The 70,684-nt window shown below is 40.4% G+C and overlaps 5 protein-coding genes across 5 annotated transcripts; 4 read left to right on the top strand and 1 right to left on the bottom strand.

Annotated features, from left to right (window-relative positions):
• Nucleotides 1-5,082: 5,082 nt before the first annotated feature.
• On the top strand, nt 5,083-25,203 carry LOC121175431 (SH3 and cysteine-rich domain-containing protein 2-like). Its single transcript, XM_041029198.1, has 11 exons — nt 5,083-5,172; nt 14,702-15,077; nt 16,200-16,294; nt 21,221-21,305; nt 21,548-21,660; nt 21,786-21,849; nt 22,496-22,551; nt 22,718-22,806; nt 23,456-23,507; nt 24,698-24,835; nt 25,105-25,203. The coding sequence occupies exons 1-11, from the start codon at nt 5,083-5,085 to the stop codon at nt 25,201-25,203; spliced, it is 1,257 nt and encodes a 418-aa protein (XP_040885132.1).
• Nucleotides 25,204-37,635: 12,432 nt separating this feature from the next.
• Nucleotides 37,636-39,647, bottom strand: LOC121201201 (60S ribosomal protein L19-like). The gene is made up of 6 exons (XM_041066911.1): nt 39,587-39,647; nt 38,725-38,831; nt 38,495-38,617; nt 38,217-38,337; nt 37,992-38,102; nt 37,636-37,828 (listed from the first exon to the last, which is right to left on the bottom strand). The coding sequence occupies exons 1-6, from the start codon at nt 39,589-39,591 to the stop codon at nt 37,702-37,704; spliced, it is 594 nt and encodes a 197-aa protein (XP_040922845.1). The 5' UTR covers nt 39,592-39,647; the 3' UTR covers nt 37,636-37,701.
• Nucleotides 39,648-40,177: 530 nt separating this feature from the next.
• Nucleotides 40,178-57,688, top strand: gpam (glycerol-3-phosphate acyltransferase, mitochondrial). The gene is made up of 21 exons (XM_041066910.1): nt 40,178-40,359; nt 43,433-43,569; nt 43,754-43,873; nt 44,573-44,646; nt 45,221-45,334; nt 45,512-45,661; nt 45,874-45,973; nt 46,317-46,453; nt 47,029-47,128; nt 48,844-49,056; nt 49,252-49,365; nt 49,602-49,687; nt 50,499-50,611; nt 51,733-51,803; nt 52,305-52,572; nt 52,749-52,903; nt 53,056-53,133; nt 53,320-53,457; nt 53,646-53,835; nt 54,200-54,258; nt 54,426-57,688. Exons 2-21 carry the CDS (start codon nt 43,486-43,488, stop codon nt 54,540-54,542), a joined length of 2,481 nt encoding a protein of 826 aa, XP_040922844.1. The 5' UTR covers nt 40,178-40,359; nt 43,433-43,485; the 3' UTR covers nt 54,543-57,688.
• Nucleotides 57,689-58,140: 452 nt separating this feature from the next.
• LOC121175642 (FERM domain-containing protein 6-like) lies at nt 58,141-62,005 on the top strand. The gene is made up of 13 exons (XM_041029451.1): nt 58,141-58,212; nt 58,552-58,642; nt 58,913-58,992; nt 59,199-59,257; nt 59,414-59,621; nt 59,731-59,886; nt 60,066-60,128; nt 60,286-60,354; nt 60,484-60,658; nt 60,918-61,088; nt 61,191-61,319; nt 61,406-61,428; nt 61,515-62,005. Exons 1-13 carry the CDS (start codon nt 58,141-58,143, stop codon nt 61,599-61,601), a joined length of 1,383 nt encoding a protein of 460 aa, XP_040885385.1. The 3' UTR covers nt 61,602-62,005.
• A 354-nt stretch (nt 62,006-62,359) lies between these two features.
• On the top strand, nt 62,360-68,593 carry ghdc (GH3 domain containing). Its single transcript, XM_041029605.1, has 11 exons — nt 62,360-62,564; nt 62,768-63,058; nt 63,613-63,809; nt 63,928-64,122; nt 64,227-64,346; nt 64,699-64,996; nt 65,496-65,685; nt 66,081-66,152; nt 66,247-66,380; nt 66,495-66,583; nt 66,657-68,593. The coding sequence occupies exons 1-11, from the start codon at nt 62,480-62,482 to the stop codon at nt 66,876-66,878; spliced, it is 1,893 nt and encodes a 630-aa protein (XP_040885539.1). The 5' UTR covers nt 62,360-62,479; the 3' UTR covers nt 66,879-68,593.
• The last annotated feature ends 2,091 nt before the right edge of the window (nt 68,594-70,684 follow it).

Here is a 70,684-nt window from a genome sequence, read left to right as displayed (position 1 = left end):
TAAAACATTTGTTGCCCTTAGCTGAGCTTACTGTGGTACATCCTGAAACCTGGCTGGTATTTGTCCAAGATATCTTTTTCTAAGAAAGCTTTTTCCAGGACTTTGGAAAGGAATGATGATTTTGAGATAAGGACCTAACTTTTTTTTTGATCAATGGTTGATTTTAGTTTGGGTGGATAGAAGGTTGTTTGTTGTCATTTTGCCAACTTTCTAAGTACTACCTGGTATTCATTGACTGGTTTTGTTTACATTTCCACCAGAAAACCATCATAAACTACAGGATTGTGAACAGGTTCTGGTCACAAAGATCAAATCACGACAGCTCCGACTGCTCCCAGGCTCACTTGGGAGGCAAGAGATTTGCATCTTAAACCCTGCTGTACACGACAAGATAAGGACCGTCATCAGTGACCTGCCTGATTTCGCTCTCCAAGATCTTGAAAATCAGTTTTCATGGCCAAGTCAGGATTATATCTCAATCTGTGTCATGCAGTGTGTTTTGGACTTGAGTGCTGAAAGTGTCTGGAACATGGCCAAAGGTCTTATTCCTTATCAAAATCCCACATTACCCACAATGCAGCTTGACTGCAGTTAACTACATTTTGGTCAGAGATTCAGGTCTGTTATGTCAGTAGCAGCAAAGGACATATAAACTTTTCACCCTTACAGTCTTACTCTATTTGGTTGCTAAATACATTTGGTTGAATGTTTGATTGATTATTTTATATTGCAATAGTAGTTTTATATAATAATATGTAGTTTTTAGTAGAAGGCTACTACTGGTAAAAATGACTCAATATAGGCAAATATACCTCTACATCACATTTATATAAATTCTTTTTACTTTCAAGATGTTTTCCTTCTGAGGCCACTAACATATTTAGGTTGCCAAGGTCAGCTGCTGACTAATACATTTATTACATCTTGATGTTACCCAGATGAATTCTGTAGTTTAATTTTGTTTAATAAAATCTGTTGTTCCCATGCATGGAAGATCCCTCAGCCTTGGGTGAGATGTGTACATGCTTAATTTACTTTCGTGCACTTCCTTTTGAAGTTGGGGATGATATGATGGAGAGATAACATTTGCATTAGCAAGGTCATTTCCCAGTATTGTGCTCTAATTATGGCCCAGATGTCCCTTCCAGTGGCATGTTAATGTATGTAATGAATGAAGCACTTGGATTGTGCTGCAGCACGAGAAGAACCTCAGGGCTCTGTTTTAGAAGATAGTTTTTATAATTATGATAATATTAGGACACATCTTTACGTACATCATATGTAAGATGATGGCAGAAAATGACCTTATGCAGTCAAGCATCATTTTATATACGGTTATGAAACTGATCTCACTTCATCCCCACAAGACAGCCACTGTAACCAATTCTTCGATCTGTACTGAATTGTGAGCAGAGAGCGCCACATGGGAACCTGTCAGCCTCCAGATAAAGCACAACCCAAGCAGAACCAAACCAAAGCATCTCGGAGTAAAAACAAAACTCTCTGGCCTTGCAGCGCTGAGAAGCAGCTGACGTCAGCTGCCTCACTAGGCTTCCTGCTGCAGGATGGCTCCTCTTCCACTGGAAATAGATGAGAAACAAAGTTGGCATAGATGACAAGTGATAACGAGCGAACAAGCGGGACTGTGTAGAGTTACGGATTTCAAATTTAGAGAGGAGAAGAAGAGAGGACAGATAGAGGGGAAGCACAGAGAGAATAGGGTTATGCCTATTTGAGTGAACGGGGAGATTAAATAGAGTCATATCAGGTCGTGTGTCTTCCATAGATGCAACCCTAATTCTCTGCTCTTACTCCTTGCAGCTCTACTTCACACACATACAGTACAAACACACACACACAGACTCACACAAATGCAGGTTCCTATACTGTAGGTGCTGTGCAATGACTGCTGCATATGATGTATATTTTAGGTGACAGCTGTAGAAATGTAGTAAGACACCTGGAGCTGAAGAGGGAAAAAATAAGAGTGGAGGTACAAGACAGGTAAAATAGAAGATTTTGTGACCAACGTGTATTTTGCTTTTTTTGTTAATTCACCTTTTTTTGTTTTTGTAGGCGTTTCAAACACAGAAGTCAAATGTGCACTATGTCTGAATATGTTGTTAATTGTGTGTGTAAAAGAGACAGAGAGAGAGCGGGTGGATGGAAGGTGGTGTATCGTAAGTAGAGTGAAAAACTTCCCCCGAGCAGTTAATAAAAGATGATGCTGCAAAATGGATACCAGAGAGAAATGAGATGAGAGAAAAGGATATCGCTGTTTTTTTCCCCTGTTATTTGTCTTTGCGTTGTGTAGTTGTGAAAGATTGATGCTGTTTTATGATGTTAGGCAATAGCCAGCAGTTATGAAACTTCCATATATAATACACAAATGGCCATGAGGACCTTTGGTTGCAAGTAAAAAAAGATTGATTATACAATTTTTACCTGATGGATGAGATTTGTATACAATGAGGAATGCAAAATGAACACAAAACAGATCTGACATGGGAACAATAACTGAACCACTTGTAGCACCTTAGAGCATAAGGAAATAACCATATGTATGACGAGAGCTGCGTCCATTTAAAGATTATATTAGCTATATATGCAGCACAGCAATTCTTACAGTAAGATCACACACTCACTTGACTGAGTTAAATTTTAAAGCTGATAGCAGCTCCGTCTCTGCCACACACACAATTACACCAAGAAGCCCTTGAGAAGTCCTTATCAGCTTTTTCATGCATTTATGATAAAAATAATATGGTCTTTCATTTGCATAATTACCTGCTGCACCACAACACAATATTGTTTCAGTGATGGAGAGTGGCAGGAGCTTTCAGAGCACTGTCAAGCTGCCCAAGGCCAGCCATGATTGTTTCAGACAACTGCCACTAAAAAAAAAAAAAAAACTGGGACATGGTGTACAGACCTACGCTGCCTCTGAGAGTATCTCTGTCAACCGCAAAAGAAAGATGTGCTCAAATTTTCCTTGTGACACCTTCAGAGTCTTGTCTTTTTTAAAATTGCATCCATAGACAGAGTTATCCTGTTAAATTCACATTTCTGCCTGGATGAGAAGCAACAATCATTAGTAGTCAGTGCCATTCCTTTGTTCTAAGTCGTTTCTATACTTAGCACAGTGTGGTGGAATACACTCCATTCTGTACACAGGCTGTTAATGCAACAAGCAAAACTAAGCTTGTTTGGTAAGAGGAATTCTATCATTAAAAATAAACATAATTTGGTGAGTATGAAACCATGCAATTTTACATGCAGGGAGGGATGATAATTAGTGACACACACACACACATAGAGGCAGGCAGGCAGAGAGGAGCTGTCCTTGGTGCTGAATCAGCCACCCATGCTTGGATAGCAGTGTTCTTCTCTTTGTGGACAGTTGTGTCTGTCTAATCACCTATGGCTCTCAGATATTGTGCTTCACCCAGACAGAGTTAGCTTTTAATAATCCCATATAGACATATAAATATACATATACATATACATATACATATATATATATATATGGGATTATTAGCTCAGATAAGTGTAGGTAACCAGTCATGGGACCTGTTTTTCCACTAGAACAAAAGAGGCAGCTGGAGCCATAATTTCTTTGTTCTATTGTTTGCTTGCTTGCCAATGACAAATAAACCAATATAAAACTGTAAAATCCTAATGATGCATTAGTGGCCATTTGATTGCAGGTTTGCTCAATTTAGATTATGAACAAATGGTCACTGGATTAGATTCAACTTTACAGTCACTGCACACAGTAAGTACCAGTACAGTACACTGCAGCTCAGCATCTAACCAGATAGTGCAAACAGCAGCAAAAAGTACATTTAGGTATGTATAAAAAAGATAAAACAGATGTACAGAATGAGCAATGCAGCAGTGGTGCAGTAAGATATTGGAGGTCTTACTTCTCTTACTACCTCTTCTCTTCTCTTGCTAATGTGACTCAAGTTGATTCCTTCAGTTGTTCTGATCTTGCTCCTGTGGAGTACATTTTTTTAATTCAGTAGAGCACGAGTTCAAGAGCTGGTTGTCGAATTTCTGGGAAAATGTAGATAAATGAGGGGAGAGACATAATGACCGCAGCTGTTTCCAGCTGTGGACGAAGTTTCCTTTCTTTTATGAATAAAGTAGCAATATAACAGTGAAAAAATACCCCATCAATTCCCCCATGGATAGTTTGACATGTAACACTGTCATATTTTGTAAGATGTCAAGATATATATATATATATATATATATATATATATATATATATATATATATATATATATATATATATATATAGAGAGAGAGAGAGAGAGAGAGAGAGAGAGAGAGAGAGAGAGAGAGAGAGATTATAACAAATAAACAAGTAACTATAACTGTGAAATAAGTGTGTGAAAGATCAAACATTATATTATATTTAGTTTCTATAGAGCATCTTGTTATTTATTTACAGGTGTACACAAAAGTTTCATAAACCTCGTCTGCACTCTGTCGATCCACCTGCGTTTTGTACCGCCCCGAGCGTCCTTGCGTCATCGCGTCTCGGCCAATCCGGACGCGCTCCACCACATTCTTTTGACGTATTTCAACACGCGCGGACCAATCAGGATGAGAAGAGCACTTTGTCACGGCGAAATCAAAGTTGTTGTAAAAGCGCGCGCGCGCGCACGTGTGTGTGTGTTTGTGCGCGCGAGGGGAGGAAAGCTGGCCGGTGGATGAGAGAGGAGCGAGGCAGCGGAGAGAAGTGGAGAAACCGACTGGCTGCTGCTACTGGATACTTACCTCCGTGAAATTATATATTTAATTTGTCTTTTCTGGAACAATTTATAATCTAAAACCCAAAAACAGCACGCACCGTTTCGACGGACTACATTATTATACTTAAGAATAAATTCTCACACGGATGTTGCCGACGAAACCAGCTCTACCTCCTTGAACGAGAGACTGTAGCGATGTTTAAACGTCTGTGTGCTTAGTTTCCTTGTTCCTCTGTCGCCGTGGACTTATCAGTTTGCCTAAGTTTTGATTGCAGTTGAAGGAGTTTTTTGTTTTGTTTTATTTTTCCTTTGAACCGAGATGACGGAAATCAGCGAGAAGGAGAATGAACCACAAAACAGGGACCTTCACCGACCACAGGCTACAGTGCCCTGTCAGACTGAATCAAAGGTAACAACACACCTGTGCAAACATGGGACTGCTTTTCCAATAGATAATTGCTTATTCATATTGAAGCAAGGGTGTGTCTGAAGCTTTCTCGAACTCGTTTAACCACGTGCTCTGTGTGTTAATTAAAGTATTTCTTTATGGGAATTTTGACTTGCCCACATACCTAAGTTGGTGTCTGTCTTATGAGGCTAATTCTGTGGTGGCTGCAGGTCTTGCATAACAACTCTAAGCAGCTTTATTTCTTGTAACTACCCTGACCTCAGAGTTAGAGGGCAGAGATTACATGTTCTCTCTGTGGCATGTATAGGGAATGCACAAAATACTTAAGACGTGAATTCACTCTGTTCATGAGCTACAATGATGGTAAATTTCTTCTTGAGTCAGTCACCTCAGCTGTAAAGAATGAGATTCAGAAAGAAGCAGACAAGTTAAAGATGATGCTTTGAGACAATGGAGGCAGTACGAAAGGGACTGCAGCTGAATTGAAACGGAGATGTCCATAATCTTTTGTGCATACTGTCCTTTAGGTATTAGATATTTAGATATTGTCCTTTAGTAGGACAATATCAATTGACTGCATATTCCCACACAAATTTTCAACTTCGCTCAAACGAGTAAACACAGTATTCCTGAAGCTAGGGACCCCTGGAGCTCTTGGGCCCTAAGGCAGTTGTTATGAAGTTTTTTTTTTTTTTTTAATGGGCTTCTTATCACTGATTCATTTTCTTGACATAAAAACATTGAGCTGAACTTCAAACCTTGGCTGTACTCAGTAAATTCTCACTTACAGACTTGACCTAAATCTCCTGCATCCCATTGATTTTGTTTAACATTTTCAAACGAGCTTCAAGAACAGCCTTAATTGCAGCAATCGCAGCAAGCAATCACATTATTATGACAGTCCTTTGCTGGTAATTGCCAATAGGACCAGGAACAAGCCTGGCAGAGCACGCTTCTTGTTGTTTCTATTTGACTACAGACAACACAATGGATGGTGGGCGTTAAGGGGCTTCGTGAATTTATGAGCCAATCAGCAAGCAAGCAGATGTTTGCTGTGTCTAGCTAGGGGCTGGGTCATAATTCACACAAATGGCCGTCCAGACAAAACAGAACTGGGAGGGAACAATCCTCAGAGCTGCGTCAGCCATGTAGCTCTGTTTGCCAAGCCCCCCCCCCCCCCCCCCCCCCCCCCCGCTGGGAGCCGCAACCGATTCGCATCCCACAGAAGAAGAATGAAGAGGAAAAGGGGAGGGAAAGATTAAATGTGTGTTACAACTGGGGTCTCTTTTATAGTAGTCTGCTTGGGGGTGTCTCTAGAGCTTCACTTGTTTCTTTCTGTCACTCTCAATCTTCTCTCTGCACATCGCTCTATTCATTTCATAACAATTTCCACTTCTTGCTTTCCCTCTTCTGCCTCTATGTCTTTCTCCTTCTCAGTTCCTCTTAGTCCCTCTCTCTGCAGTCCTTCTCATCTCTTCATCAGCTCTCCTTCATCGCTCCCTTTCCTCTCCCTCTCTGTCTCTTCACCGTCCCTCGGCTCTCAGAGTATTTATTACAGTGCTAAGTGGGCCCACCAGCTTTCTGGAGTGCTTCTAATAGAGGCTGTGACAGAGAATGAATAGTTATTCCACCTCCTCCACCTACAGGCAAGGTGATGGCTCCAAAAATATTATTATTCCTCCCTAATCACTTGTAGCACATGCCGCTCAAGTGTCTTGCGTTTAGTAAGGTACAGCAAATGTGAAGATGATGACGAAAGTTTGAGGTATGGAAAGACAAAGCCATGGTTAAGAAGAGGAATGGTTATTCAGTTTGGGAAATATGCTTATTCTCTTTCTTGCTGATGAGAAGGTTGACTCCACTCCCATAACTGCAGGCAGCAGCCAGTAGCTTATCTTAGCACAAAGACTGGAAACAGGGGGAAACAGCTTGCCTGGCTCGTCCAGAGGTAACAAACCCCACCTACCAACACCTCTAAAGCTCAGTAATCATCACAGTATATCTCATTTGTGTAATCAAACAATTTGCCTATTCTTGAGTTATATGCCAAACTATTTCTTACCAGGGAGCAGTTGTTACTGGTCTTGACCAAGGAATTGTCTATCACATAACCCACATTTAATGGCAGATTGTCATTTTTACATGGATTAAACAAACTTTCTTTCTTTTTAGGTTAGCTGTTTCCCCCTGTTTCTAGTCTTTATGCTAAGCTAAGCTTGATAATTACCTTATGTCCATAAGAGGGGTTTCTCAGCAAGAAAGTGATGAGGCATATGTCTGGAAATGTCGAACAGTTCCTTTAAGTTCTTCATTGTTTAGTAGTGGATGAAACGAGAGCTGTGCTCAGAATCAGCAGCTACATTAAGTTTAATATTCACAAAAGCCAGTGGGTTTAGATGCTGATAATGCAAGGTGGTGCTGTGGCCCCGTCCACAGGGCCTTCATACAGCCCATCACGTTCTCAGCCAACACAAAGACGTTTTTATGAGCTGAAATGATGGCAGCGGTTTCTTTGCCCTTGACACCAACTTCCCAGAGCTCTCTCTTCTCACAAACTTTTCTTTTCGGCAGGCTTTCTCATCTGCTTATCTAATTATTTTTTTTGCTCTACACTTTAAGTATGTATTTCCTTTCTTTTATCCATAGACTGGCCCATTAAATTAAAACCAAAGCCGTTTCTTTATCCACCTGCACTTCACATAACCTAATTTTTCTGTCGTCATGTCTCTACTCTCCTACTCTTTCCTTTCCTACACTGTCTTCTTCCTCCGTAGCTCTGAGTGACTGGCTGTCGATCGTTGCCTGAGTGCTTGAAAGGGTAAAGGTGATTTAAGAATAGGGTGGCCAACCAGATGTCCTGCCAGGAATGACAGAGAAAGGGAAAAAGAGGGGGTGGGGAGAGGATATAAGAAACAGAAAAAGAGGGGACGAGCCAAATTAAGAAGCCGGACCACAAAAGAAGGGGCAAGTGGCAGTGTCTCTTCATTTGTCAGAGAATGGTGCAAGACCAGCGTTGCCAGTTCAGTATGCATTCTTTTTTAATTAAGACTCAATTTCACATCCTTCTTATCTCCGGTTTTACTGACTACTGATGATTATGCAACATGAAAATGGTCAAATTCCAATTTATTTTTTTTTACAGTTCATGAAACAAATATTATATTCAAATGTTTAGTTGTAAAACTGGAAAATGATGCTGTTTTCTTTGATTAGCTCTGGACGAGATTTGACAGTGGTGACATTTCATTTCCTCTTGGATAACTTCTGAATTCTTGTGTCAGTAGATAACTAAACTTCTTTAATGAGAAAATACAACTGCAGAGCTTTTCTGATGTGTACCAGCATGTGTCCGCACCATTCATGTGATTGTAGATGACATTTCATAACAAAGTGTATTCAGCCTCCTTGTGCTTGTTTCTTCTGTATCGCTGTTAGCAGGAGGATACATCAATCACTCACCTAACTTCTGACAGGCCGTGATATGTTTGTGTTTCGCCTGCCAGAATGATTGACTTGTACTGTTGACCTTTGAAACAAACTATGGTCTGCACAGAAAACAGATGAAGGGTTAGAGGGAGACAGAGTCACAATGAGGAAGACAGGGAGAGATGGATATTTACAATGACAGAAAATACACAAAGAACAGTGTCACCATTGTTCTCATGTATCCACTGTTGACCCGGCACCGTTTTGATTAATGGTGAAGTCATTGAATTACTGTCCTTGATTGAGTTCAGAAATGCTGCTGATCCAGCAGAGTCCCTTGTGCAGTGTCAGGATAAGAGTGGAGTCTGCTGGGGGAAAAGTATGGACTTTGTTTAGCCTTTATTTAGTACTGACCTTAGGTTGCTGCTTTAGTGACAGTGAAGTTGTTTTCTCTGTAAAAGACGAGGCTGTTGATGTAAGGGAGTGGAAGAAATGAAGTTTTATAATGGATAGTTCTGATCTTCAGTTCTAAATGGCAGACTCACCTTGAATAAAAAAACCTGAAAAAAAAAACACACCTCTGACTGCATTAACAAAAATGTGTTCATTCATAAAGAGCTTGTGTTGCTTAGTAACTACAAAATAACTTTATTGTGAACTCCTGAAGAGTGCACTGCTAGTAAGTCACTGGCACTGAAATAAAATTAATTATTAATTTTTTTAAAAAAGGACTTTCGCTCCAAGTGTAAGACAGTTTTATCAACTGAATAATTCATCTCTGCTTTGTAGAATATCCTTTTACGCCTGTCCCTCGTTTATCTAAGATAAAGATTCCTGAGCAAACCTAAAAAATCAATAAAGAAGGTTATGCTTTGAATACAAATATAATGATCTTGTCCTGCACCTCTCATTGTTTCTCTTGTATTATAATTGATTCCCAAGGACTGATGAAGGCTTTCAGCTTGGTGTGGGACTGTAACAAAGACCAGCCGTGAAACAAGTTAACTGACTTACAATACTGACTCCTTTAGATGCACTGTGGAAAAACAGGATGATATACAATGAGTCACTTGTCTCACTGTATGATAGTTAGTTTAGGGCGGCTCAAATTAAAAGCAGGACATCTTTTAAAAGCCAGTGCTTTGGATTTGTCTAGAAAGTCACCACTCTGTCTCTGCTTTTGGTGTACACGATCATGCATTAATCATAAGTAACCAACTTGTTGTGAGTGTTGTTTTTTCAACATTGTGTGAACATCAAAGGGCCATGGTGGCAGTCACCTAATGCTGACTGCAAAAGCTCCTTGTGCAGCTAAGCCTTTTAAAAGGCTGGATTTGGAAATGCAAGCTCCATTTTGCTGCACACTCAGGCAGACAGCCTGTGAGCCGGTGGAGTTGTTTCTACCCAGAGGCTCATGCATCACTAAGAAACAGCCCTTCATACAATAGCCAGATATTTGGTAGCCACACACAGGGCTGTGAAAGTGACAATGAGAGAATCATATGAGAATATTTCTATCTTGATTCACACCTTGTAGTGTAAAAAGGTTAGAGAGACACCTCAGATTCTCATCTGCAAAATCCTTAAAATAAAAGCCTTATTTTAGCTTGTCATGCAATCTTTGATTTTTTTAGTTTTCTTAATCTATAATTGATAGAGTCTATAATATATGTAGGTATAATGTATAACAATGTGACATGACAGTGATTTGGTAAGTAATACATCAAGTAATAAGTGAGCAGAACAGTGTGTCTGTAAAAGAGCACAAGAACCTCTCAAGTAACTTAAAACTGTTACACATCAAAGTTAAATTCATTACACCTGAATCTAATTTTTCATACTTGTAATTTTCACATGAAATGACATTACTAACAATATTAAACTTCCCTCCTCACAAGTGCTTTTCAGATAGTGTCAGAATGTCTCAGCTACTTAAAATCCCTCTAATACACTGAGATGGGAAAAGGAAATATTGTACTTTCTGTAAGGAAAAAGTGTAGTTGAACTGTCGTTTTCACTCTGTCACCAGCAATGCAGCTTGTGCAGTGATGCATTACAACTTTCTATTCGCACAAAAGCCTGTTTCAGGTGGTGCACTTTTTCCTAACAAGGTCCAGCTGGAGCAGTGCCTAATCAGGTCACCTTTAATTCAAAGCTCAGGTCACTGCCAGAAGAATCCCAAACTTAACCAGGCTCCATTATGTTCAGTAATATTTTGAATATCATGTGCAGCTAGAGATGTCCTGAGAAAAACTCTGCAGTGGGCATGTGTAAGAGCTGGCAGACACTGGGGTGCAAGTTGCTCAACTGTGTCCCGACTGCAGATAAAGCTTCTGCAGAGAGGCAATTATGGATTCATCCTGGATCTGGATACCAGATGTAGGAATAATGGGGAGAAGCTAAGATAGCATGTACCACTTTTCAAACAGAAACTGGGGTTTATTTAAAAAGTGTAATATGTACATTTACATACTGTCATCCAATCAATTCAGAATAGCAGTTCTAAGACATGGGCATAATGTGTACAAAACAATATTCTCATGTCATCAGTCAATAGGCTGTAAGAGCTTGCAGTATACAACATGCTGCTGTGTAGTGACCGTGCATAAGGACAGGAAAGGCAGCTCTAGCACCGTTCAAGTGCAAGACCAAGGATAAAAATAAGCATTTCTTATCCAAGAGAGGCGTATAAACCTGATGTAATAATTATTTTTATGACTTAAAGCACTGAGTTTTATGTATCTGCACCCAGCTCACCCTGGACTGATTCCTTGACAAGACCGGACCACCCGACGAGACGTGCCAACCGTGTGGCAGCTGCCAAAACTGCCAGCAGACATGAAGTTTCTGTTTCTTCATTACTGTTAATTATGTAAAGAAGACTGATATTTTAGTACCAAAGCATTTCATGAATGAATTCCAACTAAATACATAATCTTTGTGAAACCATGTTTAGAGTCTTTTCCAGAGGAAAAAAGACCTTGTGTTAAATTGTCTTTCCTGTGGATTTCTAGATCCAGGGTGAACTTAACTGAACTATTAATGTTCAAGATGTGTTCACATGTAGAACCATTAGCACAGAGATTTGATTTTTTCTTTCATGATGCTCTTCCTCAGCAGTCACCTCAGACAGTGCAGGAAAAACACAGGGAGTTGCATCTGCATCATAGTGGCAGCATGATGACTTTTCGCCTTTCACAGGCATCTTGTGTGAACACCCCCCCCCCCCCCCCCCCCCCCACTTCTTAATCATTAATTTATCCAGGCAGTCCTCACAACAGCCTATTTATAGAAGCCTTCACCAAACATCTCTCCGCTCTGTGCTCATTTTCAAACGGCCGAAGAACAAGGCTGAGACATCTCCTCAGTCTCTTCACTGTACCGTTTGTACTGTGTCTGTCAGAGGGGTGATCGAGAAGGGCCCCGGTGCATTATTGAGCTTTCAAAGACGAGGGGGTGGATAGTGGTGGTGTGGTATTTTCAGTCTGTCTCTTCTTTTGTTATGTTCTTTTTCCCATTTCTTCCTCCTGTTTTACCATTTTTTTCCCACAGTCTGTTCTAGTACACTACACTACTCGCACTGTGATGAGCTAATTGCTGTCAGTAGTTCAGAGTGTGATGGGTCTCCAGTTCTGTGATCCATAAATAGACTTTTCAAAACCTTACTGAGAGACACAAGAGTGCGATAGAGAAATATAGAGATTTGCATTCATTAGAACTCTGCTTTTGATTTCTGTTTCCTGGGGAAGACATTATGGGATGTAAGAAAACATGGTACCAACCAGCAAACTAGCAGCTATACAAACAAACATTATAACACAAGCCACATATGCCGCTTATAATTAAAGTAACCACAAAGGCTAGGAGATAATCAAGATAGTGGTATGTAGTGGGATGCCATTCAGCTTTTGGGTACAATACTCTGCCAATGTTTGCTGTACTATCTAAATTTCCCTGAACTGATGGTGTAAGTGCCATTTTCTGGCAACAAGTTTATTTTATTGGAAATGATTTGACTTACTGAGATATTATGAGGAAGAAAAGGGTCATGTTGAGAGATAATAATTAGATATTTTTGATATTGAGTATCTTTCCTGTAAAAGATATTCAATATTTAAGGCAACCTCCTGCTCATCCTTAAGTTGTGGCTATTAACACAAATAATTTAAGAAAAATAAAAGAACAGTATGAACTACAGGATGTGAGAAGCCAAACCAAAACCTTAAAAAACTGCCCACAAACGGACACAATTTTATGAGGATTCATAAAATGCATTCATTCTTTCTGACATATACTGCACTTTAACTTGGACTAATGCTGACCCATGAAAGTGTTCACAGCAGTTGCCAAGCTGCAGAAACTATACTGCGTCTTTGTACTTTTGGAGAACAGTCATAAAACACCTTTGCTGGACTATTTCTTTGATAGCACTTAGGCGTAAACTTTATAGGTTAGGATAAAAGGGATCAGCTGTGAGATTATAGGCCCACTGATGACCTGTATAAAGCCACACACTTACATCGTATGCATGTAACTTTTATTTATTGCTTTCATTCGTACAGACTATAAATTTTAACAGAAACCGATGTAGCATTGTAAACTGCCCTGTGTCAGTATACTGTAGTTGGGAGTAGCAATGCTCAGTTACACCTAAGGCTAATAGTTTTATTTTCACATCAGCCTAAGTTAAAACCTTTTTTATGTCTTTGTTTCTTTAATCTTTGTAAAAGCTGAGGGTGGTATATTAACCTATTGATTATCAGTCTTGTGTTGCCTAGTTTGTGCTGGAAGAAATTGTTCCTTTTCCCTTGGAACTGAAGCAAAGGCAGGCCTTCACCACAGAGAAGATTAACAAAGTCAGACAAGTTAAAAATCTAATAGAGAGGAACATCCATTACTGAATGGACCACCGGTCGAGCCAAGAAAAGGCCATTAAGGAAAGCATGGGCTCAGCTCCCTGTAGAAAACATTTATGAGAGGCACACACTAATGGGTCAACAGAGAGGACTTTTCATCACTCAAACTAATTGGCATCTGTGAATCTGTAGCTTAAAGAAGAAAAAGAGGAACCTGCTCAATGCTATTGATCAGATTTTCTGCGAAGGAGTGCAGATGGGAAAAGCGGTGGCTTTCAAAGCTCAGAGGAGCAATAGACATGATGAGGATGCTACCGTCTCACCCATAAACATGCATGAAAACAGTGATTTAAGGTTAGACAGCTTTTATGTTTTCTTTACGTTTTTCTTGCAGAGGAAAAACGTCCGCTTTTGCTATTCTGCTACAGGCAGAAACACATTCATGTCATAAAATAAACAAAACTAAGGCTCAGAGTCATCGTGGAAACAACTTTGAAGTTTGAGGGAGGACTCTAATTATCAAAACAATGTCGCAAACATAGACAGCTAATGAGTGCTGTGTAAACTGAGGAGGTACTCTTCAGTCTGAGAGACCTTATTACATCCTTGTCCTCATTCTCCAGGCCATTCTATTGAGTGTATGAGTCCTCAGAAGTCATTATTTCCATATATTGGGTCCCATAGCTCATAAATCCCTGTAATTGTTTGTCATTATCAGTTCCCCTTTATTGTGGCCAAGAGCACTGGATGGCAAGCATGTGGGAAATGGAGGCAGGCAGAGTCAAAGATAAACACTGTGTTTGCCATGCATCACTGACTGCATCAAATGCGAAGGTGCAGGCCGCTCAATAAAACTAATCAAATGTGAATTTTAAGGGGTATTGACTTGCGTAGATTCACAAGGGATGGCAAATTTGCGATCTAAGGAATGGGGAGAGAAAAGCTGAAGAAGGAGGATCTGAAGCCAGCCTGGTAGGGCAAGGACAGTCAGAGGGTAGAGCTAACACACAGCCCGTCGAGCTGGACTCAACTCTTTTGTCATTTCAAAGGCTACTTGTATTGTTCCCACTTTAAAATTTCACTTGCGTATATATATAGTTTGTTAGGCTGTAATGAATCACAAAACAAAACTAAATACATCGAAATAAAAGTGAAATAGAACCACTGTTCTCCTGGAACTGATGTAAATTTGAAATATTTTTCATTGTAGAACCTCTCCTAAATATCATCTTTGTGTTTTCTTTTAGTTGCAGCGGCTGAAGCGCTCCCTGTCCTTCAAATCAGTCATGCGCAGCAAGAGTGTGGACAACTTTTTCCAGCGCAGCAATGGTGAAGCCCGCTCACCCTCCGCCCTCATCACCACACCACCACCTCCACCATCTCCTCCCCCCTTCTCTGAGTCCCCTCTGGCCTATGAGCGCTCTCCCTCCTTGTCCCCCTCAATCAGTCCCAACCCTTCATTGTCATCACACTCACCTTCAATCAGTCCCTCACTGTCCGTCACCTCCAAAACTCAGCCAAAGACTCAGGCCCAGCTGATGCAGCCGGTCAAGACCCACTGTTTCCAGGAGCACGTCTTCCGTAGGCCTGCCAGCTGCCAGCGATGCAAACACATGATCCAAGGTAGGCCAGTTAATCCAGTATAAGACCAGTCCATGTGCTTTAGAAAAGGAACATTACATTCATTTAAAGGATGCAGATGTTGACCAGGTGTGTTAAATCACTACATCATGATGGAAATGAATGTGTTCCAGGAGGAATAAGTCGACCGTTGGATACTGTCTAATGTGAGCAGTAACAGTCAGTTCATCCAAACCAGAAAACCAATACCACTTGTGGTACTATATCTAAATATGCAGACAGTATGGGGATTTATTTGCTCAGGTTTTGACATTTCTGCACCTGCAGCTTCTGCCTCTTCACCCTGTGGTGCAGTGTTGTTTCCCATTTACATATCTACACAGGGAGTTATACTACCTTTTCCCATTATTGGTTTGTGGACCTTTCTCAGCTATACCCTATAAAACAAAATCATTTGAACAGTTCAGCTGTTTTACTTCCTACCATTAAAATGGGATGGCTAAAGTGAAATAAAACTTTCTTCTTTTTTATTTCTTGGTTGGTTCATGTTCCACAAACCTAAGTTTATTGATCAGTGTTGACCCAAAGAAAGACACATCAGCTTAGAAAATATTTCACATTTTAATGTGTCTCAAGTTCATGCTGTGTCTTTATTATTCTCTTTTGCTTTCTTTAGCAAATTGACACCAGAGAAACTGCCCCGGTTCACAATCTATTAGAAAGAAGCACTCAAATGGCAGGATATAGAGTACACATCAGCTGGATTCAGTCATCTGGCAGCCTGCGGATCAGAATCAATTCAGGGCTGTGATTATTGTGTACGAGGGACACATTTGTGAACTGTAAATGCTTCATAACTGGCAAAGCTATTAAGCTTTCAGGCCAGTCTTAAGAGCACATTGATCAGTCACAGTTATTATGGCAGCATCTGCCATAGTAATGAAGCTTTTTACTCACAAATTATACCATAGATAAAACCACACTGGACAGATAATTCTGTGGCAACAAGCAGTCTGCTTTATTTCCCTTCCAGTGTGACTACAAAACATAATATTGCAGTTTGCAGTGATCTTAACCTGTTGGTGATAACAGGAATATGACAGCTGTCACTCTTCAGTCTACCAAGAGGGCTGTGTATTAATGTCACTGCTGGTGTCTTTGCAGGGAACTCCAAGCAGGGGCTGCGTTGTAAAGCCTGTAAGCTGGCGGCCCACCTCTGGTGCTCATCAGAGCTCTCCCAGCAGCCCTGTAACGGCAAGGTACAGAATCATCAGGTTTCACTACCATGCACAGTGTGTCTTTATGAAGCTAACAATTTCACCTTTCTGTCCACAGAGAATAAATGGTAACACAAAGTCACAAATTTTAATTTAATTTAATAATTTCATTTGTATGAAAAATTCCATCGTTCTTTTTCTTAAACATTTCACTTTTACTGCACTGATCACTCAGTTTTTCTGACCTGTCTGTCTTTTTTTTCTGTCTCAGCGCTTAGGTGGCTTATTTAAAAAGTGACACTTTTTTATTATCACGTTTTTATTATTGTGTTTTCTCATTCTCTTGAAATTTGTCACTGTGTTGTGGAAAGGAACAGTGCCACCCTTGAGGAGACAACTCTCATTAGGATAAAATGCTTAATCACCATTTGTTCAGGTTGGCTTTTTACTGATTAATAATGTTAAATTCAGTGTTGTTCAGTTGCTTTGCTGATTTGCTGCACTTGTCTCCAAGCTACCCAATTTAAATTACATTTTTTATCTTTTATTGTATTTGTTTTTAAAATGTATCGGAAATACACACAATCTCTCTGTAAGGCAGAGACTAATGCAGAATGCATTGTGTCAGCAGAATTGAATAACATCTGGATGCTGTAATTGTCTCTCACAGTCGGTTGGCATAGTCTTTAGTCCTGGTAACATGCTTAGCCTCAAAGCCCCCATCTTGTTAAAAGAGGATAAATCCCTTTTCAAAGCAGCAGAGACAAAAAGGTAGTGGTTATAAATGGAAATGTGGATTGACCAGAGCTTTGCAAAGTCAACTAAGACACTGAAAACGCGTGAAAAGGGTAGCAGTGGGATAAAGCTATCTTCCAACTAGAAATGCCATAAGAGGAACAAAAAACTGAGAAGAATGACACTGATAAAGTTTCAGTGGCCAGGTCCCAACATTTTTTCACTCAGCCTTTTTGTCCTTTCTCCCGCATGTGCTGCTCTTCTCACATAACACCCTCCTCTCTTCCTCTCTCTTGTCTGGGTGCTACATTTCCTCCACCCCTCACCCCCCCAACTCTGTTGGAAAATCAATATCTCCCTGTACCAGCTGGTCTGGCTAATTCAGTGTGAAATTCAGTGTGTTTGAGGCGCTCACAATCCCTCGAGGATATGACACGGCAGGATCCCGCCAAGCCTTCGGCAGTGTCCTTTTCGATCACTGCACACTCATCAAAGCAAGGATTAGGCATTTTACAAAAAGCGGATGGAGTTTGAGGCTACTTCTCATACATCTACGTAACTTAAGGGCCGAGGTTCATGCACACTTAACCGAAAAGCTGCTGTGTGCAAATAGCTCGTGAAATTTTACTTAGATTGCATTTAATGTGCTGTAATTGCTCAGGTGCTGTTTTGAAATTATGGTATACTAATGATACATATTTGAAATCGAAAGGAAATGTAGAAAAAATGGACTGTAGAGCCGATTTAGGGCATCAGACGTCCTGTTCATGCAGAAATAGCTGGACATCATTGTGATATTGTCCTCATCTGTGTGATTTTGTGGGAAAAACGAATTGCAGCGAGTTGATTCAGGGTGGTCCACTGCGATTTGCTGATTAGAAATGCCAGTCACACTCTTGGGATGACTTGAGGCCAGACAGAGCAGCAGTGTAGTTGCTGCAGGGAGGAGAGAGCAGAGTGTCAGCTGGCAGCAGAGTCAAGTGGAGAGCTGGAGAAGCAGGCCATCTTAGTGAGGCTTTATGAATGCACGTCAGTGCATTCAGTACACTTTACAGATACCTGTACTTAAGCATTTCTGTTTTATGCTAATTTATACGTCTATATAGAAAGGCAAACATTGAACTCCTTACTCCACTACATTTATTCGAGAGCTACGGTGAGATAACTTAAACTTGTTTAAAGTCATTACTTCTTCCACAACTTGTCATTCATACAATACAATTTGATCAGGCACAACTTGCACAAGCGAGTGTTTATGCAAAGTCATGCAATTCAAAATGAAAAATGAACGTCGATGACCACAGCTCCCCTCAGCCCTTTCTCTGAGCGCACTCATATATGACCAGTTGCTTTAAAAGGTCCTCAGAATCGAGCAGGTTTAAATTACTTTGGAATCATGACAACTTTTTGCTAATCAATGTTAATTAAATTTAAAGATGTATTATAGTTTGATTAAAGAAATAGACCTGCTGAGCTCTGCATAAAAAAGTGCCTCTGCAGGAAAGCTTTACACACACACACACCTATTCTAACCAGACTTTGTGTGAGTCTCCTCTTTTATATTCCAGTGGTCAGTGTCCAATCTTGCTTTCTCTGCATCTCCGCTGAGCAAAGTGTGAAATTATTGCTTGTCTGTTGTCTGTCCACTAACTCTGCACACTCACCATTACTGAAATGCTGAGATGTAATCATTGGGATAGTGTTTGCCTATTTGATGTGAAAGGGAAGGTTTGTGATGCTGAGGAGATAATTCATCTACCTCCAGTTTGTTCAATGTGGTGGAAAGTACTGGCAGAGGAGATGAGGCCAGTTGCCACTCATTAATTATCATAATCTGAAAGTTAAGTGAAGCATTTGCCAAGTTTATTTACAATGAGCACTTTTATTTTGTTTGTGTCCATTGTTTCCTGGGACAAATAGATTAAAACAAGGATAATGAACAATTCCTAGGACAAAAATAAAATTGCATCACAAACTTAGAGACACTTGGACTGATTAATCGATGAGTCGATCGACAGAAAATTATGCAACTGATGGTTGATTAATTGTTCCCAAATGCCAAAATCGTACTTATTTCCAGCTTCTCAAATATTGTGATTTGCTGCCTTTTCTTGTTTTATATCACTTACATTAAAAGAATTTGTTAGTAATTTAAACTTTTTTCAGACCGTTAACAAACCATTCAATTAATTAAGAAAATAATTGATTATAGAAATAATCATTAGTTGCAGGGCCAGTGTGAGCACACATTCTTTCTAAATGAGTAAAACTAGTAAATATCATAACATTACATTACATTGCATATGTTGTTAATTTTTAATTTGACTGGGTCGTCTGAAATATTGTTTTCCTATTTTATAATCACATCACTGGTTAAAAATATGATGAGCTCTTATATAATCACACTATTCATTTATGTTTTAGAGTAGAGTTTCATGCAGTTATTTCCGTGCAGAGGTGAAGTTTCTGTTCTGTGATCAAAGGAGATAAAGAAGCGATTCTGGGCAAATTCTTGTCTGTCAGTCCTGAAAGCAGCCATCACACTCCCTCAATACCTCAAAGCGGTGTTTCACTTTTGGATGACTTCTGTACTTTTCAGATGGTCTACTCTCTGTCATATTGTCATATTTTCCTCTACATAAATATATTTCTTTGCTTTGACTGTCAGACACTGTTGGTGATAAGCAGAAAAATAAACAGTCAAAAGCTAAATTATTTATCAACAATCTTTCTCTTGTCATATCATGAATGCAGAATATTTTTTTTTTATGTAAACCGATAAGTGACAAGTTTAACATGAGGGATGTTTTGCCAGCAAAATGATGCATGGCCCTGTAAATGCTGTGGATATAATGAAGGTAGTTCATTCTCTGAGTGTTAGTTTGAGCATTTATCACTCACTGTAAAACAGGATAAATAAAGCTGAGATACTATCTTTATAAACTGTTTCTATTTGCAGCACACAGATCTGATTTATCACAGCCCCTCTGTCAAAAACAGGACTTTGTAATGTTATCTCTTAGGCTGATGAGTCATGTACTGTAGCGACACATGTTTTTCTTGCTAAATAAAGAAACAATCAGATATCAAAGCTTGTACAGTATCAGATCTGCACTCGTCTACAGTTTGACAGAGACGGACCTTTGTGGTGCCTCGGTATGCAGACCGCGTGAATGGATTTGCTTGAAGGCAGACAAGAGGAAAGTTCAGTCATACTCCATTAGGCATACAGCGGTGCTGGGGGACATTTCTTCAGGAATTCAGTGTTAAAACTAATGGTGAATGTATTATTGCCACCATCAGTGGGTAATAATACAGTCAGTGCAGTAATAGATCATATCAGGTGATCTAACCTACATGTGTCAAGATGGAAACGTATGTCTTTACCTCTTTAGCACTGATACAGTTTGCATGAATATATCAGGTGATTAGGGGTCAAACTGTTATTATAGAGGAAAGTACTGAAGCTTACCTGCTTATTCATCATGACTTCTCTTGTTCCTCCAACAGTCCATAAACCAAAGGGCTTAGATGCAAAACATCTCAAACACAGCTTGATGTAAAAATGAGCAAAATGTTCTTAGATGTAACCCACGAGGGACGAGGCGAAGCAGCCTCTCCTCCTCTTACAAACTACTTTCATATGCAGCTTTTCTGCATTAGGGATTTCATTTTAGTGTGAAATTCATTCATGTATAGTAAAAAGTAAGGGTATGGAGGTCAAGATGGAGTGTTTTCCTATGACAGATGCCCTGGGTCCACACCCTGTGTAAAAGAAGCATGTGACTTCTTTATTTAACCATGACCTCAGTGTTCTCCCAACTTGAAAAAGTGGATTTGCATGCCTAACCTTCACTTTGCTGAAAGTGCACATGGGAATAACTGAAAATTGAATATAAATACCAAGAGATACAATAACATAAGTTAGGTGCCTTTTTCCTAAAGAGTGCTTCTGTTATATCTGCAAAATTATCTGTTGGATATTTCTGTTGAGTTGAAATACTGAAAGAACACTGAAGAAGACTTATACTACTATATTTTCAGCTACTCAGCTTTCTCACTCAGCACATACTGTAGGCCCACCTTTCCCAGATAAAACCTCTGCTATTGTCTGAAGGCAAAATATTACACCTGCCCTTTTGTCTTTTTTTTTCTGCCTCAAGTAACATTTCTCCTTCCCCTGTCCTCCTTTTTCTGTCCTCTGTCTCCTCCTCTCTCTGCTCGGGCCATCAGACAGGAGCTTTCAAGAGAAACTTCAGCTCTCCTCTGCTCACCATCGATCCTCTGGGTGTGGTCAGAGAGGCTCCTGCTGCTCAGGGTGAGTGATGGAAACGCTGGCTGATTTATCGCAGCACCAAACCACTGAAATCTCCGGATGACTAATCACCATGTCTGTGGCCTTCAGTTGTTGAAGCCTGACAAGCCACTGTATGTTTGTGCCTGTGCAGGGGAATGTGTGTGTGTGTGTGTGTGTGTGTGTGTGTGTATTTGTGTCAGTATATTGTCAGCTATAAAGCTGCACATATGTTGCTCTGTTCCACCTTGTCTGTCTGTGTGTAGAAGCAGATAATGGCATTGTTGACCCTGTGTACGAGGCACTGCGCTATGGGACGTCACTGGCTCAGATGAGTCGCTCCAGCTTCGGCAGTATCTCAGAGTCGCCCTGTCATGAGGTATAAACACACACATCCACATGAAATACGCGGACAACCCCTGTCATTCATATAAATTCATGTAGACATTAATCATATCAAGAATATTGCTGACTCTGTTGCCTGCAACCTTTTCTCTTTTATAGACAGAAAAACCGCAAGACAAACTTGAAAACCAGCCTATAGTTGAAGAGGAACAAATCCCAGGAAGTGAGTCAATCAGGACTTTACACACTGCCAGGGAAAGATCCAGAAATATGCAAGATAACCACCTGGTGTCTGTAGCTTCATATTTACAGTGGAGATATCAGAGTGGTGTTAATCTTCTCATATAAATAAAAGCAAATAAACGTATTTCACACAATGTCAAAGTACCCCACTTAAAATGACAGAGAAAAAGAAATTTACACCAACAATGGAATGATCCCAGAAACGAATGGTTCATTATTAATAAATTGTTCATACTATGGTGAATGTTTCCTTCAAAGTCCTTTATAACATTTCCGTACTGAGAAGAAACTACATTAACAAATGATGCAGCGCAGGTCGTGTGCTTGTGTGTACACAGTACTTTTCCCTCTCTGTCTTTAGTCCCAGGAGAAGGGATCATCTCTGTTTGCACTGCTGCCACTTTACAGTTAATGACCTTGACTCCAGTCTTCCTTCTGTTTGCTGCAAAGTGACAAGACTCCTGTCTTTGTATCTCCTCTTTTTCTTCTTTCTCTTTCCCCTCTCTTTCCCCCTTTGTCTTTTTTACACATGACCTTTCTTTCTCTCACACATATTGTCTTTCCCCCTCTCTCTTTCTCTTTCCCCCTCTCCCTTTCTCTTTGTGCATACACGTCTGTCTCTCCAGTGCTCACTCCTCCTGAAAGCGAGAAGGCTGATTCAGAAGACAGGGTCAGCCTGAAGGTGTGTAGTCAGCATTCCTCTCATCTTTCAGCGTATTTTTCGTGGATGAAAGTGCACTCTGCCAACCTCCTATCAAACTCTCCGTCCATTTCACTCAGTTTCAGACTTCCTCATGAAGAACATACAGATGACAATATTTAAATCTGTGTATCCGTCTCTTTGTCAGACTCCCAAACGAGTGGAGGTCCACTCCATCCACACCTACGTGGCTCTGTACAAGTTCCTGCCTCAGGAGAAGAACGACTTGGAACTACAGTCAGTCCAGTTTGTTTGTATATTGTGTGTGGGTGTATGAGAGTAATCAGCTGAGCGAGGAGGAACTGTTTACCTGGCCAAAATTTTACAGACACTTACACACCATCTGCCTGCTCAGCAGGATGATCGCTGGGGGTCGTAGGGTTCAGGGTGGGAGGAGGGAGCATGCTGGGAGGCCGGGAGGGACAAACAGCTGCGAGTGTGGTATGACACTCACCACTGATCTTGAAGATATGTCTGTGCAAGAAGACAGCACACACGACGTTTCTTTACATGGACAGAGGTGTCCAGCTCCCTCAGAAAAACAACTAAATTCATGATGACATTTACAATAGTTTACAAAAAACAACATAGGACAAGAACATCATCCATACAGTGATGAGTGCTCCCTGAGCAATAACCTCATCTTCCAACTTATATGTGGGATATCAAAGTTTTCTTGGTGCGAAACATCTTGTTCCTGTATTGCAACTTCTCTTCCAGTGCAAACAAGACTCAAATCTAAAACATAACTTGAAATGAAAGCAGTAAGCAGTTTAAAGGGTGCTCACTGTAGCATTAATCACTATGAGTGACTGTCATGTTTCTGGTAGTAAATAAACAAGTCTTCTCATGGAGTGCTTCGTTTGACTGTCTGTTTTTCCTCCAGGCCTGGTGATCGAGTTCAAGTCACAGATGATTCCAATGAGGACTGGTGGAAGGTGGGTTGTGAAAAAGACAAAAAAAACTTGTCCAGTTCAGATGCACTGAACTAATGTGTCTTCATACATTTTCTCATCATCTTTCTTTTTTCCTTTTTTCTGTTTTTCTTTCTTTGTACTAAGCTGGTACTTAGAGGAGTAAAATATTCTCACTACAAATCTCAGGGCTGCCTTTGAATAGATACTACAGTCCCACACACACTTCCATTCAAAGCAGAGCTGTTCAGAGATAATAATGCCAAAGAGTCAGTGGGTATGCTTGAAGGACAGCAGGTTTAGGTGTTAGCGGAGCTTGTTAGCATGAAGAGGAAGTAGCAGATTGCAGTCAGTGTTTAATGATTTTAACCTTCACCTGCCGAAGGACAGAGAGGTCTTTACATAAACGTAGCTCCAGGGAAAACTAGTGGGATGTACAGTATGCTTCAGTAAAGTGGCTAATAAAGTGCTTATCTAACAAGTTCAAGAGTTTAAGTAAAAGAACTTTAAGGGACTCATTAAAATGAACCAAAACTAAACATTTTGTTAGATTTAATGAGAGTAATTGTAATATTAAGCCTTGCAAACTGCACTCAGAAAAGTGACATTTAAATGCCACAGAAATCTTCTGCTGTTTCACTGTAAACATGCTTTTTCTCAGTGTGGAGGAAGCAACATCTGGGTCCAAGCAGCACCTGCTAAATGTGGAGTCATGTGACTCTAAAACTCAATGGCTTTGTACGCTTGCTTGACAGAGCCTCTGAATAGAATAGTGGGGGATTATGGCTCTGCAAATACAGATGCTTTTTGGTCTAGTATTGTTGCTGCTAATTAGGGAACAAAAACGTTTTCCTGCTAATTGTCCTGGTTCATTTGAATTCCATTTTGTTACTGTGATATGAATGTGATGCATATTTAGGCAACTGGTCAAGTAAACAAAAATGAAAATGCAAAGTACCTAATTGTGTATGCTCAGCCAAGGACTGCCAAGGACCGTAGTGGCAGCTGCCTGTGTTGGTTTTGCTGTTTGTCCTGAAACATATGTAGTGATTTCCTTTCATCTGCAAGGCAGCAGATTTTGGCTTATTCCGCAGAGGGTGACTTTTACTCAGACTAAGGGAAATCATCGTTACAGATTTTTGTACTGTGGTGCAAAACTGACTGTTTACGTGTGTGTGTGGGTGCATGTGTCCATGTCTGGATGTGTTAAACAGGGGAAAAGCAGAGACAAGGTGGGATTTTTCCCAGCCAACTTTGTGCAGCGGGTCCGCCCTGGCGAGCGGGTGTGGAAGGTCACCGCTGGTTTCCACGGCAACCGAGACAAAGGCCAGATGACTGTAAAAGAGGCCCAGGTGAACGCGCATTAAACACACACAGTTTTTTTTTTTTTTCTCTCTCGCTCACACACACTGAATTCATTTTAAAATTTATGCAAATTCATGCAGAAAACTGCTGAGATTACAGAGGACAGCATGTTATGGCTTCCAATGCAGCACACTTTTAGCCTCAGTCCACAAACTCTCTCACATCACTGACTGTCACTTGCCCCTCCTCCTGCTCCATACTCCTCTCTTCCCTCCCTCCCTCCTTCCCTCACCCTCTGCGGACTCCCCCACTGCAGATCTGTGTGGGGAAGAACGAGGAGATTGACGGTTTCCTCCGACTGACCAGCGGGAAAAAGAGAGGCTTGGTACCTGTGAAGTATCTGCTAGAGATATGATGGCGGCGCACTTCTCCTTGACCCTCAGTTTCGTAGAGAAGTTCACTACAATGGAGAAATACTCAGGAGTGTTAACCCAACACCTCACTGACCTCCAACCACCCACCCCCATTCCTCCAAAAAGTGGCAGTGAAGTAGCAGCTTGAGTGGACAACGACCCACAACTTTGCGTTTTACTGCAGAAGATTTTAAAAGTTAAGACTTAAAGGAGGGGCGGCTTCTTTAGAGTTCTTTAGAGCTACTTTTCTCGTAGCACAACTTTACTTTGTGTGGTTTTATACACACTCACAACAGAAATGTAGCATCATAGAGAAGAGGATAAGTGTGCGGGAAGCCTGGCTACCTCACTAGCCACCTCCACTGGCCATCCGTCTGCGAGAAAGGGGCGAGGACTACTTTATTATGATGTCAAGGCATATCCAAGCCTAAGGGGACTTTGTGAGCAGACTGTCTTCATTTCATTGTTTGTGTAGAGAAAACAAGACATAAGAGACAGTGAAAGTGTGTAGCTGTTTATCGTAGTTGCTTGTGCAAACACGTTTTGGTTGGCTGTTTCAAACCCTTAAACAGATTTGGCTCAGTAGATTCAGCTAAGGATATAAACTATGACGATCCAGTTCTGTATGTGCAGACTGCAGCTCAACATGGATTCACGATGTGCATATGAGTCACACTCACACACTGCTCTGACTAGAAAATGATTCAGGTATAACATTGTGTAAAAATTTAAAAGTCTTCTCTGCTACATTTTGGTCAAATGAAAGTCATAACACACACACACATACACACACACAGGGGTTTCTGTATTTCTGCTCTCCAGTGATTAGATTATGGTACATTTTTGCTCTTCACAGCTCCGATGTGACAAATGCTTTCTGTGCACCTCTGGGAGCATCTTTCTCAGTATGCCCTTCAATCATGCTCTTTCCACACACACACACACATACAGATTTTATAGTTCACTCTGTTCCATGTAACTCTTAAATCAATCACTAGAATCAGCTTCCTGTCATTATACACTCAGCGTTGTTTATCTGTACGTAATGTCCTGTAATATTTGCTGTCATATCTCATGTGCGCTACAACATGAGGATCGTGTTTCGTCTTGACCTTCTGATGCTTTCCTTACAGGGGCGAACAGAGCAAAGAAATATTGTTATTCAGGATGATAAATTAAAAACCAAACTCAGTGTTATTTCTTTAGAAAAAAAAAAAACTATCAGACTCTGTCTTTCAGAAGGTCATGCAGCAGTCAAAAAGGTGTTGAATTTTTGGTGAATGGCTACCTTTTCTCCCAGCACACGTGGTTAGTTCTAAGTAACGCTGAGGGACTGATGTTGTTGCTGTAATTAAAGGTGGTAAAAGGCAAAATCACCTCACACCATTTCATGTATTGCTGTGTCATGATAAACCATAAGGCAGTGACAAGCTGCCTCTGTTGCAGCAATAACTTTAAATTTAAAAATTACTGTATTTGTAAATAGCCTTATAAAGATACTGTACATATTGGCTCTGAATAGCACTCTAAGGTTTGCAACCAACCCTGGAGCCAACTAAGGGCATTAACTTCACAGTTATAAATTACAGGAGATTATTGTTTATTGTTCCACTTACCAATGTATGCATCTCTATGCTCAATTAACTTCTAGCCCTGTCAGCACAAATCTTTTCAAATACTATGCACAACAGTTCTAGTCAGTCACTCTGTTTTGTACTCAGCTGCTTTCAAGCGTAGCCACACACGTGTCCGTGTATATCTGTGCTTTTGCAGTGTGTATAAAGATTAGATTTTGAACTCCAGCTTCGGGAGTGTTGCAGCTTTTACAAAGTGTCCATCTCGGATCAGTCTGCACCATGCTAATCCCAAACATTACCTTCACTGACTAGAACCAAGATTGGCTCAGGATCAGTATTAGCCAGGTGAATTCCACTTTCTCACTTTAACGCGCACTACCAGGCTAGTTCTCTGCATGGCTAGCTGCCCTGTGATCCTCACATCACTTAATAAAGTCAGATGAACTCTCAAGCTGTGTGCTCTTTTAATTGAGAAGTATTTCATACTTTGTTCCTCGGTTATGTGCCTTGGTTTCTCTGTCAGAAAGATTTAAATGAAAATATGGTTTGCAAAGAGGTCATAGTATTTTCAGTAAAGACATTACACTGCAGCTTTAATTTAGCGCTACTATTATACGTCTGGATTCATGCATATTTCCTCAGTTTTGCCAAAGACAAAAAAGTGTCCTTCTCCTTCTCACTCCAATGTTTAACTCTGAAAATTGTGAAAAGAGCATTTCATTTGTCAAAACTTGCTACAGTGTTCAAATGCCAGAAGAAATAAGAATCTTTATCTGAAAAGTAACTAGCAACTATAACAGCATGTATAATAGCATGTAAAGCATGAGACAGGAAATACATAAGTAAAGCAGACAGAGTACTTGAGTAAATGTACTTAGTGCTTATACTTTTTTTTTGTTTGTTTTGCCCCAATCAAGATTGTCCATCCCTCATATTCTCAGACTGTGTCCGGCTCAGTTACTGGGCAGCCCTTGATTGGCACTAATCAGACAGTGACCCTGGGTAAAGATTCATTAATGCTGTCAGCCACACTTCTTCATGAGCTGATGTGTTTAATGAATGTTGAAGAAATTAACCATGACAGTTACCTCCCCGTGAAGGCCACCTCCCAACCATTTCATAAAATATATCACCACTCAGTGCAGCTCGTGAATGCCCCAACCAAACTATGTTCACTATCATAGCTCAGCACATTAGCATGCTCACATGTGATATTTACCACAAAGCACAAAGTTGATACTAATGAGAATTAGTTTTGCAGTAATTTGGTCATAAAACAGCGTGGGACAGAATTTTGGCCTGATGGTGGCGCTAGATAAAAAGTGGTGTTATTGCCAAAGTTACTAAAATGGCAGTTCATCCAACAGTTGTTACCAACATTGTCATCTGTACAGGTGCTAAGCACGGTTAAAAACGCTGTAAGGAAAAAAAAAACAAAAGGGACCTTTTTTCATCCACCCGCTTTTTCCTTGTTATGGACTAAAAAGCACTAATCTTAAGGCTGAAAGTTTCCACTTTAACCTCATATTCAATGTCTAATTTCACACCTAAATTCCTAAGCTATAGAATCCAATGTCTCTCTTTCATGGCCATGGCATTCAAGCACTCTGAGATCTTTCACTTGAGTTGACAGTGCAGAGCCTGAGAAGACTGCTCGCTCTTAATGAGCATAAATAACATGATTAACTCCCAATAAAATTAATTGGCAACGGTGGAGCGGCTGGCAGGCCATAGACTAAGCTGGCAGAGAGAGTGTTGTGTGTCTCTCTGTGTGTGTCCCTGCTGTGGTGCGAGGAACATTTCTCAAATCATGACCCAATTCTGTTATCAAATTGAATCAAATGTGATTTTCGTCTCTGTAGAGAGAGCGATAGAAATGTGTGCAACTGGCAGTACATCAAGCTACTCGTGCATTTTATAAAATTGCTGACTTTGGTGCTCAAGATGGCGTGGCACTCTCCACTTACTGTACCACTAAGTGCGCTCTCTCTCTCTCTCTCTCTCTCTCTCTCTCTCTCTCTCTCTCTCTCTCTCTCTCTCTCTCTCTCTCTCTCTCTCTCTCTCCCTCCCTTTCGTGACAATGAGCAGAGGAATTTGAAATCCTCTGAAATCCTCTGATAAACACTGTGCATGAGGCTGAGTTTATGTCTGTCATTTTCACCCTTCTTTCACGCTATATCCATCAACATCATGACGAGACACTTTAGTCTTTATTGTGGCGCAACAAATCCTAACCAAGAGTATCAGAGAAACTGGTCCATGCCCACAACAGAAAATGAAGTAAAATGGCTCATTAATCTGATCTGATTTTTTTTTTTACACACTCATTTCCTGTCCTGTAATGTTCACACTTGCATCTTTGCATCTTTTGTAACTGAGCAGCAGCTGCTGAATGGGCTCACAGCATGGGGTGATGATCGCAGCACCAGGGTGTTAACAGGCAGCAGGAATATAGCAACAATGCAAATTCCTGAAGAAAATCCCTGCTCAAAATAGCACTTGATTATATAGGAAGGGAGAAGGAGAGGAAAGCACTGTCAGAGGAAAATAAAGCTTTCTGGTGCTCGATAGACAAAAAGAAAAAAAAAAGACAGCTCACAGACCCCTGCATCAAACACATGCAAATAAAAATAATCTCCTATCCCTGACTTCTACTTAATGTCTGTTTTCTTTCCAGTGTACATGACAGGATTACATTACAACATTAGGTGAAGCTACGGACCATCTTGCAATGTGATCACACAGTTTGGGGTATTGAGTACATCTTGTGGAGTTCATGTTTTGCTAAACTCTTTTCTATCATATTGCACCATTCACACCGATTTGGCATTGCAGCTGGTGCGATCCCATCACAAGATGGTCAGCTTTAGTTTAGCCAGTCACAGTTGCAAGTGAAATGGCAACCCAGTAGAATTATTAAAATTTATGTGATCAGACTCTATTTGGCTGTGCCCTTAAAACACAGACGCTATCAACACCTCATGCTTCAACTACAGTCTTTGATGACCACACCTGAATTCTGGAGTTTTAAAAAATGAGAGGTGTTACATGTCTGTTCCTCCTCCTTGTCTTATGTTCGTCTTATGTTCGTCTTATGTCAGCATCCTCTGGTTCCTGTCATGTTTACATTCTTCCAGACCCCTGGCCAACTGGGCCATTAAAAATGAAGAAGGTACACAGAGACAGCATGTTTAATGCATGGTCTCACCTCCTGCTGCTGAGGCTACCTCCGCTTTTTCAGGAAGCTTCTTGCACAAACACACCCTCAGTGACAGGAATGAGCCCTGCATGGCATAGTCCAGAGGTAAAAGATAGCGCACTGAGTTCCGGGGCTTCCATGCTGAATAGCAAAAAGCCAGTGCGTATCTTAGAGGTTGAACAGGACAGAGAAAGTGGGCCCCGGGGTTGACACATGAAAGCTGCCTTTAAAACATGCTACATGGGGAATGGTAGATTTGAGGAATCACATTATGCTTCTTTGGTTCTATAGAATAAGTATTTTAGGTGAGGCCCTGGGTGATTTGCTTTTTTTTTTTTCCTGTGCACAATACAAAGAGATCAAGAGAGTTTTATTTATGAAGATGGGTTAGCTTCAAACCATCTGAACAGTTTCCAAAATCTACTTTCTGTCATAAAGCACAAATGTCTTATAAATAAAACATATTTGAAAAAGAGTGACATCGTAGAATACAGTGAATAGAGCTCTGCAGAATTAAACAGTCTGGAGGAAAAGTCTTTATTCTTCTCGGTTTTCAATCAGAAGTACAGCTCACAGTAAGGTAATAATGTGGTAGAATAGTGCCACTGTGTATGTGTATGTGTACACTAGAAACAGAAATTTGACAGAATTGGAATTTTAATTTACTGATCTGAAGAAAACCAGTATTCAAAATAGAACATAGAAACAATAGGATATTACACAACCCCATCAGACAACCTTAATTTATTTAGCACTTTTAAGGCATAATATGATGTCATGTGACACAGGAAATTTGTCTGCATGTTGCTGCCAAATTAGCTCCAGCAGAATTGGCTGCATCCTGCACTGTGTTCAGCATTACTGTAATTATTAGAGACACCACATTATATAGCCTGGATCCAGTCCCAAAAATCATGTTTTTGTTGCAATAGATAATGCACTAATTTACTAAATGACCCTTTAAATCATGTGAATGATGGAGTGGCTACTTTGTCATGGTACAGTATCTCAGCTGAAGCTGTTTTCCGCAGTTGTTTAGATGAATGCTATTTTTGGCTTGATGGTTCCTGAGCAATCATGGCCAACAAGTACCACTTTCACTCATGTAAGTGCAAAAACATAAGCAAGCAGCAGTTGTTCCACAAATCAGATCATCCAGTCAAAACGTCCATAGCCTTGAACTGACCCTTTCCAGTTCCTCAGCATAGACCACAGTCAGTCACATGATTGGTGAAAGTGAAAGCTGTGTCTTCAACATGTAATCCTAAAATTACAAAATCGTGTCAATGGAAGTGTTCCCTTATAATGTGTGAGTTGCATAGACTGACGCTAACAAAGGTTGGTTTTGTCAAAAGTATATTTTAGAGTCAAAGTACCTCTGCATTGGTTGTTATGTAACTATCACTGTACCTTATCCTAATAAACTGAGGTGACACAGGAAGTTGGCCTGGATTCCAGATGGCTGTTTCACTGGTAATCACAGATGTTTCTCTGAATTAAGCCCATGACACTTCATGAGAACACAACACTAAGTTCCAGTCTTGCAGATCCACCCCACCTCCACACCTGCTCTCAGTGTGTTCACCACACACAGTCACAGCACAACTCCACGCTGCAATCGGATTAAATTCCACAGCACGTTGCCCAAAGCACCCTTTCATCATAAAGGGTGCTTTAGTGGTCATCAGTGATGACCACTTCATCTTTAACCTTTCAACCATTGCTCCACATCATTTTGATGTTAGTGTTGGCCTCTTGACTCAGCCACAAAAGCAAAATCAAGAGAGGTCAAGTAGTACAATTAAGGGACAAAGTCATGAGCATGTGACTCTTTGCTGGAGAGAGGCGTGTTTTTTAATGGCTCTCTAGTTGCTTTACTGTTGCTTAGATCAAGGTTTAAAAAGGTTAGTTCGCTTTAGTGCTGATTCTTGTTAATGACTGTGGGGCCTCTGGTGATTTATCTCCAACTAATGCTCCAACTCTGCATTAGTTGCATGGTCAAAGTAGAGTTTCCATTTCCCCAGTGGTTGTGTAAACACACTCTCTATCACTTAAGGTTTCCTCAGTCACTTAGGCTTCCTAGTTAATACTGCTTTCTTGTTACATATTTAGTCTACGCTCCTATGCTAGTTAGATTTTAGCAGGACAAGCTGGTTACTCACTACATTTGTCTTCACAGAATTTGAATTGAGCTAACTTATGCAGAATAAACTGAAATACTAACATCATCAAAATATTTCACCTGCTAGCATTGCTACTTTTGCATTCTTGCTTTAGCTCAGCTGTGTGGTATCAGTAACTGCATTTTAGTTGATTTTAACAATTGTTTTAGCTCATTTTGTAGTGACTTTAAATTTTACGATATTATTTTCACAGCATATCAGATTTCTTCCCTAACTCAGTTTCGACCAAATAGGAAGAAAGAGCATTTTGGTGTTGGAGGGCAGTACAGGTAAGACACAGAGTAACTGCAGACCAAACACAAGGTCTTTGGTCTCAGATCCTGTCTGCAGCATCCTTGTCTCAGCTGCACAGTTGCATGTTTCTTCTCAGGCATTGGAAAGTGCGTTGCCACAGGTCCTTTTTATGCCTTACCTCCCCAACCTCAGCAGTCCCTGACCTTAAATGGTTTCCAAATCCAACACGCACTAAAATCTTGAAAGCTCACTTCAAAATCCATTAAGTCACCAAGAAAAGAATTTGAAATCCACGGGACAGGATTTCTTTGCGCTCTCTTTCCCCACGGCTCATATCACGGTGCATTTGTGGATCTGAAGATATTAATTTTTCAGCTACTCCACCTCTCTCTTTTCTCTGTGTGTGTATATATATATATATATATATATATATTCACACACACAGATACTTCACTTTCCATCAGTCCCCTGTTTTCCTTATAGACTCTGTTCAATCAAGTGCTCACTTTAGTCCTGCTCCCACTAAGGACCCTCTAATATGTCCTGTCCTGGTATGAAGAGCATAGGCAAAAATAATCTACTGAATTTTAAGTGTGTCACAGACTTTGGGGTTTCTGCCTTCAAGGCGCAGGGATTAGAGGATAATTGGAGTCGCTCTGTTTTGCTAAAGATGCTTTGGTTGCTATCAGCTGAAGCTACTTTTTTCTCTTGCCGCTCAAGTCAACAACTGTGTCATGACAAACAGGAAGATGAAGAAGGCAGAATATTCAGCATAGTGAGGAATCAGCAAGACAGGGGAAGAGTTGGTAATAAGTCTTGCCTTGCCTGATATGTTTTTACAAAGGAAAGTGCAAGCTTTTGAGAAAGAGGGCAGAGGAGGACAGGACTGAGAAAGAAAGAGACGTTAAGAAGACAGAGCACAGAGATGAAAACAGTGAGAAATACAGGGGGAAAAAAATCCTCTTTCTTTAGCTGTGATATTGTTGTGGGAAGAAACTGTCTGAATTGCATAAAGTGGAAGTACAAATTGATCAAACAATTTGTACAACAGTGTGTGACTATTTGGCAGTGTGTGATTTAAAGCTTAAAAGATTCTTCATCTTGAATTATTTCTCAATCTTGCCATCTATTCCCAACATCCTGTACACAACAGACTCTTCTAATTGGCAGCCATATTGTTGAGGATCATTCATTTTTCCCCTTTGACCTTCAAGATGAAATATCTTAATTCTGGTATCTTACTACCATGGCGCCACATGTTCTTTAATGATCAAAATTGTTTTTCTTCGAATGATTTAACAGAAGATATTTCTTTTACTAATGTCATCATGTTGTCAGGTTGTTTTGCTTCCTTGATTTTTTTTTCTAAGGGAAACCATCTGGCCCTCTATCTCATCAACACTTTATTTACAGGCAAATATTCATGTCTAGATGCAAGGGAATCTTTCACACGTGATTTTCATACTTGCTCAAAAATGATTTCTTCTCTGTTCACATTTAGATGTTTGATGTGTTTGGTTCTCTGTATTTTCACAGTGAGCTGTTTTCTAACCAGGTGAAGGAAGCCAAATGTAACTACAGCAGATATGTCCTTCATATTTGAGTATTATTGATCATAATCTTTAAGCAGTGGTGGATTACACATTAAGCATAATGACGTTTAATAATATATCGTCTACTCTCTGAAGCTCAGATTCACTGATCTGGCACTGAGCTCGTGCCCTTTTCCTCAACTCTCACTTTCTAGTTCCCTCCTCAGAGGCTTTTTATTTTCATCCTTGCTGTATTCGTTTGATTGTTTATGTACACAATGTACACACACACACATATATATACCCTCCAGGCTCATGTGTAGATGGTTAGACTTTAGGAGGTTTGCTCGTTCCTGTAAAACAAATCACTAAAACAATTTAGTTATTGCTGTATTTTTGTAACCAAACACCAAAAGCATTCATTTAATTTCATACAATTCTTTCATAAAGTGAGAAAATGAATCATCATCTGAAAACAGATTTATTTAGCATTTTTATCAGTTATTGATGAATGGAGCAGAGCTGACTCATTTATTATTAAATGAAGCATTTAGTTTAGTGCTGTATCTGGCACTGCTTACAGCCGTATTGATTCATTTTGCTTGGTCTGCTGTTAAGCTCTGTCTGCTCTTACTGTAAGCTGTGGTTATACTTTCCAAATCGTAACTGACAACTGTGTGTGTACCACTCTTACAGTTTCTTAGGATTGAAATCCAAATGTTAAATGAGGCCCCTCAGCAGAGACAGCGGGTGAATAAAAATATATCCTGAAAACCAGCACAGTACTTTTAATATCACCTCAAATTACCCATATTTATTGTGAAAATACAAGTTGCCCAAGGAGACGTGGTAGTTTTGTCAGAGTATTTTACCTTTTATTATAGCAATTTTGTTATTGAACATTTCACAATAAAATCATAAATATATAAGACAGGATGAGTGTGAAGCAGTGTAAAAGTGTAAAACCACCAGCTTTTAAGAGGACAGTGCTGAGGCATAGGATCTGACAGCGTTGTCTGTCCGATTGATCTGTGTGTGATCTGTGATCACTGAGCTCTATCAATCCCTCTTTCAATCAGAGCTTAAAAGAGACAGACATGAGAGAGAGAGAGAGAATTAAACCTCCTGAATCCTACCCCTTCTTTCTGCTTTCTGATGGTATTATATACCCCATCTATAAACCAAAGTACTTAGGTAATAGAGGTGAGTGAAAGATAAATATGAGGAAAGAGAGAATAAAAGAAAACAATAATGATAATCGTGAGAAGGATAAAAAAGATTGAGAGAAGAGGATGAGGTTAATAGTGCCACTTTCTAAGCAGGTGACTGTGTTGTAAGGTTAAGAATTTGGCTGGGTGTCATTAACATTTCACTTGACATTTACCAATCCATCCTCTAGAGCCCCTGTGAATCCAAAAGGTCTCATGATACCTGATAGTGTTTAGATTAACAATAATGTTGCACATGTCAAGAGTCAAACATCATTCTCTGAGATGAAGTACATGCCAGCTGATAGGATGAATGACTAGTTTATTATATGCCAGACAGAGGCAGCCCAAACAGTCAAATGGCATGTGCAGGGTAATTCCTTTAGATGTTAGACAACTGTTCTTATATTTAAAAATAATCTTCCTTTAATTACTTTCATCTCCTCATCTCAATTGTTATTAAAGATCTCTTGAACTCTGGAGAGTGCTCCATTTGTTTTGCCTGGGTTGAAGGCCAAGTGTAATAAAGAGCGGCGCTTCATTTCAGCTCATATTCCTCCTCCTTATCTAATCCCATTAAGGCTCACGCTTCAGGAAATAGGAGTGCCTCCTGGTAATGAAGAAATACATTAAGTGAGCTACAAAATGGCCTCACTGCACAAAGCCTGTTTTCTCCTTCAGTAATCCCAGTGACATCTTTCTGTAGATCTCACATAGATTTACATGACTGGTTTTGTCTTTATATATACACTGCAGAGCCATTTAGGAATGATTACATTCACTTAAACTGCATTTTTAGTGAAAGTAAAGTGTGTGAAGCTACTGTGCATCAAAATTAAATCAGGATGTCAAGCTAAGCAGATGCATTATGCTGTGTAAGCCTTCATTCCAGCTCCTCAAGGCCTTTGAAACCCAGATTTTAAATATGAAGGCTCTTCACTGTCAGCCTCTCAAGCTTGGGTGTCCTATTGTTTATGCATGACGGTAAGCGATCCACAAACAGCAGCTACTACAACCCAGAGCTGAAACAGGTAGACATCTGCCAGTGAGCTGGCAGTGATCTTTTTAGGGCAAGTTGACAGAGGTTCAACCCTTGAGTGAAGTGTATTTTGTGTTTCTAGATTCATGACTATAAATTGTCATCAGTATATCTTATATATTTTCCATCAGATATCAAGCAGTTGAGGTTATTAAAACACCAGTGCCATTCACATACGATCTTAATTGCTGACTACAAGCTGCTTTGCATAGACCTGAGGAGAATCCCTCTAACTCTCTGTCTCATATCCACACACACAGATACACAGCTGCCTGTCTGCACCAGTTAGCGATGGATACATCTGCAAACACTTCAGTCACACCTTCTCCAGGGAGCATGGAAGAAAGAATCCTTCAAGGCCTGAGCAAGAAGTGAAAACGACTGGATGACTGGAGCATCAGCAGCACAGGTTTAATGTGGCTGGGGTAATATATCTGTTTAGACTGTTCTGGTTTTGTTACTTGCCTTCAGGTGGGGTAGAGGAAGAGCTCGATTGGCTGTGAAGGCATTTGTGCTTTTTAAAAAAGTAAAAGAAAACATAAGGACAGTTGCTGTTTCGCACACACAGTTGTGTAAGACACCATGCCAACACAGTGATGGGCAGATGCTGCTGTACTCTTTGTTCAATCATTTGTATAAATAAACATCCAAGAGTAGGTAGTGCAAATACAGAACAGACCACGATTCGAGAGTACTTGAAGTTTGCACAGTTTACACCCAATAAAAAAGTACGTTCAATAAATATTGACAGATAATCTTTTATGTTAATGCAGCATAGTGAGAAGTTTGTGTGCAGAGACGTAACACTGCTTACATCTGTGTACAACACTGATCTACTGCTATAATGTAAATCACTGACGGTCATTTTCATTTTGTCCTGTAGTATCCTTGGTTACTATTCTATTGCCCGGAAACTGAGTCCAACGTCAGTCTGCTCGTGTGGTTATAGAACTAAAATGTGATTGAATATTGTTCATGAAACTGGTGAGGCCCCAGGATTGGTGACAAAGTAGATCATTAATTACTAAATCTGTAGATATTATTTAGTGTTTTAAACATCTGCATGACAGAAACAGTGCAAACATCTCATTGTTTTGCCTATAAGAATCTGGTACTTGTGTTCTGCTGCCCCCTCTTGGACTGTTGGGAACATTAGTCAAAAGTACAGTATGGACAGCATTTTCTTAGCCAAATGAACAAGATTACTGTACTGAACTGCACTAACCTGTAAAAATATCTCCCAAAAAATTCATGGTCACATAAAAAAAGGTGGGTGGATGCCTTTGCAATTTTTATTTTGGAAAAAAAAATGCTTTTTTGAGGTGAAATCACTGCACCACACTACAGGATGACAACCACAAATGTGCTCGTCTACTGTAGCTTATGTCCCCTCACATCAAGTCACTTAACTCCCAAACTGCAACTGACATCAAATAGACAATAATAACCACAAAACAATGAGTCACTTTCATCCAAATTTATTAAACAACAAAAAGTGGAATCTGAGAAGAAAATGTTTGGCTTAGATTCACTTCTTTGCAGTTTCCTCCTCCTTTGACAAGTTCTTAATGATCTCTTCCTTCTTGGCCAGGAGACGCTCTTCTCTGCGTTTGCGAGCCTCCTTTGTCTTTGAGCGCCGAGCCTCAGCCTGGTCACTGGATGGGTAAAAGAACATAAACACACAGATTAAAATTACTTCACTCTGACAATGTAAGATTAACCAAAAAAAATGTCATTATACATGAACTCTTCCAGAAAGACCAAATGTTTAATACGAAGATATTAAGCTATGAATGAAATAAAAAAACAGGAACTTACGCTAGAAGCTTCTTGCGAGCCTTATCTGCCTTCAGTTTGTGGATGTGCTCCATCAGGATGCGTTTGTTTTTGAAGACATTACCCTTGGCCTTCAGGTAGAGACTGTGATACCTGGTAGAAACAGAAAACAAATCAGAGTGGCACAAAGAAAATTCTCTTCATGAAACTGCAATTAAAAAAACACTTACTTGTTCACTAGCTATGTGTACTGAAATTCATACTTACATGTGCCTGTCAATTTTCTTCGACTCCCTGTAGCGACGAAGAAGACGACGCAGGATTCTCATGCGCCGCATCCAAGACAGCTTTTCTGGCATTCGGGCATTGGCTGTACCTTTTCTCTTACCTGGAACCAGAAGAAAACGGTAAGTTAAATAAATTATGAAAATTAAAATGGCACAGCTCGTGTTTATGGGATTCAACACGTATTTAAATGACACGTAAACTATATTTGTTAAACAAATGTGGAAAAGAAAAAGAACACTTGTGAATCAGTTACGCACCATAACCCATGTGACGTCCCTTGCGGCGTGCCAGTGTGTTCTTGCGGCAACGAGCACGGGAATGGACCGTCACAGGTTTTCTGATGATCAAGCCATCCTTTACCAGTTTTCGGATCTGCTGGCCTGCAGCACAAAAGCAAGTCAATACAGACGAAGGATGAGCTAGTTTAAGGGGTCCTTACTGCAAATATACAGAGAGAGCACTCTCAAAAGCAAAGTAAGCAACTTACGAGAGTTTGCATTGGCAATCTCATTGGTTTCGTTGGGGTCCAGCCACACCTTCTTCTTGCCACAGCGCAGGACGCTGGACGCCAAGCGCTTCTGGAGCCTGAGCATGCTGGATAAACAAAGCGAAAATATTAGCTTGTGATCTCCACAAAGTGCTATGAAGCCTTTAAGATTCTCTATGAACATATTATAGCAAGTAGTAATGGGTCATCTCATTTGATTCCACATTTTCTTCTTCTTTAACTTACTACTTACTATTGTACTGACTGAAATGTGTAGTGAAAAAAACGTAAGGTGTAATCAAAGTTTCTAGTTCAAATTTTACCATTATGTAGCTTATCAAACAAACAGAAACGTACAAAATACTAAAGTATTCTCATAATTCCCAATTCAAGGTATACTACTACTATAAGTTTTAACTACTGGATTACCCTAAACTGTACCGATATGACAAGTTCATCGGGCATTTCATTAACAATCTCACCCAGCTATCTTAATATATCCAACTGCTGTTCAGTACCTATTTTTTGTGAGATTTTCTTACAGCTTGTTTATTTAACTGACTTTGCTGACCAACTTATTCGACTAACACTGTCTCAACACGCTAAAAAAAACTGTACTGTTGCCAGCTGATTCGCCACTTAGGACCTGTGGTATAACATGTTGTGACATGTCTCAGCTAACTTAGCTAGATTAGCTCACCACGATAGGCCCTACGTGCATTGTGAAAGAAACGGACAACTTTACTCTAGGCTGAACAGAACCCGAGTCTTTCCTCTTGTTTTAATTACCAACCCCAACAACACGATTACATGTTTGCTTAGAATAAAAAAAACATATTTAATACTCAGACATGTAGCTCACCTCATGGCTGCCGCTAGCTTGATAGAAACGAAGGAAGGAAATAGAAAGCCTGAGTCGTTACCATTATAGCTATCCTCATGGGTGGGTCAACTGTGGCAAAAACAGAGAATTGTAAATACAGACATAAATTGATCAGTGACTAAGTAAGTAAGTAGTAAAACATTGTTTTAAATAGAAATATTTTATTTTTTATATCTACAGCATACTGTGCCTTAAAAGTAACCCGGGGTACACTGATTTATCTCCCCATCAAAGCACAGTGGTACGGTCCAAGAAAACGTACGGTGAATATGTGACCACGAGAGGGCGCACTACATCCATGTTTCAATGACTGTTGTTTTGAAAATGTTTGCTCTTTGTGTTTATTTTATTGTTTAATTGTTTTGTTTCTTGTTGAGATATTCCTGAATGCTGAATTGTCTTATTCAACGAAAGAAAAAAATGTTTAATCCAGAAAGAGACATTAATTCAATGTCGCAGCTGATGATAGTGAAGAGGTAAAAAACTTAATGTAGAGGCAGAGGCCTGCCCTCTTCTGGCCGCTGGATGAACAACAATCGCTGTAGTTGGCTGCTGGCCCAAAACAACGACGCTCCTTCCTCTTGTCACACATCTCTGTTTGCCAGTATGTCAGAGCCGTGCCGCCCGGTCTTTTGAGGACAGTGGAGCTAGCGTGTGAAGAGTCAAGGACGCTGAAGTCCTCAGCAGCTGAGCGAAGTTTAGTCGACGGGGTTTATTTTTGAGATATGAGTCAGCGTAACACAATATTCAAGGTAAGTGAGGTTTCTCTCTCCCTGCAGCCTGGCTAGCGAGCTAGTGCTAGCTACATCGCCGACGTCCAAGTAACTGTGACTAACGCCGCGCGTGTATTGTCATGGAAACAATAACTGCATTGTAACGTTAGTTACACGACGTCGTGAACATATGTGTGACCGGTAAAAGCCTAAGCGTACTAAGACTGATTTTAAAGATTTAACCTGATGTTAGCCGGTCAGGCTACTGTACATTGACATTGAGTTCAGGAGGACTCTTGAAAGCATGGCACCGTAGATCTCACCTTGACTTGCTATATCTGCTCCAGTGATATAGATTGAACTAACGTGTCTAACGTGAAGTTAAAGGGTCTCCTTCGTGAGTCTCGCAACGTGCCAGAGACGGTGACAGAAACTGAACAAGACGTGGTTTAATAACTTAACACGAACCCCAGGAAAACTGGAGCCGGGTTTTATGTGGAGATAGCAGCTTTTATCCAAACACGACGGCGCTGCCTGTTCTGTGCCATTGTTGTCTGCACTGCCAGTTATTTGCACACCCCATCTGTCACACAGAGACTTCTCCTGTTTGACCTGCTTATTGCAGACAGCTTGCGGCATGTGAGACGGATTAACCTAGTCGTTTACAGTGTGCATGATCAGGGGTGTTTCTGTCGTCTGAAAGGAGGAAATAAAATGTGAGCGGGTTGGACATCGGCTGTCTCCCCTGGTATCAGCTTAACATAATCAAAAACATAAGCAAAGCCACAGTTTCCGTGATAAACAATATGCCTGTCTGCACAAAGAACATCAAAGCCTGCATCTTCTGATGTAGATGTATACATTTTGGCTATTGGTATGTTCTTCATAAGCATTATTGGAACATTCCTAAAAAGCAGCAAATGTGATCATGCTGACACACTCTTATGATTGAATATGATTTAGATGATAAGATGGATATCACATCTTTTTTTTTCATGTGAAAACTAGAAAATTAAGTCTTATTACTCCACATTAGCTTGGACTTTTACTTGCATGGAAACTTAAATGTTGTACTAAGGCTACCTTCACCTGTTACCTAATCCCACCAGATCCTCATTCTTTAGCTTCTTTGTTTTGCTTCCAGCAAAGTCACCCCATCAAGAGGTGTACTCTCGGTCATTCACCCTTTTGAATATCCAGTTTTTCCTCATCAGTGTGCATATCACCTACTACCACCACAACACTACGAGAAGACAGTTGTTCAAAGTGCATTCATTCACTGCTGTACACTGGTTAGGCAGGAGCATTTTTGCACAAAGATATGCATGTCTGCTGTCTATCTTGGGCTTATCATTCACAGAAAGATGGAGCTGCACTGTCCCTTAACTGATGCATATACTGTACAATGTTTGGTGCAAAAGCTTTCATTCATCAAATGACTCACTAACCTATTTTCAAGCTAATGAGGGGCACTGGCTGCAGTGCTTTCTGTTAATTACCTTTGTGCTCTCTTTGCACTTTGTCCTCGTCTCTGTAGGCCTTCTCTTAGAAATCATGTAATCTGTAGTTTGCCTGACATCATACAAAGATGTTGGTTATGGCCTGTTGTCATTATTGCGCAGGGCTTCAGAAAAGTGTCTTTAAAAAAGCACTGAAATGTTCAGTGTGGGACTAAACAAACCAAGGCCAGTGTGCCCCACTGCAGTGACCACACCATTCACCTGCTAATAATTAGACGGAAAACAACATGGAAACAACAGGCAGGTTGGGGCAATGTCAGAGTTTTTTATTGTGTTTGTAGGTATTTGGGGCCCAGATGCTGCACACCTCCAGTGCAACAAAGGGTTAGCAAGACAATGACCAACATACTGTAGGACAACGTGTGATGTTTATGTGGTCATTTCAGGTCATACAATGGCCTGAAATTGTATTTTAGTGTTTTTGTTCTAAGAACATTATCACAAAATATCAGTTGCATAAATTAGTTACGCAGCATTAACTAAAACAAAAAAGGATTTTAAAAAAATATATTTTTTGTCTGCTTTGGTGGCAATTGTTTTGAGCATTGTTTTATTAATATTTATCTTTAAAAAGCTTAACAACTTAGTTTGACAATTTGAGTTAAAGGTTGGGGTTAGTTTTCTGTCAACAGTCATTTGAGAGTTGAAGTTGTTTATGAACAGCAAAACAGTTTTCAGCTGTCTGTTGTTTGATATCTGAAGATGCTTTGGTGCCTTTTGAAAAAGTCTTTCACCCTCTTGTGGTGTGTGGCATCCGCATTTTTAAAATAGCTCACAAGCAGAAGTGCAACTTAAAGCAAGATAAGTAAAGACTTATAGACAAAGTAAAAAAATAAGTGAGAGGAAAAAGGTAAAACCAGTATAAAGAAAATCCAACCATCTGAGCTGCATAAGAGGCTCTTTTTTTAAGCGAGACTGCCACCTAGTTTATCACAAACGTCGTACGCTCTCAGATGTTTGGATGTGTCCTGCATAATATTTTTTGGTGGGGATTGTTGTTGGTTATTCAAACCACAGTGGACCAGCCTATAAATGTATCCAGAGAGTCTGGGCATGAGTGAAACAATGTAGCCCCCACATTATTTGGAAAATATGGCCTAACTGGAGCAGACAGGTGTTCAGTAAACCCAACTCATACTAGCTGGGCGAGTTGCACTGAGTTTCTTTGGCCTTCACAGCAAAATGAGCCTTGTGACATCTGGTGGCAGATGGTGGAGCTTTTGGAGAGCTACTTGCGTGTATTACAATAATATATTTATATTATTGAGAGCTGAATTCCCATCCCATTGCTGCACAGTATATTTTTGCACTGAACTAAATTTCGCATAAGGTTTTGACAGCACACATATGGCTAAGACTCACAGGAGTTGTCATTCATTTACAAATGGTGGTTTGTCTGTAGTTTCTCATTAAGATGCTCATATAGCGTATTTGGAAGTATGATCTGACTGACATGAGGTGTCACACAAAAAGCAAATTATAACATTATCTGACGCCAGTGCTGTCTTAGAGTATGTAGACTAGCAGATTGCCTGGAGTGATGATGACTGTATTAAAATGATTTGAAATGTAACCCTATGATATCTTCACAGCTTACCAGCTAGTGGTGTGTGATCTGGAGGGAGGGCTCAGGACAGCAGAGAATATGGAGTTGTCAGATGGTTTATTGCTGCAGGTCAACAACGGAGAGCAGTGGTGTAACCGCTGGAAACATCCCAATGATGACTCGGTAAGCCACAGACCCAGGTCCACTATTCATCTTGGTAATGCCATTATCGGATCAGCGTTGCACATCTTCTCAGATCATAGGTGTTTAATCGTGTTTTAGCATTGAATATGCTACACAGAGCAGGCTCTTTTATGTGTGTTATTCCTTTATCCTCAATGATTTTTGTGTCTGACTTTGTTTCAAGGACCGCAGCACCAGCCCCTCAGTCCTCCGCTGCGTTGCCAGTTCATGGAAGGAAGGCCTGCTGAATAGAAAGAGGCCCTTTGTGGGCCGTTGCTGTCACTCCTGTACACCACAGAGCTGGGTAATGTTACACCACAGCTAATTAACTCCAACATGGGTTCATTTGCTAGACTCTAGTCAGGTCCAGTTCATTGTTTGTTCCAATGTGAATGTTTATGATTGAGAAGAAAAGGATCATTATGCAGTGGATTGCACCTGCCACTAACTATTTATTGTTGCTCCATGTCTGAAGTCCATTGAACATTTAAATGTGTTTTGGCGAAACAAACTTGACATTGTCTTTTTATTCTAATATAATTCTAAATAACACTGTTCTTTAACTCCAAGCTATAGAGTCTTAAACGGGCATGTTAGTCTTCACAATTAAATGATAGTGAGAAAGTCTTTCTTTACTCAGTACTCATGATCAGAGTAAAAATCCTGCTTGGTAAAAAAAAAAAAAGGAAATGTGACAAGCCAATGAAATTGCATTGGGAACACTCTTTTGGCATGAGTACAAGAATTACTGTATATCAATAAAACAAGCAGTAAAGCAAAGCGAAACCAAACCAGACTGGCTTTATGCAACTTGCCAAGAAATCACATTGGTGGCCCCAGGTTGTTAAGCTATGTAATGAGCCAAGATCTCATCAAAGACAAATAACTAAAATAAAATGCACTTGTATATGTTAATTCCTTACATTTGTAAACCCATCAGTGTGTCTAAGGCTCTTAGTTGAAGTTATGTTGATGATTCAAGCCTCTTTCTTCATGTTACCAGGAGAGGCTGTTCAACCCCAGTATTCCAGCTCTGGGACTGCGCAATGTCATCTACATCAACGAGACCCACACGAGGTAAACAAAGCAAAATCCTCTCTGGTATAGTATCACTTCCTTTCCATTGGCCTGGCAAGAGGAACATATTCCACTACTGAAACTACATGTCAAGCTGTTTGGCTTTCACATGTTTCTTTGGCATCTGATGACCCTTTAATTGCCCCTTGCACCTTGCAACAAGAGCAGGAGCTGAAACTCCACCTGTATAGAACAGTCAATACATTACAGACAGGTGCTCACCTTTCTAACAACCTGTGTATAATAAGTCAAGAGGGCTGATCTGTGAAACAGTGGAAAGGTACACAGATGAATAATTTAAAGTATTTGTCAGTGGACACCGGACACATGCATCCAGTGACTGACCTTTGCAGGCAAAACTCAACTGGATACGTCAGCCTGGGCTGCTCTCTGGCTCCTGACAATGTGTTAAATTACCAGTTACCACCAATTTCTAAGCCAGATATTCTATACAAAGCATTAAACTGCATTTATTAGTATTTTGTTCACATACAGTATGTTTGACAATGTATGCTCTACTTTATGTGTTGCTTTGTTTTCATTGGTGCGTGTGTGTCTGTGTGTGCTCATGCAGACAGCGAGGCTGGTTGGCGCGCAGGCTGAGTTATGTGCTGTTTGTTATGGAGAGAGGTGTCCACAAGGACATGTTCCCCAGGAATGTGGTGGACAATGTGCTCAACAACAGCAGGTAGGAGTCAGCCTAACATGAGACGTCTTAGGAAAATTTGGTCTTATAAAACTATACAGGAAGTGAAAACACTTCAAGTGACGGGGATAAGGTGCACAATACACTCATAGCAATAGCACTCATTCGTAAACTAGAAGATGCAGCCTTACGTTCGGGCTCCGCTTTTGTTGATTGCAGGGTGGAGACTGCTATTGTGAAGGTGGCCACAGATTTGGATGCTCCAGCCAGCCAGCCTGGCCAGGAGCACAAAGCTGTCAGCAAAGTGAAACAGAAAGCCAGGGCCTTCCTCCAGGAGATGGTGGCCAACATTTCACCAGCCTTCATCAGGTACACAGCAACCAGAAAAATTACCTCAGTCATTCTCAGGACTATTGCCACACCTCAACCCAACCCTACAGCGAACACTCTTTCATTGTACTGCTGTCAGATTTATTTTGCTGCAGAATCTTACCTTACACTAAGTTGGGCTTCATACTACCACAACTACAGTTTTAGAGTCTTTGTTTCTGTTCTGCACATTCACATTTCTTTTTGTTCAGGCTGACAGGGTGGGTCCTCCTGAGGCTTTTTAATGGTTTCTTCTGGAGCATCCAGATCCACAAAGGTCAGCTGGAGATGGTCAAGAAAGCTGCGACAGAGGTCAGTAGCAAGTACACTTAGGGAGAATATGGATTGAACTGACACGTCATGATCGGAAAGTGTGTGTACCAGAAAGTGTTTTTTATGCATTCAGTATAAACACAGTGTCTAAGAGGCACACCACAAATACATTTCACAAACTGACACAATAACAGTGATTTTTATGTTTTTATGTATGCAGTCCTGCTTAGCCCTGGCTATGTGTAGTTATTATCAGTGCAGTCTGAAATAGTAAAATTTCTGATGGGTACATGGTAAATGTATGTTGACCAGAGACATTAGATCAAATTAGAAGATAAAATTTTCTGTTTTTTAAAAAATCATCTACATTTTGTCTTTATAGCAAAATGTGCCCATGGTCTTCCTCCCTGTCCACAAATCCCACATTGACTACCTGCTCATCACCTTGATCCTGTTCTGTCACAACATCAAAGCCCCACACATCGCCGCTGGAAACAACCTAAGCATCCCCATCCTCAGGTAAAAGACCCTTGACGCATCATGTCAAGTTTGATCTAGAGATGAAGTGCATGTCTCCTCTCTGTAAGTGAAAAGACAAAGATGCGTCTGAAATCAGAAAAAAGGGAATTTCCTAGAAATAGACCAGAGAAGCAACAAAAGCACTCCTTTTACACTGAGGGAATTTCAAATAGCCGGTTAGGTTGTAAAACTGCTTTTTCCTAACCTGCCTCAAATCATACTGATCTTATATAGTACGTGGGTACTTTGGATATAGGCCCCAAAAAGTATCAACCTGAACCATCTTTACTTAAAACAACACAATTTAAAAAATCCCTATCTCGTGTTTTCTGGGTTAAGATATGATGAAATTCCTCCTAAGTGCGGTTGAGAATCAAACTGTGAATTTTAAAGGAGGAGTCACTACAATAGTGACACACTTTAATAACAGTTAATCACTTTAATCCAAATTATAGACCTGTAGAAATTACTGAATTATGACAGTTTTGAAAAGGAGTTTCTTGATAGCAATTGACAACTTGGCTACTTGATAAAATTGTTTGGTTTCTTTTTTTTCTTGTTTTTCCCTCTTCTAGTACTCTGATCCGTAAACTGGGAGGATTCTTCATACGACGGAGAATGGAGGAGACAGGGGATGGGAAGAAAGACATTTTGTACAGATCGCTCTTACATGCAGTAAGTCCCAAGAGTCTGTTTATCTTCTGCAGTAAATCCTGGCTTAACATACTGTTTCTAAATTCAGTTAATGTCTGTGGGTTTGTTTTTTTGTTGTCATAACATGTCATTATGTAACTGCAGGTTGTCTTCATGATTTTCTGCTCTACTCTCTTTTCACTCCTGAGTGACAGACAGGGAGAGTTAAAAGCTTTTGTTATATAATGTTTGCCCAGCTATTTTTTTTCTCTGTTTCTAGTCTTAATATATAGGTTTTCTACTCTTACACATTATAACGTTTTACTTTCTAAAGAAGTTATGTAGACACCACCACAGTCTTGTAATGTTTGCTGTAAAACTAAGATGGAAATTGGCCGACATATGGTGCTCCTCTTCACTCTACTGACCTGGATCCAAAACATATGCGGTCAGTTTAAGTTAGTTCTTCAAACTCATAACCTACTTTTTGCCAGTAACTGAATCACTATTATACGCTGAGTCTGCTGTTAAGTTATGTAGCTACAGATTGTCACAGCTTTGAGTTAACAGTTGTTAACATGCAGTGAACATAGTTTTTTGGCCGATCGTTTAGGCCTTTCCAACTGTGGCACTGGTCATAATGTATTTCCATCTTGATGTGTGCATTTTGTATCTCAGGAAAGGCACCGGTGCAAAGGTTTTTTGAACAGACTGCACGAGAAAATAATCACAACCTTTTGTTCAGCTCGAGTATTTGGATAATGTGGCTTAACCAGCTTCTGCTAATGAGAAAACCTGAAGTAGAACTAATGTGAATGACTATTAATGTTAATATTAATGCTTTGTCATCATAAGCTGCTTGTAGCATGAATACCCTAAGTGTGCTTTGTACAAATAACTAGGGGACTTAGTGGATTTACTTAATTGTACCAGTCTATCAGAATTAAGAATGGCTGTTAAATAGTGTGTCTAGAGTTTGTGGGAGAGAGTTGAGAATAATAAAAGCGGCACAGGCTGTGTATTGTCCCTCTAAGATAAGTTTGTATTGTGCCTGTAAGATAAGGACTTATCAGCTGAAGACATGAGCAGCTGTCATACATATTTCCAGTAGTTTACCGTACATCCCTACAAATAGAGTTTACAAATTTGCTGCTGCAGTTGTGGAAAGTGGACCAAGCGGTACTTTAATTTGATAGAAGGTAAGATCTCAATCTGGCAGTGCTGTGTCACTCACAGAAATGTAATTAGCCAAACTCCTCCACAGGCAAAAGTGTTACCAATAAAAAGAAAAACACCATGTGCTGCTCTAACTCACATGCTTTAGTGAAAGCTGGACCTGGATGTCCTGTTCACAGCTTACTCTAAATGCCGCAGCCTAGAGTCTATTTTAGGACAAAGCGTCTCTTCTCAAAAGTGTCTACATACCAAAAGACAGCTGTGTACATACTGGTCTCAGGAGGATACCATTACACAGCATGGCTTCCTTGGCACGTGCCCATTTCTCTGCAGTGTGTTGAGGAGCTCATTTATAACTTGTATTCTTATTACTTAATTTCCACCTTGTAATGGAGTCACTGTTTTAATGTTGAAGATTTTGCAGCAAATTGGATTTTCACCAAACTTTTTATGACCTTTACTCATAGTGTTTGCACATTTATCTCACTTCTTACAACATTTAGTGCCACCTTTTTCATTCACCTTTATCCTTCAGCCTTCTCACTCATACATTTCTCTCTGTTTCATCCATCTCCCTTCAGTACACAGAGGAGTTGTTGCGTCAGCACCAGTTTTTGGAGGTCTACCTAGAGGGTACACGCTCCCGCAGCGGTAAGCCATCTCCAGCGCGTGCAGGCATGCTGTCCATCGTAGTAGACACGTTGTGGACTGGGTCCATCGCAGACGTGCTGGTGGTGCCAGTTGGCATCTCCTACGACAGAATTATTGAGGGCAACTACAACAGTGAGCAGCTGGTGAGTGCTTATTTGTGGTTTTGTCATTAAAAAACACACACACAATCGAAATAACTTTTTTTTCCTATCAGGGAACAAAACATTTTAATTGTAGTGAAATAGGCAGTTGTGTTTTTGACACACAAAACTTTTATTTTTGAGATAGGATGTTGTTAATTTTAAATTGTAACTGTCTGATCTTCTCAACCCCTCCAGGGCAAGCCCAAGAAGAATGAGAGTTTGTGGGGAATAGCATGTGGAGTGTTCAGGATGCTGAGGAAGAACTATGGGTGTGTCCGAGTTGACTTCAACCAACCCTTCTCCCTGAAGGTGACTGATCTCAGATCTGTATCAGCTTTTATTCAGATAGAACGGCTATCGTGGCCACATATATTGCTGGAGAACGAAAAGCTGTAATTTGTGGTGTCATATAGATTTTAGGGTCTTAGTTGTAACAAGCCAAAAAGTGTTTAAAAGGTTCAGAATTTCATAGCCAACTCCCAGTTATCACTGTTTACACGCTCTTAGTTTGTATTTATAATGAACCTTTTGTGTGTCAAATAAAGGAGTACCTGAGCTCCCAGAGAAGCCGCCATATTCCGCCACCAGAGTCCCTAGAACATACCTTGATGCCCACCATTATTTCTGCTCAGTAAGTGCAAACACACACACACTCACTCCCGACTCTAAATATCACTGAAATCTTTGTCCAACCAGTGCACATGCACTGACAGGACTCCCACAGTCCCATCTCTAACACTATGAACCCTCCACACTTGGCTGCTGCTCCTTCAGAGCAGGGTCTGTTGTCTGACATATGAGCACAGCACTTGAGTTCATCGGCAGGGGTCACTTCAGTTCATACTTATACTGTCAATTAATATGTCCACAAGGACAGCAGCGTTCCATCCCAGCTGGTCTGGAGTCACAAGTTCAGAACCCATGCCAGCAGAGGCGATTAAAAACCTCTTCAACCCTTTGAACACAAACTACATCAAATACTATTTCAGTCAAAGTTGCCTGTAACATGTATAGTAACACTGGCATTCTAAATTATAAGCAGAAACAGCCCCAGGAGAGTAATGGTAAATTAATAATGACATATGCTAAGATATCAGCTTCACTTAGATTAATTACTTAGACTTACTCAGATTAGTGTTTATTTAAAACACAAGGGTTTGAAGTTTTTAACTTCATTATTCATTTCACTTCATTATCATTTAAATATTATAAAGCATATACCTGTGTTTGTTAGTCATTTGTCATAGGGCTTATGATGGTTTTCAGTTCAACCAAACCCTCCCGCACCATACTGTATTTCACTTATTATAAATCTCTATTGAACAAGAGAGAAGGAAGCTAATCAGCGAAATGAGCTGGTGTGGTGTTTGATTGGACATCAGAACCACTTTTCTCAATCTGCGTCAACTTTCCATGTTTAGTTGTTGCTGTTATTCTTTCAGACCTGATGCTCAGCTGTTCGACAGGCAGGAGGAGGAGCAGATGAACAGAGAGCTGCCCGATGACATCTTCAGACGACAACTTATTAACAACCTGGCCAAACACGTCCTCTTCAGTAAGAAATTCACAATCACAAGCAGCTAGTGATTTTGCTACTCTTTAATAGGAACCTCTATTGTCTGTAATATTTCTGTATGATGAGAGGTAATGAGTTGTCACAAACTCACCAGGATGCCACATTCAGCTAAACCCAAAAATCACATTTCATTTAATAAAATATTAGAGCACATTGTTTATGCTTAATGAGGCTCTCCTCTCTAATCTTTTGGAAGCACAGGGCTCTCCTTTCCGTCTTGTGTTAAAGGTACACCTGCTAACTGGAGCAAAGGCAGTTCTCATGAAATACTATACATCACACTGTCTCCTTTAATTGTAATCCAACACAGCACCGCATCAGTCCATCCGCTTCACATCACTAAAGGCGTTTTTGCCCTGGGGTAGCACTACAGAAACCAGTTCTCCCCAGCTCATTCAGCTTCTTTTCTTTTCTTTTTTTTTTTTTTACCCTCAACCAATCACAGAGGCTTCAGCTGGATGGCATGTTGTTTTTAGCCAATAGGATGAAGGGGAGGATAGAGAAGCAGAGAGAAGCAGGAGAGGGTAGGAATGCAGTACCAGTGCTCACAAATGTTTTACACCCCTGAGCTTGGACTGAGCTCAGGATGACTGCTAGTAACCCTAGTCCTCAGACACATGCATACACATTATATTCTTTTCTCTGTCTCACTAACATGCTATCAAGATAAGCAGCTCTTTTGGATCTTTTTAAGCCTGTCATTCCTAATTATAGCTAAGACAAATCTCATTTATAGCACATTTTTAAACTGAGGTATTTTAAGCCAGTAAGATGCCACTTGGATAAAATTTGCTAACTTTATAATATGCAAAATATTTTTCAGATTTGTCATAGATTGCTGTAACAACTAATCGTGTCTGTGCACCTTGCTTTTGCTCATCATTGATGTCTGACATAGTAGTCCTGTTGAAATGAAGAAACATAAATAGGTGTGGATACTGCCCTTTTTTAAAAGTTGGAGAGCTACATTTATTCATCATTGATTGAGGTTTGAGCTCTTCCATCTATGGGGCATTACTTTCAAACATAGTTAAGACCAATCAATTGCGAATGTCTTTGCTTTCATATTGTTATCCTTCTGTTGTGTGTCTACCTCACAGCGGCTAATAAGTCATCAGCGATCATGTCTACCCACATTGTGGCCTGTCTGCTGCTGTACAGACACAGACAGGTAAGTCTGGCTTTTTCATTTCTTCTCCATCTCCTCCTCTACCTGCTATTCTGCCAACTGAATAACAGCCCCTCCCTAAATCCCCCCCCTCTGTTCCCCAGATTTCTTCTCCCCCTTTTTTTGCCCATCATTCTCCCTCCCTTACACCAAGGTGATCCAAATGTCACATACCCCTGCATGATGGTAGTAGTCAATGTCTATGTTGGGGATCTCACTCTCCTTGCATCCGCTCTCAGCGCCTCAGTACATAAGTGGTGGGCCTCTGCCCTCTGCAGGCACACTGATGAAAGTGGGTGACAGTGAAAAGTATTTAGCTGAAATTCTCTTTCGTAGGAATTGGCCAGTACTCCATTTAACAAACTTAAGCCCACTGCAGCATTTTTTGTACTGAATCTTGGCTTCGATTTATTTATGGAGTCACTAGGTACTGGATATGATCCACGTTTCTTTTTTCAGTTTTTTTTTTTTCTGAGCTTGGGTTTTTCCTCCTCTCTGCTCCAGGGGGTGGTGCTGTCAAAGCTAGTGGAAGACTTCTTCAACATGAAGGAGGAGATCCTCTCACGGGACTTTGACCTGGGCTTTTCGGGGAACTCGGAAGACGTGGTCATGCGTGCCCTTCACCTCCTGGGAAACTGTGTCAACGTGACCAGCAGTGCAAATCGCAATGGAGAATTCACTATCGCACCCAGCCAGACTGTCCCAGCGCTTTTCGAGCTCAACTTCTACAGCAATGGCCTTTTCCACGTCTTCATTTCTGATGCAATCATTGGTATGTTGAGCCAGCAAGGTGTTAGTTCTTGTTCTGTGTTTACTGTGGTATATCACTCCATCTCTTCCAAAGAAAAATCCTCTTCCCTTATCTAGAAAGGAATTCTGCTTGTAAGTTAGACTGGTTCCCCCACTCCTAGACGTTGCAGTTAAATCTCTGTCACCATTTGTCCCCAGCCTGCAGCATCCTGTCACTGCAGCGAGAGCTTGTCATGGAATCAGAGTCTGATCACAAGTCTGGTGGCCCCAGTAGCCTTCTTAGTCAGGAGAGACTCATCCGCAAGGCTGCTGGGCTCTCCCACTTCCTTACCAATGAGGTGGCGGTGGCACCTGTAAGTCCCACTTTTGTTTCCCCATTTTTGTAGACTGTGTAAACTGAGTTAATCAAGTTGTGAGAAAAATAAAAACTTTTATGTCTCTTTTTAACGAATCCAAACGTTTCCTTCCATATATTTCCCTGTCTCTCTTCCTCTCCATCCCACAGCCCTGTCAGACTATTTACCAGGTTTTCCATGATGCAGTGACCCGGCTGATCCAGTATGGAGTTCTCTACGTAGCAGAGGTCAGTTTACACACACAAACCTCACTGCTGGTGGACAAAAATGGCAATAACCTCTGTGACTAATGTTGGAAGTTGACTCACTGTGAACGTTTTGGGAAGTGCTGTTGACTGTAATTGCTTATGTGTTATCTGTGGTGTGACATTTTTGAAGGCCCAGATGGTCTAATCTGTGTTTGTGTGTATCAGGAGGACCAAGAGGAACTGAGTCCCAGTCCCACAGAGGAACCTTGGACCAAAAAGTTCCCAGAGCCCCTGTCCTGGAGAAGTGACGAGGAGGATGAGGACAGTGACTTTGGAGAAGAGCAGAGAGATCGCTACCTAAAGGTCCAATTCAGAAACACTATCCTAAGAAGACTATTTTAAACTGTTTTATTAAAGCCAACAGAATCACCAACCGATCTGTCCAACCTCTAGAGCTCTTTTCAAGTTGTGTTTGATCAGGCAACATACTGTCACTGACCTTGCACTGATCTTGTCTTGTTTGTTTGTTTTGTTTTATTTGTGTTAATCAGGTGAGCGTTTCCACAGAGCACCAGGAGTTCTTCGTCTTCCTTCAGCGACTGCTCAGCCCTGTGCTGGAGGCCTACAGTGGAGCTGCAATCTTCGTCCACAGTCTGAGTCAGCCCATGGTGGAGTCTGACTACACCCAGAAGCTCTTCAGATACCTGCTCACCCGCACAGAGAGAGGAGTGGCTGCCTATGGTAACACTGAAATATGTCCCGACATCCAGCACTGTACACCAAAGGAAAATTGCAATAAAGCAATGACTAAAAGTCATTATCCAGAGTTCCTACTGGAAAAAAAGAAATAAAAGGCACTGCCTGTTTATTGTATGAATGATCCTTCAGTAATCCAAAGAAGACTAAGTCTTCCTGACTAACCACATTAAGTACTGGAACTAATTCTCTTAACACAAGACTGTAATATGGACAGAGCCAGGGCCCACACCCAAAAACAAGGAAATTAACTGCAGATTACCTCAGAAATATAATTTCATTAATGAGCTCTAGTATGTCTATATTAGAATATCTGAATCCTTTGTAATCCAATTTTCTTCATTTTCAGGTGAAAGTGCAACTCATTACCTGGTCAAGAACACAGTGAGGACATTCGTAGATCTTGGGGTAAGAGTGGTTAAAGAATGGTTAAAGTTATTAACACTTATTTAAAATATACTCATTGGATGGTGTTTTTCTGACAGTTACTGAAATGCATTAGGGTTTGATTGAATGCTGAATGTTCAGGTTCCTCCAGCCAGAGTTAAGTCGTTCCTCCTGTGTTTTTTCTGTAGGTCCTAAAGGAGAGAAGAGAGAACAAGGTGACCACTCTGGAGCTGAGCAGCACCTTTCTACCTCAGGCCAATCGGAACAAACTCCTGCAGTACATCTTAGGTTTCACACTGCTGTGACCGAGACACCTTTCTACCCAACTCAGACCCTGGGCTCCTTCCAACAAAGGGCTTCTACTGGTTACTTCAAAACAATCCCAGGTGCTACTCTGTGGAAAGCTTTACCAGGAAGTGCCTTCATGTAAAACCCGCTAACCGTTAGCTGTTAGCCGGAAGAGACTTGAAGCCAGTCTTCCCTTTTTTGTTCCAGTCTATGACTTCCTGTCTTAGAACTGTGCAGCTGATAAAACACATGTATTGTTAATTTAAAGAGGTACTTCTAGGAATCATCCTCTCTTTGTGAACTTTGCCAGTGACATCAAGAGGTTTTAATATGATCAATATTTTAAACGATCAGAAAATATACTAAAGCAGGTTAGTAAAATAAGAACCACTTTTACAGCAGTCAGAACAAAACAAGCTGCCTTTCGTCTATACAAGTTAACAAGCAAAATATGCATAGAAAATAATGGTAATCATAACCAACAACTAAGATATTTTTATGTTAACTCTGCTTGTTTGTAAAACTGCTGTATCCTCTCCAGTGCACTCCGTTAACACGCAGTAGAAAACATGTCAAAATGTAGTTTGAGATAAATAGATGTAGATGAAATTTTGAAAACAAATTCCTGTACATAGACCACGAGAGCAATGTCTTTCGTTTGTAGTGCATTTAAACACATGCACTGTGGTGTCATTGAATTTAATGATATAGGAAAATCAGATGGAACGATTTGCTGACCCTAGGACAGCATCCCCGCTAAACGCGTACATATCCAAATTTTCATATACAAAAATATCTTTAAAAATCGAATCCTCCGTACGAACAGTTAAGGTCAGTTATTCTGCACAGTTACTGGTGAACGATATCAAAACAATAAGCACTAAACCAGTTCAGTTACTCAATAATATTTACTTGGCAAACACAAAATGTACCTGTTAAAAGTTTGGTGTAGTTGAAGCCTGAAATCACAGTTAAGTGCATTCAAACCACTAATATCTAAGTGCATTCAGTTACACATTTCATTATGGGTCCTGATGGTGAGTGACTATGGTCTTTGTGTTTGCGCAAAATTTCACTTTTCAATGAATGTTACATAGCACACACTTAAGATACTTACCGTAATACCAGCCGTCACATCACTTACGTTCAAACGCAACAAGCTCAGAAACTCTTTGGTCGTGCTTTTCAGGGATCGCAGAGAGTTGGGATAACCACCATCTTTTTTTTCCTGCATAATGAAAACACTGTATAAAGCCTTTTATAGAACCACTGCTGAGAGAGCAATTTTGTTGTAACAGTTAGGCATTCAAAAGACAGAGGAACTGTATACTCCACTGTGTAATCCGTTCAAACAATAGGTCAGGTTAGCTGTTAATGAGAACAAGGTAGTGTTTCTGTTGTACTGTCAAGAAACTTTTTAAAAAAGGAGGAGGTCATTTTTCTCCTTTGAGCTGTTTACTTTTAAACACAGACTGCTGTGCGAAGCAGTAAAGGTCCAGAAAACAAACTGTACTGTCGTCCTTAATGGTCAGGTTTACCTTTTTTTCTCTCGGTTAAAATAATGTTTGTCTGAATCTCTCCAAATCTTATTCTAAAAATGTAGTTTAAACACACTTTAAACTACCTGTAAGTAGATTCTGATATATATATATATAATTTTTTTTTTGTTCTAAAATGCATGTAAAAAATAATTGCATCAGGCAGGCTGGAAATAGAAACTGGTAACAGAATGTGCTGATGATGAAAACTAAAAACATGCCCAAACTACCAAAGTAAAATGTGAGTAAAGTTAAAAACCTGATAGTGGAACCTCGCTGACCAGGACCCGTGAATTTATCAGTTTTAATGTAAAATAACTTAGTAACACGACAGGACTCTTGTTTTATGTGTTTATTCTAAATCATGGACATAAAGGTTTAACATCCTACTTAATGTTGGTGCATGTGCTGATAAGAAAAGGAGGAAGGGCATGTTTTTGGAAAGGTCAGAGGAGGTCTGATGAATCGTTGTCATGATTGGAGGAACCCAAATCTGAGACTGATAATGTGAAGACAGTGTGAATGTTCAGAAAACAACATTCTTTATCTGTCAGGGCAATAAAATAAAAATGGGAATAGGGTGTCTGATGCTACACATTTAAATGAATATTTATACTGAAAGAGCTGGTGGTCTATGGTCTACACCGCTGCTTGTTGAAATTAAATGCTTTTTGTCAGTGTACAGCTTTAGTTAATATTAAAACTCTGCATATTTTCATGCAGTTTTTGTTCAATCTATGTATAAAGTAAGTCAGGAGTGGAAAAGGTAACTTGTTTGTGGATTGGTAAATGACACCCATAGCATGTTGAAGAACAGAAAAGTATGTTATTTAAATGGGAATGTGATCAAAATACACAAAAATGTGTTCGTGCTGAAACTCACTTCAATAGTTTTTGATATTTTAAGCATTTCTGAGCCCACAGTCTGTGTAAGTCCCCCACACTGCGGGGACACCTCCGCCAGGACAAAACCACTATACGTACTGTACTGCATGTTTCCTCTGGTCGCCTTTAATCATCGACTCTTCAATGTGAACTCTGCTTAACCTGAGAATTGTAGTTTACAGTCTAGTGTGTGAATTATGTTGAAGAGCAAAATAGTTGCTTGTGTAAGAGATAAAATTTGTTACCTCTTGAATGTATCTCATCTGTCCCCGAAAAGGTCAGCGTAATATTGTAGAATACTCGATAGAGTCGGTACACATGTGGTATAGTTTTTATGAACTGCTCATGGGGGTTGTTGACACTCATTACTATTGAAGCTGCATTAACAACATCCCAATACAACTATGTACAACTTTGTAGAATAAAAAAAAACCATGCCTGTATCTGGGGAGCAGGTGCCTTTTTAACACACTGTAGTGTTCTTTGGTTGTGTTTTTTTTGTTGTTGTTGTTGTGTTTGTGCATGTTAATGGAGATTATTTCGTGTAGGGATCCAAAAGAAAGCTGTAGACTGTAACTTAAAGAAAAACACACACACAAGTGGAGAGAACTTGTGGTTACTGTAAGAAGAATCACCAGCTACTAAAAAAAGTCACTTTTTTTTTTTTGCTTTCTCAAAGCAAAGCACAATTGGCATTATTAGATTTTGTTTTTAAATAAATTAATAATAGATTAACAAAGGTCTCTTGTCTGTCGTTTCATTTTTGGGGGGATGGGACAGTGAATGTTTGGATATTGATGTCAGTATCATCAGTTACTCTGCAAAGTACTTTCCCAATCATTTTGTCTTCAAAGAATCAAGAACTAGTGGAAATTGCTAAATTATTACTGGTGCCCCAGGAACATAACGATGAAGGATCTTAAAACATATCCACAATATGCACAGGTTGATCCAGCCTTTGTTGCATCCTTCTTTTTCCCCAGTGTTTCCTGTCTTTTCTATACACCACTGATTTTCAAATAAAGGTTGTCTTTGTTTCATATGAGCATCAGTCAGAAACCCGCTATATTCTACAGTACTGTGCAAAAGTTTAAGGCACTGAAAGGAGGGAGGGCTGGCTTGTTTGATAAGCCCACGGGAGGACAGGAGGAGGATATATGGAGTACTGAGACATCCAGAAGCTGCTGGGACAATGAGGACGCAACAGAAGCGACTAGTGTGCATCCTTCTACCCAACAAGCAGCACCTGGACTGTACAGTCAGGGTGAGTGACCTTTATTGATTTGTTTTCTTGTCTTTTTTTTTTTCATTGTGTTGCATCTCTTGAATTTAAAAAAAAAATTACCTCAGATTTACTTTCCCTTTAAAAGGTCTTTCTTCTGTGTCAGAGTCAGGGCATGGACCAGTCCTGCTCGATCAGTTTGGGTTTTTGAAGACTGATACTGTTAAAATTATTTGGTTTTATATGCTGTATAAATGTTGTTATCACAAAGTTAAAACACTGTTTCAGTGTGAACCATAAGCTCACAGGATAGACTGAGGATTTTATGTAGCTCATGTGTACTTCTTATTCTCATTGTGTGTTTTATTGTGTGTTTTCCAGGTAAAAGCCAGAGGCCGTGAGGTGTTGAACAGTGTGCTGAAGCATCTTGGCGTCAGTGATCTCCAAGTCTTCGGCCTGGCTGTTCTTAGAGGTCAGTCAGTATCTGTGTGGGAGTTCAAGTGACAATGTTTTCACTTCATTTATTGAGGAATGATGAAACTTAGGGAGGCGGCTGGTAATGACTGAACTTACTGTAACAAAAAGGGCACAGAAACTCATTCTCTCATCAGTCCATGATGTTAAATAACATGAATTATTGCCAACTGTTTTAATAAACTGTACACAATATTATCATCGGACTTAATATCTCTCAGTTTGATCCATGCTTCTTGAATGTGTGTGTGTGTGTGTTTTGTCTTAGATAATGAATATCTCTTTCTTGATTTGGACCAAAAGCTGAGCAAGTACTTTGGTAAAACATGGAGCAGAGGCTCTACAACAGTGAGTTGTTTTCACTTAAAACAACGTTTTGTTTTTTTTTTATTATTATTGTCTGACAACATAATGAACATCGGGTCTTTATTTCGTGACTTTTGTTTGTTTCTTAAAATATTAACTTGACTGCCTGGAGGTATCAGCAGAACAAATTCTTTGAATAAGCAATGTTTCTCTTTGACTCTGTTGAAATATGTATTCTACATTTTCAGGTCCCATTCATTGTCTTTCTGAGAGTGCAGTATTATGTAGAGAATGGACAGCTAATATTGTAAGTTTGTCTCCCATCAGCATCTTTTTCTGTGTCTTAACATGTTTTCTTTCTTGTGCCATCAGTTGCTGCCACATTATGAAGAGATCAGTGAAATAAAATGACGTGAAAGGAGGATGACCTTTGTGATTTGATCTCCCTCTCTGGTTGTTTCAGGAGCAGCAAAGTGCAGCAGCTCTACTACACCGAGCTAAGGCAGAAGGTGCTGCTCTCGCAGAGCCGCCATCAGGAAGCTCTGTTTTTCCAACTGGCAGCTTCTGCACTTCAAGCTGACGTCGGAGATCTGGAGCAGAGAGAGGGGAATGAAAGACAGAAGAGGAAACACAGAAGTTACTTTCTTCCTGAAGATTACTTCCCCTCATGGGTAAAAAAAATTTTAGTTTATGGAGTAATTTTAGTGTGATCATTTGGACTTTATGTTGGAAATCATAATCACTTTTTTGTGTGTGTATATAACATGCTTGTGTCTCCAGCTGATAAAGCGTCGAGGACGAGACTACCTGCTCCAGCACTGCCCTGTGTTGCATGCTGAGCTGAGAGGTGTGTCACGTAGCTGTGCTATTCTGCAGTTTATAAAAGAGGCCAGCGGCCTGCAGGATGGACCAGTCACCTTCTACAGGATGAGACAGGTCAGACTGCACTGAGTCACACGCAGTGTTTAAATTAACTGAGCAAAACCAGCAGATATTTGTACCTGTGAAGAAGTACATAGTCACAAAATCAGTCTCTCTCTGCCACAGCATCTGTTCTGTGAACTTATGATTTTTTTATTTGACTGCTTCTACATCGGTTCCTTAATGTGCCGCAGAAAAAAGAGCAGAGAAGTTCCATCCTTCTTGGTGTGGCAGTGGCGGGAGTCCATGTCTATCAGGTGGGTCCTCCTCAGCAACAGATGACTTTACGTAAAATTAGGGAATTAATTTCTGTTCATCCACTTGAATTCATGAAGGGTTTGACTTGTGGATGTAAGAACTTTTTTAATCAAACTGTACTCCTTATACATGTGAACTGATTGGCTTCTTCTGAAGGAGGTGGAAGGGAAACTGGGTCTCTTGTATGATTTTTCCTGGACCGATATTGACCGCTTCACTTTCCAGGTTGGTCCTAAAAACACCATACACACCTAAGCATACTTATATTTTCATAAACATTCATGTTGTCACCTATACAACACCAACTCTTCCACTCTCTTTCTCTCTTTTCTTATCATTTCTCTCACTCTCCAGGGCAGCAGGTTTGAAATCACTGCAGTGGGCTCTCTGTGCCTCCCTAAGCTGGTGTATTACACTCACTCAGCCTTCCACTCCAAACACATCCTGAAGCACCTCAGTGACAGTCACTGGCTCCAGATCAGCACCAGAGATGCAGTCAACTACATCCAACAGCTGGAAGACATGCAGGGTTAGTAGGCTCATCCCACTCTACTTTGAGACTTACTCTGCTTTCTGTTTGTTGTACATGTCCATGAAGTAACAGCCTCCATATTCAAGGCCAAGTGGTTTCTTAATACATTACTGCAAACTCAACACAATCCATTCTTTAAGTCTCCTCTGAACATGTTTTGTCATTTCAGTTAGAGCATCTGGTACCATCAGCTGATCAGGGTCTAATAATCACAGTCCTGAGGTGTTGTTTGCTTTTCCTCTGTGTGCATCTGCAGCCAGTCAGTTCTATAAAGAGGCCTACATCTGTGACACAGCACGCTTAATACAGAGACTCCAAAGCAGCAGCCTCACATCCTCCATGTCTGACTGCACTGTTGCTCTGGGAACAAGCACAGCCTGGTCTAAAGAGGAGGAGGATGAGGAGGAAGATGAATGCTCTGTCACAGGTTAGTTGAGAGGAAAAAAATATGTTTCATGGTCAAATTTTGTTTGTCAGCTACTTCCAATTGTATGTTCTGTTCCATAAATGGTTTCTATCTCTGTGGCAGAGTTTGAGTTGTGCGTTGATGACCCAGAGGAGGTTTTTGTTGACAACCCAGCTGAGGTGGCCTGGCTTGCTGAGCTGATGCATGGTGTGTCTATCAATGGCCCTTTAGTGTTACCTTCTTCTTGGGCAGGTTTGTCCGAAAAATGAAGTACCTAAAATAATCCTGATCCTGTGTTTATTATCATTTCATAATTTTATGTTCTCTTTCATGATCAGATGTCACCATGGAAATGAAACAGGTGAGCAAGCTGCAGATCCCCCCGACTGATCATTTCCAGAGCAGTCCGGCATCAAAGGTTTCAGTGTTTTCTCTGATCTTTTGCAGGTTCTGAGGAGGAGAGCTGATGAAGGGAAAGCAGATGAAGGGAGAGCTGATGAAGGGAGAGCTGATGAAGGGGTTTCTGTGGACTAATGTACAGCCAGACGTAAGATGGACTCACCACAAGTTCCGCAGCCTGGGACAAGACCCCGAATACTACTGTCCTGATGCTCACATTGCTTTTTAAATTAGTAATGATAGACCTGACAAATTTTGTACTTCATGCATAAATTATGCTAATAATTATTGGTTAGTTTCATTGCAACCTATTCTCCAACAAATTCCTTTAACATCCTGTATGTAGATAATAAAAAGGAAAAAAAAAAGTTTTTTAACAGGATATATTTTGAAAGTTTTAATAGTTTTCCACTGGCTTGATGTTTAGATTATGTTCATGCATTGTTTGAAATCTAATTCAATGACAGATTTTACTGGATTCTTATTGCTAAATTTAACTTACGTGTATGAAATTTGCAAAATACTACACAGTGGTTCAGATTTATTATGTGGATTTGTTTGCTCTTATAATCAATATTGATTGTGAGACAAAATAAACACTCAACTTTTTAGCGTGGTCTCATAACCGATTTCGATGGAAATCATTGTCTTTTGAGGTTTTTTGTTTGCTTGCATGTTTGTTTTTGTCCTTCGACTTTATTGGTTGTGTAGAACCATAGACTGTATATAAAGATTTTATAATATTAATATGATGCTATATAACAAAAACAAATAATACATCTACCAATATCTATCTTGTAAATATCATTATAAACAGTGGAACAGATTGACCAACGTCATCGTTTAATCAACCAATCAGCGACAGGCTATGACCCAAACACGGAAGTAGCTCAAAGAGCTGCGAAGGCAAAAGTTGAGGCACTTCCTTTGACACATGAACGTGCCCTAAACGTTATTATATATGTAAACAGTGAAAACAGCAGAGAAACCAGAACTCACTCTGTTTTCTCTAGATGGCTTTTTCTTGGTTTCGTGTAGTTGTGCCCCTGTGTTTAGCGGTTTTATCGGTTGCTGTCGCCATCATCTGGCAGAAGCAGGGTAAGTTGATTAAATATAATGGAGATGAATGTGTGAAATTATGGAAAACATGGCTGTAACAGTGTCCCGGAGGAGCAGGGAACGGTTGTCTTTCTTGATTGTAGATAAAAACAGGTAATGGATGTACTATAGTCTAACAGCGCCCCCTCCTGGCTCTTTTTCTGCTGGTGTTCCTTGTGTAACGCCGGGGCTCGTCTGCACAGCGATGCCGCCCCTTCTGCCCGCCGCCCTCGGTGTCTGCTCTCTGGCCGGGATGGCACTTGTTTGGAGGGACATCAGCTCGAAGATGAAGGGTGAGCACCGGACGTTAAGCGGTCTGCTCAGTCAGTATCTGGCGGTGAAGGCTGTGGGCTGGCTGGGCAGACGGCAGAGAAAGAAACTCGAAGCCGATACGCTCAATGTGAAGCAAGTCCAGGAGGAGACTCTGCTGAAGCGCCTGCGCAAAAACGCGAACACATGTTATGGAAGACAGTACGACTTCTGCTCAGTTAAAGGTAGGAATAAAAATAAGGTTGTGTTAATGAACAGTCCCTGACGGGTGGGAATTTGGTGCCGTATAACAACCTGCATGTGTTGTAACACCTGCTCTAACTCACAGATTTGTCCTCTGACTTAACTGTGATGTAATGTTATATATTGTTTATGTAATAGCCAGAGTCTGTAGGCTGCACTGACAGCAGGGCCAGGATTTTACTGAGGTCATGGGAGCCATGACCTCTATAAATATGGAGCATATTCCCAAAGAGCAAACCCCACTCCCCCGAAAGATTTTTGACCATATTTTCTTGAAGTGATAGAGAAAAAAGTGGAGAATGCTCATCATAATTCCTCACAGCCCAAGGCTATGTTTTCAAATTGCTTAATTTATTTGACAGTCATCCCAAAAGACATCTATTTACTTTGATATATGACAAGAGAAGTGTCAAATTCTCAGATTTCAGAAGCTGGAACCATATTTTCTGTCAATTGTCTGTGGAGTTACTATAGATCGGTTGATTGATTATTTGATTTATACGTGTCAAAAAATTTCACACTGGTGTTGTTTCAGATAGCGTTAGCTTCCGGGCACGTCATCCCATCACCACATATGAGCACTACCATGATCTCATCAGACGCATCGCTGCCGGAGAGGAGAAGGTGATCATTGCTGAGAAGCCACTGATCCTAGCCATGACCTCCGGGACGTCAGGACCCAGTGCCATGCTGCTCAGCACCAAAGACACCAACACTGAGTTCTTCTTGCAGGTGAAGCCACTGCTTGTTGACGATGAGGACAATGTGTTGGCCTGATTACAGCTTGTGCTATTCTGTTGTGCATATAAAACTATGATAATGATAATATTCATTTGTGTGTTTCCATCAGGGAGTGAGTGTGTGTTTGGATGCCATGCGGCAGGCCTTCCCTGCGACCGACAGCCTCCAGCGCACAACCAAGTTCTTCTACACTCCGACTTTTCGGCAGTCTGAGGCCGGCATTCCCATTGGACCAAACTCCTCCACACCAGCCTCCTCCCGCCACATGCTGAACCTCTACACCACCCCAGCACCCGCCTTTGAGGTACTATAAACTTATCGATTAATGGTGTGGAATGTGTGAATTGCACTTTTTTGTTTTGTTTTCATGCAGAACCTCCTAAACTGTACTGCTCCCTGTCCCTTAAGGTTCCCAGCGAGAAGGACACCCTGTACCTGCACCTCCTGTTTGCTCTCAAAGATCCCAGTGTGGGAACACTGGAGTCCAACTTTGCCTCCACAGTTTTCTATGCTTTCAGTGCCTTACAGGTACAGCATCATTCACTTCATGATTTATTATTTATTGTAAGTCATGTATGAGCACTTCCTGTTTTTTGCATCATGCTATTCTCTATTTGATTTTATTCATATATGCTGGAAAATGTCACAGAAAATTGTAAGAAACCAAAAAAATGTCCCCCTAAATTTGAAAATCTGTAAAATCTGTTAAATTATTTGAACAATATTTATTCATTTTAAGTAAAATGACCTCATCTTAATTCCTAAAAGGTACTCACACATAATTTTTCTCATAGGGTTCCCATTGAAAGCTCTGTTAATTTGTTTGATGAACTAAGGATTAGAAAAGTAATTTCTCTCTGATCTCCCCTCCATCCTGTAGGATCGTTGGCAGGAGCTTGTGGAGGACATTGAACAAGGGAAGGTCAGCAGCTCTCTGGCTCTGGAGCCCAAAGTGAGGGCCAGGCTTGAAGCTCTGATGAAGCCAGACCCAGAGAGAGCTGCTCAGCTCCAGGCCCACTTCCAGGACGGCTTCAGGGGGATCGCCAAGCGGTTGTGGCCTCACCTCCACCTGGTGCTGGCAGTGGACTCGGGCTCCAATGAGATCTACGGGGAGATGCTGAGGGAGAATTACTGCCAGGGAGTGCCTTTCTACTCACCCTTTTATGCTGCTACTGAAGGTGGGTGTCCTACTGTACTGCAAAACCCACCAGGTCCCCTTATCCATGGTCTGTTGAGCATATTGAGAATGTATTAAACAGACTGACAGTAAGTCAGTATTAAGAATGAAGTGCTTGGCCCTTGGCTAAGTTGTATGTTAGTAGCTTTCATAGCGCTGAAAGCAGATTAAAGTATTGAAATTTAAAGCAGATAAAAATATGTTTGCTGGTTACAGATTCACAAATGCACAAAAGAGTTGTGTGCTTTTCTTCATTGTTGACTAATTAAGCATTTAAAGATGCCACTTTTGGTTCTAATAACTTGTGATGCCCATTTTTATACTGTTTGACAGTTTATGATTATAATCTAAATATATAAATGATTAATTGTTAAATCAAAAATAAAAATGTCAGCACCATTAATTTTGGCCCCAGAAAGAAGAGAGTCATCTTGTGAGGTTAAATCAAGGTCTAACAATGAATGAGTAATGGCACCAATTATATATATGGGCCCCTGCAGGTCTGATAGGGGTGAACCTGTGGCCTCAGGAGCCAAACAGACGCTATCTACTGTGCCCTCGCTCCATGTTCTGTGAGTTCCTGCCAGAGAGCAGCCTGGAAGAGGAGACGCCTCACACTCTGCTGATGGAGGAGGTGGAGGTGGGACAGAACTACGAGCTTGTCATCACAAATCCCTCAGGACTCTTCAGGTATGAGACATGCTTTTTATTTACATATAGAATTGTTAAATTACACATAACTGCTATTAAAATCGGTCAGACAGCCTGAATTATAATGCTAATTAAAGTGTCATTGCGCTCACGTGCACAGTCCTCATTGTATTTGTGGTCTCCACAATTAAGTCAAATCTTAGGCTACGAAAAGTTGTGCCACGGAAATGATGCCCCATAATTACTTTGTGTCATTGGTATTGTGATGTGCTTTCACTTGACTGCACTCTGACAAAGCTAATATGAAGATTTGTGCTCCGGCTCCATCAGACAATCTGATTATTACAATTAGACTTTGACATTACAGCTAGCTACGGAACATTAGCTGTGTTTGACAGTTGCAGGAGTGACTCTGGTGTTTGCTTGTTTTACAGATACCGCATTGGAGACATTGTGAAAGTCGTTGGATTCCATAATCAGTGTCCCATTATTGAGTTTCAGTACAGGTACAGTGTGGCACAGTGTACAAGTAAATGTATCTTCTCACGATGCATATCATGTAATTCTGGTTGTTTTCTCCCTGCTTCTGTCTCCTCTCAGACGGGGTCAGATGTTGAATGTTCGAGGGGAGAAGGTGTCTGAAGCCTTGTTCCTCAATGCTCTGAAGAAAGCTGTTGCTCAGTGGCCAGGAGCTCAGCTGGTCGACTATTGCTGTGCTGAGAGCGGCATCATGGGTAAGATGTCTCGATTACACCGCTCAGTCATTTCAGAATTTTTAATCTCACGTCTCCTCTGAATGATTGGTCGGCTTGCACGATAATGAATCTTACCTTGCTGTGGGGTTGTAGGAGATTCAATAGGCGGCTCAGATCCTCATTACCAGGTGTTCGTGGAGCTGAAAGGTGTAAGGAACCTCACAGAGGAACAACGATATAAGGTGAGACCAGCAGAAATACACAGCATGTCTGTCTTTATTGTCTTTATCTGAATGCTGTCTTCCTTCCTTCCAGCTGGACATCTGTCTCCAGCAGGACTCGGCCGTCTACAAGTCTTTCCGCATCAAAGGCAGCATCGGACCAATGAGGGTGCAGCTGGTGGCGGCGGGTGCATTCAAGGAGCTTCGTAAGCAGATGATGGCCTTCTCAAACACCTCACCCAACACCTTCAAAATGCACCGAGTGCTGCGCAGGAAAGAATACGCTGATTTCTTATTGGGAAAAACAGTTTCCTGAAAACCTCCGGTTGTGGTGAATGAGAGTAAGACTGAGTGACGTATGTATAGTGTTTTTTTTTTTTATTAACTTTTCATGAAGGAGTTGATCAATTGTGCCTTTGGCAACCGTTAGAGACAAATAACAATTGAAAATGTTCATTCGACTGATTTATTTTCTCAACCATATTTATAATTTTATTAAAGCGAACTGTTCAACTGTTACTGTAGTTTTGTTGAATGAATTTCAGGACCTCGTCTGGCTTCCGTGACAGTCAAAGACAAACCATATGCCTTGTATATACTGTACCAAAGTTTCACTCTGAGTTATGGGAGGAAAACTGCCACAAAAATGTATCTAACCAGGTTTTCATGTTGATGCCTTATGTCGGGTGATACTCTTGAGGAAAAAACGTTGTAGTTATCTGGAGAAAAAGCAAAAGAACGACAGAAAACTTGTAAAACATTTACATTGCTACATATTTTTTAAACATTACCCTTTCAATAGATACCATCTGGTGTTACTGAATGTTTGTGTAGTCACCTGTGAAGATTAAAGTGACATCTGGCAACATTTACATCTAAAACTAAACCCCTTGTTCGCCTAAACGGTGGAGTGGAGCTGCAAGGCAGCAGAGAAAAGCATCCTAAACTTTGCTATATCTCTAAAAGTAAAACTCTGGTGTAGGGTTTCTTAGAAATGATAAATGAAAACCTGAAAGTGAAAAAAGTAAAGTTATTTTTACAGATGATAGCAGTGTCAGGACCTTATTATCAACCACTAGAGGGGGCTAGTCTTATATGTAAGACACAGAGTAACTGTCATTCACTTATTTGTCTCATGATCCCCTGTCTCTAAGCTGGACTCTTGATCACGTCTCTGTTAGCACCTTGAGCTGAAGCCTGTCACTGTAAATCAACCAAACATAAAACCAGATGCAGGAAAGAGTCTGAACAACACTTTACTCAAGTGCCAATGCACAATAATGGACATCAGTGATAGATTAAAGCTAGTATGGACTTAAATATTTACAAACTTCAAGACTTTTATATTTTGTGAGATTTTATCCTGTCTTCAGTTCTAATCAATTATTTATCATGTAGCCATAGATGGAAAAATGTGCAGCTGAACACTGAACGAGCCCCTTTCTGAAAGTCTGTTACTCTCATGTGTTGTTGCGTGGCACGCTTCTCTCCTGCAGGTCTCTCCGTTCACAAAGTGGGCTAATATTTTTAGTAACGTCCCATTTCAGCAGAGATTTGACACTGCTCGCGCTTTATTTTGGCTCCGTGGTGCGATCAGGCCGAAGCAGCAGTGAAGTGATAAAAGCTAAATTTACCTCATTGAAGCGCAGACCACATGGCCTTTTCACGAGACAGTGACGTGAGGGAACAGAGGCTGAGATCCTGTTTTCCTCTCTGGAAACAGTTAAACCTGTAGTTACCTGAAGAAGTGAAAGTCTCTTATCTTCCTCATGTTCCGCTGTCACATAAACACAGACATTTATGAGCTTTAAAGAACTGAAACTACAGAAATGAGAATGAGCTGTTGTTGCCTTTCTTTGCCTTCATAAGAGGTGAGCGGTTTTAACTTCATATGAAGGATGATATTCATCCATAGGTTGAAACATTCTAAAAACAAAACCTTTCAAACCCAAAATAATGAACCTAGAACTTAATGAGCAAATTAAACAATGTGCCTAATTTTCTCAGTGTCATGTTAAGTTTCAATTAAACAACTCCAACTCATGTATGATGCAACTTCTCAGACTTATTGACGTGAAGACTTGTTTTATTTTATTGTGAGAATACTATACAGATAATCAAACATGTTTCCAGTCATTTGATCCATGCTCTTACTGTTTTCTATTAATTCATTACAGGTTCTTCGTCTTTTTCCAGTTGGGGTTTAGGGAGACGGTGTGTGTCCTCACGTGCCTTGAGGATTTGCACACACACACACGAATAAACACACAAGAGCTTATGTGCACATCTGCTCAGTCGCAAGTTAATTCAATGTAAACAGCAGAGATTTGAGAATGGCAGGCCTGATTTCTCAATGGGTTGGCTGAGGAAGGAGGATGTGTTTAATTGAGAGAAGGGATGCTGCATGTTGAGTGAATGATGCCGGTTATAAATCTCACGTGTCTCACAGTTAAAATCAGGATCAGGCCTCTGGATTCAGGTTTAAAATGGTTAATAAGAGTTATTTTTTTAAAATATATTAATCAAATTTGAATTTACCCATTTTAAATCGAGTGATTATAGCTCAAGCTCCACATCCAGCAGACATTTAGACAAGCTAGGAACTATGGGAAACGTAGTTGGGGTAATATTTCACCTGGCTGTCTGTGCGTCACTCTGTCGTATTAGACTGAGGAGTAGATAGTGAGCATGTTTAATGGATTAGCCTCTTTATTAGTGACAAGCAGAGATGGATGAACTACAAGAAGAAAGGACAATGAGAGGCCATTAAAAATGAATAGCAGTGAAGCGCTGCCAGGGCTTGAATAGGATCTGAGAGGGGGAACAATACTCTGTTACAGTCTGCGAGACAGTCTTTTACTTTCACTGGTTGTCTTTTTCCCCCCTCTTTTTCTCCAAATGTAGTTCACCTGTGATGCCTGATGGGTGGATTAATTACTCTATGCATTTTAATCACCTTTTCTCCACAGATATTTTTGACTGACAGTATGTTAATGATGAGTTTACAAGGTGTCTTCTTCCACACGCACAGTCAGAACTTATCTGAATCAGCAGCCACACAACATGTTGGGTTTTTTTGTATTTGAATCTCTGTTCAAATTTATCCACTTAAATGCCATATTGAAGTTGCCTGTATAGCAGAAAACAGGGGTCATTATCATTCACCACTTCTTTGACCTGGTTATTTTTATCTCAGAGATCCGCAGTTGCTGCCAAGACTTTCGATCAAGAGCAAGTCCCAACTTATTTTTCACCCTATAGATTACAAACTTCGCTGTTGGCTTGAGGAACCACCCACACAGCTGCTGAATCAGTTCAACTTTTTCAAGATTACCAAAGCCCCTGCAAGAAAATATTTCTATTTCTTTTCTCATTCATTTTTGTTTACTTGACTCCCATTTTACCGTGTTACTCTTGATGTATGGTCTAGGAAATATATTCTGAAGATTTTATTTTTTTTTTCAGTTTCACTGACTCTAGGTATTTGAGAAACAATTAGAGTTGACTGTCATGCCAATTTAAACATTGAGGTTAGGTGCTGAAAGGTATGAAAAAAAGTTTTGAAATGATAAATTGTTCTTAATGTAGTTTGCAATAATTAATATTTAATGGCAGTTACTTTAATCATATTATAGGTAAGCTCATCTTTCCCTGATTATTTTAAAATTTAACGAGATTACAAGAAATGTTTTGAGATAAACAGTAGCTCCTGTTAGTCATCGTCACTATCTGGAGGTATTTCCCTCATCAGCTAAGCTGTGCTGTTTGCTTGGGTCAAAGTGAGTTAAGACGCGGCGTTACTTTGGTGTGTTCAGCATCAAGTCCTCATGAAAAACATCTCCAGGCTTATCCTTTTAATCCGCTCTTAGCGGCTTTTATCCCAGAGCCTTAATTCTCTCATGAGGATACTGTAGAGGCTGGGAGGGCAACAGTGACCAGCTCCATCCAGAAGAGACAAGTTTGAAACAGCAATATTCTAGGAATGGGATTTGAGGGCTACAGTCCCTTATAGCTCCTGCAGCTCCTTCTTTAAGAGAAGATATATGAGAGAAAAGAATAAATGTGGATATACTGCATCTCCCCCAACACTTTCACAATTTCCCTCGAGTCAGACTCCCAAGA

This window comes from Toxotes jaculatrix, chromosome 21 (assembly GCF_017976425.1).
Source record: "Toxotes jaculatrix isolate fToxJac2 chromosome 21, fToxJac2.pri, whole genome shotgun sequence".
Classification (NCBI taxonomy): Eukaryota; Metazoa; Chordata; class Actinopteri; family Toxotidae; genus Toxotes; species Toxotes jaculatrix.
The sequence above is the reverse complement of the archived record's forward strand: the minus strand, read 5'-3'. Positions and strand labels throughout refer to the sequence as shown.

Coding starts and splice junctions, on each gene's coding strand:
- LOC121175431 (XM_041029198.1), top strand. CDS start 5,083: ATGACGGAAATCAGCGAGAAGGAGAATGAACCACAAAACAGGGACCTT. Junction 5,173..14,701: donor CCTGTCAGACTGAATCAAAG/GTAACAACACAC, acceptor GTTTTCTTTTAG/TTGCAGCGGCTGAAGCGCTC. Junction 24,836..25,104: donor TGACTGTAAAAGAGGCCCAG/GTGAACGCGCAT, acceptor CCCCCACTGCAG/ATCTGTGTGGGGAAGAACGA.
- gpam (XM_041066910.1), top strand. CDS start 43,486: ATGGAGTTGTCAGATGGTTTATTGCTGCAGGTCAACAACGGAGAGCAG. Junction 52,573..52,748: donor CATTTCTGATGCAATCATTG/GTATGTTGAGCC, acceptor ATTTGTCCCCAG/CCTGCAGCATCCTGTCACTG. Junction 53,458..53,645: donor AGAGAGATCGCTACCTAAAG/GTCCAATTCAGA, acceptor TGTGTTAATCAG/GTGAGCGTTTCCACAGAGCA.
- LOC121175642 (XM_041029451.1), top strand. CDS start 58,141: ATGAGGACGCAACAGAAGCGACTAGTGTGCATCCTTCTACCCAACAAG. Junction 60,355..60,483: donor TTGACCGCTTCACTTTCCAG/GTTGGTCCTAAA, acceptor CTCACTCTCCAG/GGCAGCAGGTTTGAAATCAC. Junction 61,089..61,190: donor AGATGAATGCTCTGTCACAG/GTTAGTTGAGAG, acceptor TCTCTGTGGCAG/AGTTTGAGTTGTGCGTTGAT.
- LOC121201201 (XM_041066911.1), bottom strand. Junction 38,338..38,494: donor GGGACGTCACATGGGTTATG/GTGCGTAACTGA, acceptor TTCTGGTTCCAG/GTAAGAGAAAAGGTACAGCC. Junction 37,829..37,991: donor GCTCGCAAGAAGCTTCTAGC/GTAAGTTCCTGT, acceptor TTACCCATCCAG/TGACCAGGCTGAGGCTCGGC.
- ghdc (XM_041029605.1), top strand. CDS start 62,480: ATGGCTTTTTCTTGGTTTCGTGTAGTTGTGCCCCTGTGTTTAGCGGTT. Junction 63,810..63,927: donor ACACTGAGTTCTTCTTGCAG/GTGAAGCCACTG, acceptor TGTTTCCATCAG/GGAGTGAGTGTGTGTTTGGA. Junction 64,997..65,495: donor CTTTTATGCTGCTACTGAAG/GTGGGTGTCCTA, acceptor GGGCCCCTGCAG/GTCTGATAGGGGTGAACCTG.